General features: G+C 42.5%; 1 protein-coding gene across 1 annotated transcript; it reads left to right on the forward strand.

The window, feature by feature from the left end:
• Positions 1-14,097: 14,097 nt before the first annotated feature.
• On the forward strand, positions 14,098-58,683 carry LOC103176238 (aryl hydrocarbon receptor repressor). The gene is made up of 11 exons (XM_042346178.1): positions 14,098-14,149; positions 16,049-16,167; positions 29,774-29,874; positions 30,654-30,996; positions 35,941-36,030; positions 39,287-39,422; positions 40,694-40,821; positions 45,288-45,487; positions 48,681-48,787; positions 50,093-50,234; positions 53,971-58,683. Exons 1-11 carry the CDS (start codon positions 14,098-14,100, stop codon positions 55,226-55,228), a joined length of 2,676 nt encoding a protein of 891 aa, XP_042202112.1. The 3' UTR covers positions 55,229-58,683.
• Positions 58,684-60,948: the final 2,265 nt, after the last annotated feature.

Consider the following 60,948-nt stretch of genomic DNA (forward strand, 5'->3'; position numbering starts at 1 on the left):
TGGAGGTAAACTGGACAATAGATAATTAAAATAAATAATTAAAACAAGTAATTAAATAAATAATTAAAATAAATAAAAGGCAATACAATTGGGTGTTACTAAAGCCAGATTGTGATTCCCCCCGCTTCCCCATTTATGACTGTTTCCATTTGTTGGGATCTGTCGTGTGTAAGGCGGCCCAGCTGATAATAATAACGGATACGAGCGTGTGTTATTTTTACTCATAACTTTGGCATGAAAAGTAATTCCATTAAGATGAAACACTCACTGGATGAAGAGCTATGCTGGAAATTATGAGCTCTAGAGACTTAATGCCGTGCTTTCCTTCAGTTTGTAAATCAGCTACAGAACTGTTGCTGTCGGAAGTGTTTAACGTGAAACATCTCATTACGACAATGTATACTTTGCTAAATACAAAATTTGACACTGTGTGGAGTTGTTGCTTCATTTTCAGTTCCCTGGGATGAATGTTGAATGGGGCTACTTCAAGCTTTGTTTAAAGTACATATTGTTCTCTTCATGGTGCACAGTTACTTCTGCAGAAGCTTTCATTATAACACGTCTACTTTAATCAACCAATTAATCCCATTACGTGACTGCTTATCAATATTGTGAAGCACTAAATGAGCCGTGGGCTCTATTTAGTACTTCATTGTGCCACTTGTACCCATGACAAAGTATTTCATTACTTTGGGGAAAACTGCAGGCGGAGATAGGTACATAGAGATGTGTAGGAATAGAAAAGAACTTTCCAGTCAATCAAACCACTTCCAGAATAAGAAACAAATATTCCTACATTGTTCTATCTCTATCAATCACTGAACTGTAATAATAATCCTTGCATTTGATATAGCGCCTTATCACGTTGTTGAGATGTCTCAAAGCACTTGAACTGTTTCTACAGGACGTCAGCAAGAGTAATAGAAACTTCGAGTTATGATTTACTGTGGATTTCTGACCTTTTTATTAAAGTCAGCGTCATATGATGTTCGAGTTTTCTGTTGAACACCATAGTTATTGATATCTGTGCACCAGTTGCCCCTTCCAATTAACTATTATAGAAGTGTTTTGCTTTACACTGCTTATGGTTCCTATGAATTGCTTGAAGGGATTACACTGTCAACCTCCCCCCCACCCCCCTACCTCCAGAAGTGGTTACAATGGCAATGAAAAATACTCTGCCTTCTTTGAACTATCATGGACTTGTGCTATACTTCCAGAAATTACTTCCTGAATTCCAACTTCGAGCATTCCTGACTGCCCAACCTGCCCCATCCACAAAACTGTAGAAATGCCAAACTTGTAATCACAAGTGGCAAAGAAACTAAGATTCTTTATCTACAGCACACAGAAAGCCTCAACCCACAGAGGGAATATCTGTCATTTTGGTACTATTCCTATGCGCAATGCTGTCATTTTCGCTCTGTCTAGCAGCTTGTTCTCTTTCAGTTTCTTTCTGTCTCTCACCTTTCGTAGGTGTTCGACTCCACAAATCACAGTCACCACACTTTACAGTAAATCCCGTGAAGTGCTTTGAGATGTCCTCTCAATGCAAAATGAATGTTATCCAGCATGAAATCCCAACAAAATATCGAATGCAAGGTTTATTAATTTATTATTTTTTATTATTCTCACTCCTTCTTCTACCTTGAAGCTTTTACCTAACCATCCCCCTAGAATTATAGAGCAGCGGATGTTGGTTAGCCTATATTTTCTCTGAGACAAATGCCTGAGTTTCAGTGGTTGCACTGACACGCTGCAGTATGGCTCTAATTTCTTGGCCATTGCTACTAAACTGGAAGCACCTGTTTGAAAAGTAAGGTGGAGATTCGTCTTTGAGAAGGGTTATTTTCTTCAATCCTGTCACTGTCTGGCTGAAATGATCCAGATATTCTCTACACCATATGTTTTGGCAAAATTAACTTTAAATGGAGCTTTTCATTTTCCGCTTTATGTTAGTGATAATTGTTTTAGAATTCCCTGCAAATTCCTGTTAAGGTGGCCTCTGGACATTTGTATTAAACCCCCAGAATTAACTGCACCGCATGGATTAATTCACTGCAGTGCAATGAAGGGAATTTCTCACGGTTTTCTGGCCAACAGTGCCCCAGGTAAAACTGGTCCTTCGCTTCATGCCTGTTTGTGGGACATTATTGTGTGTAAATAGTTTTGTGATCACCTAGAATTTACACAATCACGACAACTCAACAATAAAACTTGTCAAGCTGTTTAAGACATACTCCCGACGTGAAAGGCACTGTAATAAATGTAAGGAATATTATATTATTGTGTCAACTTGGCTTTGTTGGTTGCACCTTGCCACTGAGTCAGAATGTCGTTGGTTCAAGTCCCACGGTGAGACTTTGAACTCACAGTCAACGCTGACATTCCAGTGCAGTGCTGGGGGTGTAGTGCATTGTCGGAATTGCCATTCTCCAGATGAAACGTTAAACTGAGATCCTGTCTGCCTGTTTTGGGGGATATTAAAGATAATACGATAGCACTGTTCAAAAAAAAAGTGAGTTTCTCCCAATATCCCCCAAATAAAATTGATCAATCACTTCACGGCTGTTTGTGGGACATTGTGGTGCAGAAATGGATTGTTGCGTTCATCCACAAATTGCACAGTCACGACATCTCATTTACTGTGAAGTGCTTTGAAATGTCTCTCTAATGCGATAAGGAACTTTTTCAAATGCAAGGTTTCTTATGATTACAAAATAATTTTTAGTGATAAGGGAGGAGCATTCGCACAAACCTGTTTCTGGGTTTGTACTGACGAAAGGCTTGAAGAAATTGGAATGCTTTGTAAACCTGTTTTCTTTTGTTCCTGAGCCTGCGTGATATCATGGGCATCATTAAGGTACAATGGGTTCATCATTCCATCAGCAAGACACAAAAAAAAGGCTTGCAGCTTGCGCTCAGCATATCTGTAACACGCATGATTTCTTAAGAGTGTTCTAAATTGAAACAAATTCCCTGAGCTCTTGGGTACTGCTGTCAACGTCATTTAGGGTGAATTTTCCTCAGTGTAAATACTAAGCACTGGTGTTTGATTTTCTTGGGTACTGTAGCTGCTTTCTGTGAGCTACTGTAACAGAGTTACGTATTCGGGAGAATTTAGACTTGTTATTGGATGGTTTTCAGCAACGTTTTTGCCCGTCTGATTTTGATTCCGTTTGTGGTTGTTTGACATGCTAGTGATTAGGGATTGTGACTGAGTACAAGAGCACTCCCTTCCCAAAAGTGGTTATTGGCAGGAGTGGGAGGTCAATGGACATGGATTTCTGGGGTACAGTTTGAAGGATGATGCAAGTCCTTTATAAAGGGAGCTAGGTGAAAAGCAGAACATGGGAAATTTGATAGATTATCAAAGGTGAAGGTGATAATAAGTCAAGGGCTGTTCAGGTTTCTGTATAAATTGGGAGCTCTCTCTAACGTAGAGAGAAAATATGGTAGTCACTGCCAATATCAAGTACCATATCTTTTCTCTATGTTATGGAGTCCAAACCAAGCCTTGGTTGTTTAATGGAATTGTCTATGTCTGGATAAGGTAGCGACCAGAGGGTCTAAAAGAGAATTTCAGAGAAAGTACTTCACACAGAGGGTAGCGCAAATGTGGAACTTGTGATTGAAACGGTAAAGATACATTTAAGAGGGAGAAGGGAATAGAAGGGTATGGGAGGGAGTAAGGAGTGGGTGGAAATTAATGTAGTATAAACACACCAGTTGGACCAAATGGTCTGTTTCTGTGCTTTACCATCTATTGTAAATAATTATCAAATAGTTGTTATAAACATCTTTTGAAACCTGTGAAAAAACGAGGAATGCTGACAAGTGTGAAAACTCTGGATTTTTCTTTGTCAGTAATAGCAAAAGAATTACAGTGCAGCTCTGTCCGTTGTATTTTAGTATGAATCTGGTTATAATGGAGTTGCAATTTGGTCCTCATTCACTGTGCATATGAACAGTTTTCCAAAAGTAGTTGGCCTTTGTGCTAAAAAGGCCGATTTTCTCTTCACTGAGTTGCCACTGATGTCACTGCCTGCATGTAGGAAGTGATGTTGACGGTGACCTAGAAGTTGGCCAATACAGACTTAGTTAGAGAGAGAGAGAATGAGTGAGCCAACCTTCCTCATGTATCTTGCTATAAGGAGGCTTAACACTGGATGACCTGTGCCGGCTAGACTGAGCAATTGGCTGATTTTTATTTGCCTTTTATAGTAATTGAGAACCAGCCAGAATTTGTCTTGGGAAATTAATTGTGGGTTATCTGGATGTAACCAGACTTTTTTAAAAAAAATCACTGAATGTCTTATTTAATAGTAGTACAATCGTATTAAATACAATTACACTGTGATGCAGAGCAAAAATGCAGTTATGAGTTCAACTTCAGTTGTTCACTGCGAGAAACCTGGGGTTGATTCCCAGCAGGGTGAAATGTTGAGCAAGTTTCCTTACTCCACACGCCTCTGTTTACCTAGCAGTAAGTAGGAACCTGGTTGTTAATCGAATGGCAGATCGCTTTTCCAGGAGTAATAATTCATTCAGTAAAATAAAATTTAAAATAATAATAAATCCATGACTGTTTGTGGGACACTGCTACGCACAATTGGCTGCCGAGCTTCGCCTACAAAATAAACAGTCAATACACTTTACAGTATATTCTGTAAAGTGCTTTGAGACATCTCAAAGATGTGATAAGGCGCTATATCAAATGGAAGGATTATTATTTATACAGCACATTTCACAGTGGGACAGTGTCCCAAAGCGCTTAAAATACTGGCTGAGATGGGAACTGGAGGGAGTTGGGTGGGATCATTGGGGAAGGGAATGATGACCGAAGCATGGTCACAGAGGTAGGTCTTGAGACAAACCTTGAATGAGGTGAGGGAGGAAGCAAATCAGATGGAGTTTCAAAGTGTGGGGGCAGAATGGCTAAAAATCTGTTGTTTATGGGACAGATAGGACGGGAGACATTAAGCAGGCTATTATAATGTGCTTCACTGTATTATTCACCATTTGCTTACAGCATGGCTGCACTGGGGATCCTGTTTACTACTATGCAGCCATCCTGCTAACATTAGGTGGGGTTCGATATCGCTACCTGCTTTGCCAGCTTATGCAAGACAGGAAGTGATGTTGGAAGGGGCCTCATGACCTGAATGTTGTTCATTTTTTACTTCCTGTGCTTAATCGAATGTCTGCCTTCCAGTTCATCGGGTCACTGCCAACATCACATCCTGCTTTACAGGCTGTGTGCGTCCACAGTAAAATATGTTATCGTGCCTCACTATATAACATGGGATAGGATTTTAGGAATACCAAATGTGGTGTTATAAAGGAGTTCCACTGTATTACAATATTAAATACTAATGCAATGCAAGGGCCACACATGAATTTACCCAGAAGGTGGGTTTATTTTCCAAACCCCTCTTGCCTCCCCCAGATCCATCTGAGGAGACTAATATTTCTCAACCTCTTGTCTACATTGATTATTCTAACTCTGCAAGGGGGATACTTTATCCCAAAAGCCCCAAGTTATTAAGAATCACATCTCTAAATATCTTGGCAGTGATGAAATCAAATTAGATGGGAATCAAACGCGGAGAAGCGAGAAAAAAAGGTCAATTATCCGGAGCAATGTGATGTGGATCCTGGCTGGACTTGCAATACAGTTTACATTTATATAATGCCTTTCGCTATGAGAGATTGTGCCAATGCACATTCACAGCACAGGATGGACATCTGAGCTGGAGGTGGGAGCTGAGTGGGGTGGGGAGGGGAAAGCTGACTGAAAGAGTGGTCAAAGAGGTATATTTTGAGTCATCCTTGAAAGAGGGGAGTGAGTGAGGGAGGGAGTGAGTTGGAGGGACTCTAGAATTAAAACATTAGAGTCCTCAAGTTATAGGGATCATGCAGTATTTAATCTATGGGTCAAGCCAGTTATTTAAACCAACCTTCGTCTTAAGCTTCCAAATTCAACTCGCTTAAAATGGAAAATAGACCCAGAACATAATGGAAATCAAGGTTTTATAATTGAATATTACTTCATTCCGATTTTTTTTCTCTCTCTCACATTTTGAACCAGTTCATTGTCAAACAACAATCTGCTATCCATTTACTTTCTGTTTTATTACAATATCTGTTATTCTATCTTCTACAAATACACAGTCACTCCACGTTTTATAGCAAAATCCTATGACAGACTTTTAAACTCTTTTGACAATGTGATCAGAGGCATATCAAATGCAAGGATTATTATTTTTATTATCTATGGTCTTAATAGGTTTACCTATTATGAACAAATGGGGAGGTTAGGCGAATGCATTTCTCACACAGAGTAGTCAGGATATGCCCTGCCAGGAGCAGTGATTGGGGCAGATTCCGTATTCGCTTTCAAAAGTTAACCATATAAAATACCTAAAAAAAATCTAACTACTGAGGTATGGGGAAAGGGCAGGTAAATGGGACTGAAAGGATGGCTCTTAAACGAGTAACAAGGGAATCAAACCTGGAGAAAGTAACAAAAAAGTAAATCAGCCCCAGAACTGTGATGTAGCTCCTGGCTGGACTTGCAATACAATTTTCCTTTATATAGTGCCTTTCACTATGAGAGGATGTGCCAAAGCATATATAGCATAGACCTGCAATATAGAATATTCTATTAAGTGTTTTGAGACATTTCGAAGATGTGATAAGTCGCTATATAATAATAATAATAATAAAAAATCCTTGCATTTGATATAGCGCTTTTCACGTCTTCAAGATGTCTCAAAGCGCTTCACAGAATAGATTGTAAAGTTAATTGACTATACAAAATGCGGCAGCCAATTGCGTACAGCAATGTCCCACAAACAGTCGTGGATTGAAATGACCAATTTATTATTGTGTTTTTTTGAGGGATTATTATCAGACGCGTGGAGTAAGGAAACTTGCCCAAGGTTTCACTCTGCCTGGAATTGAACCCAGGTCTCTTGCTTGCAAAGCAAGCGCTCTAACCACTGAGCTACAGGACTCCACACTATATCAAAAATCTGAATATTACAGCACAGAACGAGGCCATTCGGCCCATAATATGTGGCGCTGAACACAACTCGGGTTAGCCATTCCTATGTAATACATGGTGCAATAAATCCCACAATTGCAGCTTTTCAAGATTATAAACCCTCTTTAACAACATCAATTGTTGTTAGACACCTGTCCTTCAGGTGAGATGTTAAACTGAGGTTCCCAACTTACAACCCGCTGCCTCTAGCAAACCAGTTATAATAAATAATAATAATCCTTGCATTTAATATAGAGCTTTTTAGGTCTTCTGGACGTCTCAAAGCGCTTAACAGACTATACTGTAAAGTGAATTGGCCGTAATTTGTGGGCGAAACGCGGCAGCCAATTGCGCACAGCAGTGTCCCACAAACAATCGTGGATTGAAGTGACCAATTTATTATTGTTTTTTTTTCTTGAGGGATTATCATCGGGCATGTGGAGTAAGGAAACTTGCCCAAGGTTTTGCCTTGCCGGAAATCGAACCCAGGTCTCTCGCTTGCGAGGCGAGCGCTCTAACCACTGAGCTACAGGACTCCACACCAGTAGTTTCACTGAAGTGGAGAAAATAAATGCCACGGTTATGTGCCAGTAATGTAAGTTTGGAGCTTGTTCCAAATATACCCATGTACTGTGAGTTGGAAGTGATTCTGGCGTCATTTCGTAAAGGAAATGATGTCAGCAGCGTTCTGTGCGCACTGCCCGTGTATCCACGATGTGTAGGAAGTGACATGAAATATTGCACCCAGACAAATGCATGCAATTGGGCTGCTCTATGCATCTTCTATACAATGGCCTTTCATTCTACACAGTGGTAATTATTTCCACATGCCGTGCCAATTCATTCGATATAATTACACTTCATTCTATTTCGTGGCTGCAGGGATGATGTACGTTTGAAACATCCTACCAGCAAGAGTGGTCAATTTGTCAAACAAACATCCCCTCACCCCCTCCTCTCCCCCCATCTTCTTCTCCAGCTTCTCACGAGGCTCTATGCTCCATATACAAGGGAATCAATGCAAGAATTGTAGGTCACAGCTCGTTTTTTAAGAAGGCGATTTGTTGTGTATAAAATCTGTTTTGCACAGTGAACGCAGTTTGGGTTTTATGCTGAAGTATAAAGCTCATGTTCGTCAGATAATTATTGCATCAAATCTGTTAAGAAACATAGGAATTCCAGGCAATAATTATCCAAGTAACTTTGATACTGTGGCTTTGACTGAAGGGAAAGGAAGCCACTAAAACCTACTAACTTTACTCTCACTAGCACCCATCACCTCTGCTCTCTCGAGCACCCATCACCTCTGGTCTCACGAGCACCCATCACCTTTGATGCCCCTCGTGTCTGCCTTTTTTCCATTTGCGGATTGTTTCATTGGCCCTTCCCGGGCTATGGGCATATCTCAATTGGAGTTGCAAAACATATTTATATAATAATCCTTGTATTTGATATAGCACCTTATCACTTCTTCTAGACGTCTCAAAGCGCTTCACAGAATATACTGTAAAGTGAATTGACTGTATATTGATGTGGGTGAAACACGGCAGCCAATTAATTGCACACAGCAGTGTCCCACAAACAGTCCTGGATTAAGTGACCAATTTATTATTAGTTTTTTTTTGAAGGAATTATTACCACTGGAAAAGCCAATCCACTAACAACCAGGTTCCTACTATTGCTAGGTAAACAGAGGCGTGCGGAGTAAGGAAACTTTCCCAATGTTTCGCTCTGCTGGAAATCGAACCCAGGTTTCTCTCGCTTGCTAGCCGAGTGCTCTAACCACTGAGCTACAGGAATCCACATTTTAACCTTGTAACTTAAATAAGGAATGGAACGTGTTTAGGAATCCTGCAATTTCGACCCCGCTGTCTCACTCTGCTTTCTTCTTCTTCTCTGTTTTCTTCTCTCCATCTCTTCTTTCTGTTTAATCTCTCCTCTCTGTGTGAAGTATTTTGGCACATTCGTTTTACTGGGAAATACGCCCTCTTGGGGTCATAACTGAGAGTCCCGAGGAGCCTAAAAAAACATTTGATATCTGATACAACAAATAATAATGAATTAGGTTCCATTACAGTCGGGCTTAACCTTTCAGAACAGCATTCACTGCCTGCCAGCAGTCATCAATATTTAACAGCTGTTGTTATTATGAAATTCTTTATAGAGTTATGTGGCCTGCCCGTTTGCACGCAATGGTTTGACTGTGTGCCAGCAGCCTGTCAGCGACTGAAAGAGATTGACAGTCTGCTGCGTTGCGTGACAGTGGGGCTTTGGTCAAACAGCAGTTTGTCTTCCAAAAAAAGCCTTCCCTCCCTCCGGTGATCTGGTTGGATGGATTTTAACTGGTATTAGGTTGGGGGAGGGGGAGGGTGGGGGAGAGGAAAGCGGAGGAGGTAGCCAGGCGGAGTTATACTGATGAGATGGCTCCATGCCCAACTCCCGCCCATGTGCCTCCAGTGAAGCTATCTCCCGTGCTGCCTGCACGCAATGCTGTCAGGGATGAGTGTGTTTAGATACGCGTGAGAGGTTATTAATCCTGAGACATGGCATCCTGGTGATCCAGAATAAAGCGTGAGGGAAAATAAAACCCTGCAAATCCATGTACAGTCAACAGAAGTTGAGCACACTTTCCTTCTTTCTCTTTCTCTCTCTCTCTCTCTCTCTCTCTCTTTCTTTCCCGCTTCTTACTCCAGTCACAAAAGTGCATAAACTGGACATTAGGCAAAAAAAAGTCTTGACATTCTTCATCAGAAATATGCTGTGCAGAAAAAAAAGCACATCAAATGGCAAAGTGCTGTTCCAACATCGAAGTTGCTTCGAAGAGGAAGAGGTATTTCAGGAACCGCTAAATCTGGGCTTTCAAAATTACAAGACCTTCTCGTGAGGAGGTTTTAACCTTTCAGCTGCCTCTCTACAGATATCCTGTTACACAACTATCTGCTGCACATCCCAATTATTAACTTGACCCAATTATTAACCCTTTCATGGTTGTTTAGATGGTAAAATTTCATTGAACAGCCGTTCTGAAACATATACGACATAGAAATATAAAGATTACAAGAGGATTTGTATGTGTGTATGTGGGGGGGGGGGGAGGGGGGGGGGGCGGTGGTGGTGCTGGGGTCCTGTCAGAATTCTTAGATTGCTGTCTGGAGCTCCCTGTTTTTAAAAGCACACAGAGAAGAGAGGGATGGAGGTGGGGAGTTTGCCAGAACTTTGCAACAAGTGTCGTCAGCCAGTCTGCCGGTGTCTTACTCTGCATTACACTTGATCTTAGCCAAAAGGCCGAGAAGTGATCAGACTGTCACTTGATTCTGTCTGCCGGGTGTCTTAACAACAAATGACATTTATATAGAGTCTTTCATGTCGGAAGGTCACAGGCGCTGGGATGTCCTCCCGCCGTCCGAACAAGGTTGCAAGGCTCAGACAGTCACTCGCAGACTGTCTGCCAGTGTTTTACTCAGACCATCACTTGTCAGACCGTGTCAGCCTGGCTCAGTTGGTAACATCTGAGCCTCTGAGTCAGAAAGTTGTGGGTTCAAGTCCACTTCAGGCCCTTCCAGTCACTCCGCCTTGCCCCCTCTTTAGCCTCCTTCAAGTCCCGCCTCAAGACCCTCCTCTTCGACCATGCCATCGGTCACCCCCCTTCCCCTCCCTTTCCCCCCCCAACCCCAGCTCGGGTCTGAAATGCTGTACTCTGTCCAGCGCCTTAGGACATCCTCCCGACATGAAAGGCGCTATACAGATGTAATCTTGCTGTTGTTGTTGTTGTTGAACTCGCATTGTCTGAGCTGACACCAGTCCAGTGCTTGGGGAGTGCTGCGTTGATTGAGATGTCATGCTTCAGTTGAGACATTAAACCGAGGTCCCGTCTGCTTGTTCAGGTGGATGTTAAAGATCCCATGGTACTATTCGAAAAGAGAAGGAAGTTTCTTTTGGTGTCCTGGCCAATAATTCCCAAATTAATTTGGCCATTTGTTTGTAGGACATTGTAGTGTGCAATTGGCTGCCATGTTTGACTACAAACACACAGTTACTGCACTTTACAGTAAATCCTATGAAGTACTTGGGACATCTTCCTGACATGAAAGGCCCTATACCAAATGCAAAGATTATTATTATTATGGACTGTCTGCCGAGTGTGTTTTCAAAACACCACTCAGCAACAACAACTTGCATCTATACAGTGCCCTTCACAAACAGCCATGAAGTGAGTGACCAATTTTATCCGAGGGCCGGTTGGCCAGGACATTGGGAGAAACTCCCTTCTATAAATTAGACTGAGGTATGGTTGTCAGTCTCCTCACCTGAGTGGCCATTCTTCATGGATGAACCTAGAGAGTGTCAGCAGTTTGAATGTGGAGGGCATGATTGCCAAGCCTGCTCCCATTCTTGCCCAGTGTGGTGATAGCATTTTTCTCCCTCCCCCCTCGACATCTTTCTTGGTAGTCATATCCATGAAGCCGGCTGGCCCAAGCATTTGACTTTCGCCCACAAATATATAGTCAATTCACTTTACAGCATATTCTGTGAAGCGCTTTGAGACGTCGAGAAGACGTGAAAACGCTATATCAAATGCAAGGATTATTATTATTATTATTTCATATAACATTGGAGTGTCACCTAGCATGATGCCATCTTTACTTTGTTTGATTGTAAACAGTATCCCACTCAGTTAAGTAAGTATCTCATTCACTTGTATGACATGGTCTGCATCTTGGACAAGGAGATTGAGGAGAGTGTCAGAGGGGGAACGGCTCCAGCAAACCAAATTCCCAATCAATGTGCTAAATGTCAGAAAGTCACTGAATCCAGTGCATGAGTTACTTAGCATGTGGGTTTTCAGCTGGTACCATCCTACCCATTAGGATGTTGATTTAAAGAGGTATTAGAAGGTGAGAGGGGGGAAATCTTGTTTCCCCCAATGGAATGCCCATCCCTCCAAGCTCACTGATGAAGCAGGCTGGTCAATCATCAATAGTTCCCTCAATTTCCATGGCTGGGGCATCAGATCACACAGTGAGGATGTCACAATGGATGGAGACATCACTCTGTTCCTCTAGCCCTTCCCCGAGGGTGTCACCCTGAAGTAATCCCGTCCTTGGAGAGACTCTGCATTCCTCCTTCTTCCTGCCTCAAGAATAAGGAAACAGTAGCCATGCTCATCGATGGTTCTACTCTTGGTGAATGGGGCTCCAACTATAGAGCGCTCTTGAATGCTAGCTTGTGTGAGGGGCACTATATAAATACAAGTTCTTATTGTTATATATTGCAATGTCTTGATGAGTAAAAATGCACTACAGCAATTTTTAAAAAGCTAAATGAAAATAAACCCTGGTAATACCTAGAAAAATGGCATCTCTGCCACAGAAAGCTTCTCTTCATACCCTGAAGAAAAAATCCCGCTGACTTGTATTTTAATAATAATAATCCTTACATTTTATATAACTCCTTTCATGTTGGAAGGATGTCTCAATGCGCTTCACAGGAAAGTGTTGTGACTGTTTGCTTCATAGACAAACTTTGGAGTAAAATGTCAGTAAAATACACATGTGTCAGGCTGACTCAATTGGTAGCACTCTCAACTCGGAGCTAGAAGCTTATGTATTCAAACCCTACATTGGGCCTTTGAACTCAGTCTAGGCTGACACTCCAGTGCAGTGTTGGGAGTGTGCTGTATTGTTGGAGGTGTGGTCTTTCAGATGATGTGTTAAACTGAGGTTCTGCCTTCCTGTTCAGGTAAACGTTAAAGATCCCATGAAACCTATTTGAAACATGAAATGAATTTCTCTGACCAAGAATCCTCCAGATAAAAATTGATTATTCACTTCATGAGTGTTTGTGGGTCATTTCGATGCGCAAATTGGCAGCCACATTCGCCTAAGAATAGACAGTCGCTACACTTCACAGAAAAATCCTGTGAAGTGCTTTGAGGTGTCTCGACAATATGATAAGACGCTGTACCAAATGCAAGGATTATTATCATTTATCAAAACAAACTGATGTGTCAAAACTATCTAAGTGTAATTTTGCTTGGATCGATTGAAGCCAGCAATAAAGAGCAGGTATTCTCCCAATTTTTGCTTGGTTCATTTAATTAATCTATTACAAGGATGGGAGGAAACGTCAATTGTTGGCAGTACCCTGGCCTTGGCTTGAATGCTTTTTATAGCCTCGTTTGTACATTTCCCACAATGTCTGAAGACGCGTGCAGCGTTCTACTGTGCAAGCCTCAGGGCACGACTCGGAATTCTCAGGATTCAAGCAGGATGTACACTGTCACTGGCATGTCTCACATGCTGAGGAATGAGGAGTTGATTCTTTAAGAAGCATGGCCTGCGTTGACATTGCGTTGGAAATGGGAATGCAACTGTAAGGCAGGCGTCTTTTACCTTAAAAAAAATGAAAACCACGAACATTGTGCACAGGAATCTCAGGTCAAATGGCATCAGATTTTGCGGTGAATTGATTCTGAGCCGTGCAGGCACTGCTGCGGGCTGACCCTGTGATGCTGTGTGTCTGTCAAAAGAATGGTTCATTGCTGAAAGCCTGTGTTTGCACAGAGAGGGAAAGGGTACCAACGCTCAGCAGAGTATGGCCTCAGTTACTTTGGATTTAAACTGCAGTCTGGTCAATGTTGGCTGTGTGGTCTGCCTCTAATGTTATCACATTATTTGTATGGAGCTCCTTTTGTTACATAAATTAAGAAATAACACTTGTGTTTGACAGAGTGACTTGTCACATTGAAAAGTGTCAAAAGTACTTCACATATTCAGTTATATTGCGGTGTAGAGACTATTGTTATGTAAGTATATGTGGGCAAGTAATCTGTACCTGGCATATTCCACAAACCACAACAAGATTTATGTTTTGTTTGGTGAATTTGAGTTAAGAAAGGAAATCGGCCAGGACGATGGGAGAAGTCTTGTTCAAAATAGGTCCAGGAGATCTTTAAATGTCTTCCTGAGCTATAGGAATGGGCCCAAGATATCATCTCATCCAACAATGCAGGCCTCCCTCAGTACTGCACTGGAGTGTCAGGCTAGTCTATGAGCTCAAGTGATGCTGTGGAGCTTGAATTCACAACCTATGTGTCCAGAGGTGAGCTTGCTACTGACTGACAGACTTGGACTTATGCACCTTTTCTGCTATGTGATGGGAAATTCCATCCGAACAAGAAACATCCATTCCTTAGGGTCAAATTCTCAGATTCATTTTGTCCCTAAATAAAGGAACCTTGTTGAAATGTGTTCTGAAGTGTGCCCTCTCCCTCAACTTCTGAATTACGTTACCACTCAAAAGCGAATGAAAGTGCCCGTCCTGGATTTCTGCTGAGTAGAGCTGAGTGCAGGCTTGTCCATCCTCACCGCTATTTTTAAAGAGAGACTTTTCAGATCCTGCTTTACAGGATATCATTTGGTTCAATCATTATCCTGAAACGTAACAACAACAACAAATTGCGTTCATATAGCACCTTTCACTTTGGGAGGACATCCCAAGGCACTGGGTAAATTGAGTAAATTGCTTCAGTGCGCTATCGTCACATCATGCGTACATGTCGCGGATATAGTGAGTGTGGGGTTGGTCTTCCTCTCCGATCAAAAAGCAATGTAGATTTGCACCTACTTCTACATGAAGGTGATGCCGATTAAGCAAGGAAAGTTATTTGTTGTCTTGGCATCAAACTGGTCTTATCATCTAGTGGAAAAATGTGACATTCGCTGTCAAAATTCTCCCTGGTGATCAGCAGGACAATGTCAGAATTCCATTGCTGGTGATGGCCAAGTTGATGATTGGGAATATAAACCTCTCCTCTCTCTCTCTCTCTCTTTCTCCCTCTCTCTCTCACACACACACACACACATCCACACTTTGTTCAAATGGTTGCAACCAAAGACCTTAGTGGAGCCATGGAACACTCCATGCCCTTGAACGTGCTCTGAGTGCTTTGATTCCAACATTTCATTGCTGGTTTGTAGAAAATTAGTTCAGTTTCTAAACCGGTTACACTGGTTTCCCTAACCTTTACTAGCACATTAAAATCCTGAACTGCTGAACTCTTCATACATGCAGTGTCAACCCACAAGCTGAACAGGACTATGCCCGGAGTTTACTGAAGCCTGCTTACTCGGGCCATATTACGTTTCACCTTTTGGCCTATGCCCTATCAGGCAAACTGATTGTAACCAAGTTTTGCCATTCTTTCAACCCACTGAAAGAAATGTTGTCCCCTCCCACCAGGGCAAATAAAATGTCTCCTTTTATCCAGTTGTTGCAGTTTATCAAACCCAATGGACTGAATGTCCAATTCAGTCTACAAGGTTCACTAATTCAATGGGTTATCGCACTATCTGTATGGAACTCCTTTATTACAACAATCCATCACATAAAATTGATCATCCATTTCATGGGTGTTTGCCTTTGCAAAATCACTGCCACACTCGTGTACAAATATACAGTTATTACACTTTTCAAAAATTCTCCGTTGAAGTACCATGAGACATTTCAATATGATAGACACAAAATCAAATGCAAGAACTATTATTAATTCATCAATAGCGGGATAAATATATCAGCCTAGCTCTGTCAGTCAGGCTGGCTCAGTTGGTAGCACTCTCACCTCTCAGTTAGAAAGTTGTAGGTTCAAGCCCCACATCGGGACTTGGAGCCCATATGATCCGAGCTGACACTCCGATGCAGTACTGAGGGATCACTGCATCATCAGGAGTGCCACCCTTTGGATGAGACATCAAACTGAGGTCTTGTCTGCATATCCAAGTGAATGTAAATGATCCGATGACTATTGGAAAAGAAAAGGAAGTTTCTCCAATTGTCCTGGTAAACAGTCCCCAACATTTCAGATGACATGATAAGGCACTATATCAAATGCAATGATGATTGTTATTATCATACATGCTTTATTTGCTAGTTCCTACTGTTAATACACCTGTACTGTGATATCCAGGGGAGTTGACTCTTGATTTTCTGTTTGTATTACAGCCTTTGGGGAGAAGGAGTCACGGAAGGAAAGCCACCAACTCACCAAAAATGATATGGGAGTCAATGAGCCCACCCTTATGGCTGAGAACCGAACCTCAGCAGGCCAGCTTTTACTTGAGGTACGTAACATCTGGCAACAAAACCATTCCATTACTGAACAGCCAATGGCTCTGGATATATGCAAACTGTTACCAAATACCAAAGGTATCAGGTGTGGTCATGTAACTCACATGTGAGATGCAACATCAGATAGCACTTCAAGACTCTATCCTGTGTGAAGGGCACTGTAGGATGCTGTTGTGTTTTGCATATTATGGGATTTTGTTGGGTATTCACACGTTTCAACATTTTCACAATGGACACAGGACTTATTTGCACAGAGTGGTGTACAGTAATGTCAGCTGATGGAGAACGGTTCACGTCATTGCTGTGAAGCCTCAAGTCACGCCACTTCATGTCACATTCTGCAGGTCCTGAGGCCGGGTTCATGCATGTTGTGTACAGTAACCATCACATATTTCAGGGCCAATGCACTGCATCGCTCTGCTCAATGCACTTGAGAGCTGAAGGTTTGGCGTGATGAACACAGATTTCCTATTACTGTACAGCAAGGGGCAAAATTGCACTGCTCTTAGAATCTGTCCCAGATGTACTGCTGTTAGTGCCATGATGATGGGAAGTTAAACATTTTGAAAAGGATTTTAAAACTGGCTATAGATCAACATTGCCATTTACTGGGATGCAAGCCCCAAAATAGATTAACTTTGAACCACTGAATAGGAGATGGACTGGAGAATTGAAATGCCTTGATTTTATATAAAAAATGATGGCATCAAAGTGTCAGTTCAATAACAACAACAATAACTACAACTTGCACTTATATAACCGCCCTCCACGCAGGGTAGTGTCTCAGAGCGCTTAACAGTGGCGGAGCCTGACTCTGACTCCGCGTTCAGCAAGGAGATTGCGTCGATGAAATGATTCAGTGAAAGCAGCTGCACTGCCAATCTTCTCACCATCTGTATCCTGAAGAGCTGTAAATACTGGTAACAGAAATTGGTTTAAATAATTGAATAAATAATCCTTCTTTTGATATAGAATATATATAACCAGTGGCTATAACAACGAGCACTGTATTACAGTGGCAGCCTAGACTGTGAGCTGTCTTTATGTGGGGCTTGATCCCACAAACTTTTGAACAATAAGTAAGATTCCTGCCAACTGAGCCAGGCTGACACCTAAATGCTAATTATCATATCTGAGGTCCCGTTTTTCACCCTCTGAACCTCATTCAAGGTGATTTTGCCCACAAAATACAGTCAATCTACTTTACATTATATGCTGTGAAGCGCTTTGAGACGTCTCGATGTGATAAGGAGCTATATCAAATGCAAGGATTATTATTATTATTATGAGCAGTTGGGAGAAACAATTCTCTGGAAGGTGCAGGGGTGATTAGTCCCCAGCAATACTTCAGGAATGGCTCGAAATTTGTGGAACTTGTTTATTGCATTCAATGTGATAGTTGCCCAACAAAACATGGCAAATTTCACCCCTTAGTGTTCTTACTGTGCATGATGGAATCAGCTCAGGAGCCTCTCTCAGGAAAACTAAAGCAATAAATACTTCAGGAACCCATCTAACCAAGACAAACAGAAAGGTGCCAAGCGTACTTTGTATGTACATGATTCTGTACATCTTAAGATGTTGACTGGTTTCACAGCAGCTTGGCAGAATCTTCTGATCAGTGAATTTAAAAGAGAATGTTGGACAGGGAGAGCTCTCCGTTGCAGGGGTTGATGTGGAGAGATGCCGAGTGAAGCTTGGCTATTTTGCTTTCACATGGTGGTGAGGCAGAAACTGGACTGGTCTTTAACAGCTGGTCTGGTCTCCGGCATCTTCTCAGAGAACTACTGCTGGAGGCCTAGGAAAGGGTCAGCCATAACTGTGGACAACAGCAGGTTGCATTTATATGGAGTCCAAGGGAAAGAGTGAAAAGAAGATAACTTAAAAATAAGGATGCATCTTCACGAAACGACCTTCCTCTTTGACCGCGGTCATCTTTTTCGCTCATCACCCCTTTGTCCCCCACCCACTCAGCCCGCACCCCTCTCCCCAACTCAGGTGCAAACACTTGGGATGTCCTCCTGACGTGAAAGTTGCTATATAAACGTAAATTTGTATTGTGTTTAAGAGAGAATGCAATGTGAAAGAGAGGTATTACTGAAACCGTTTGGCTCACTGTCACAGACTGGAGTTGAACTTCAAATAATAATAATAATCCTTGCAGTCAACAGACTTGACCCACTCAGAGTTGGCAACTGCTCTGCTTGGTAAGCTATTAGCATAAAGAAATCACAAGCCAATTGACAATTTTTTTTTAAGTCTAAGAAGGAATCAGGTTGTTGCTCTGAAATGAAATTCAGGCTGAACGCCAAGCCACTTGTAGATGGTAGATATTTCCTGGGGGAACACCACTGAGAGCCCTGAAAGATGAACCCACAACAAGATTTCAGAAGGGAATTTGGTTTAATGATGTGCAGTTTGTAAGGATCCCAGACAGTGAACTGCATTCCAGGATGTGCCGGGTCACAGAGCAGTGTTTTGGCGAGTTGGATTGCGAGGGAAGTGCCTCTGAATCATCAACTTGTCATAATCAGCCTTCTTCTGGCTTTCCTCCACAGAGCGTACAGTGTAGATTTAAAAGGATACAATACAATTTATATTTATACAGCACCTTTCACATAGGGAGGACGTCTCAAAGTACTTGAAAGTTGAGTGGATATAGATATCATGAGAGATATGGACAGCGTGCAGTTTTTCTCTCTGGAGTTGAAACAGAGCTTCAACATGCTATCCTGCGTAAAAGGCGCTATATAAATGCTTACTGTTGTTGATTGAGAGGGGACCTGATAGAATTGTTGCAATATGAAAGGATTTGATAGGGTGGATGTTGATAGGATGTTTCCCCTTGTCAGTGAGTCCTCAACAAGACGTAAATATAAGATAACCAGAAGCACATCTAATAGGGAATTTTTAGGAGTGTCCTTAACCAGAGGGTAATCAGAATGTGAAACTCACCGCTAGAAGCTATGGTTGTAGCAAAAAATTCCAACATGTTTCAGACAAAACTTGATGCAATACATGAGAGAGCTAGGAATAGAAGGGGTATAGGAGAAGGGAATGTGTGGGGGGTTGTGTGGAGTATAACCACTGGCATGGATTGGTCAGGTCAAATGACCTGTTTCCATGGCATATCATTCTGTGTAACTCTACGTCATTATCACTGATATGAAATAATCTCAATACATTCTGAGAATTCACATCCCCTGATTCACTGAAACAGGTGGAATCCATCCAATGTTTCCACGGTTCAGCAGAATGACCTTTAATCCAAAGAGTGAAGGTTGGTAGTGAGTGGGGTTTTAAGTTCAGGTGTAGGTTCATATCTATTCAATTTCAATATCAACAGTGCTATTTGGAAGATAGATCTCCAACCATTATACGCCTCGCCACAGCAGGTCTATGGTATAGAGAGGCAAAAGCTGGAGAGATTATTTTTAAAAAAACAAGCGGTGATGAAATAGAAAATAGAGTTCAGAGGCATCAATGCTATTGAAGCTGGACCTGAAGAATGAATGAATGAACAATATTAATATAATACAATACAATTTTCATTCACATCGAGAGGCTTCTCAAAGTGCTTAACACAGAACTTTGTGTGTACAATGTTTGTAATCCACATGAGCGCAAATCGAATGTGGCAATCGCCTACGAAATACATTGTAATACCAGCTAATGTTAAGAGTTTTAGGAGACAGTTTGCTGATACTGCACTGATCTGGGATGTAGGATTGATGAAAATAGAAATAGGAACTGGCCCAAGCTTTAGGGACATGTGTTTTCAGTGAGCATTTGATTGTAGCACTTTCGCTTGGTGCATTTGAGAAGATTAATAACATTAATCATTTTAATCATAGATTCTGTTTGATTTCTGTGCTTGTCTGAAGCAGGAATCATTGAAGATAATAAAATCCAGCAGTTCAGATATAATCTGGGGTTTACAGATGGAGCGATATCAAACAGCTTGAGAAGGGATATGGTTTGTCATTGCCGACATGATATTCGGTGACATCCAACATTATCATCAGAGCAAGAGAGCCAAGCATTGTGGGCGAGTCCCTCTGAGCTGCACAATCACTAATAAAGTACTTGGTGAGGTGCCATCCTTTGAATGAGCCATTAAACCAAGGTCTAGTTTGCCTATTAAGGTAGATGTTAATTATCCCATAGCACTATTTGGAAAGAGAAGTTGGTTTCTGTCAGTGTCCTGGCCAACTATCCCCAAATAAAATTGATCAAGGCTGTTTGCTGGACAATACTGTGTGCAAATTGGCGGATGTGTTTGCCTACAAATAAATAATGATTGTTGCATTTGATATCGCGCTTTATCATGTTTTCGAGATGTCACAAAGCGCTTCACAGAACATACTGTAAAGTGAATTTTGTGAGCGAGTTGCGGCAGCCAATTGCACACGGCAACAACAACAACTTGCACTTATATAGCCCCCTCCACTACTGGCAGCGTCTCAGAGCGCTTAATAATGGCGGAGCCTGACTACGAGCCTGGAGTGGGGAGGTGGTCGTAAGCACGGTCGAAGAGGACGGTTTTCAGGCGGGCCGTTAAATAGGGGAGAGAGGGGGCAAGGTGGAGGGACTGAGGGAAAGCATTCCAGAGTTTTGAGGCTTAGTGGCTGAAAGTGTGACCTCTGATGGTGGGGCGAAGGGTGTGAGGGATGAAGGAGGCCGGTGCCAGTCGAGTGGAGGCACCGGGTGGTGGATTGGGGAATAAGGAGGTCGGAGAGGTAGGGAGGTGCCAGAGAGTGAAGGGATTTGAACACAAGTGTGAGGATCTTGAAGTCGATCCCTTTGGTAACGGGGGAGCCAGTGGAGCCTGGCCAGAACTGGTGAGTTTGGTCCACGTCAGTATGCGGGCGGCAGAGGTTTGAATGAGCTGGATCTTTTGAATAGTGGAGCTGGGAGACTGGTGAGAAGTGCATTTAAGCAGTAGGTGACAAACCCATGCACGAGGGTTTCGCTTGCAAAAAGTGGTGGACTATGTGACCAATATATTATTATTTTTTTGAAGGAATTAATACCCCCGGAAAAGCGATCTACCAATCGATTAACAACCAGGTTCCTACTTACTGCTAGGTAAACAGAAGCGTGTGGAGTAAGGAAACTTGCCCAACATTTCACGCTGCCGGGATCAAACCCAGGTCTCTCGCTTGCGAGGCGAGTGCTCTAACCACTGAGCTAAAGGATTCCACGATACAGTCATTTCACTTTACAGTAAGTCATGTGTAGTTCTTTGAGAGATTCATATATAACTCTCTCTTTCTCTCTTCATATATATCACAAGATCACAAGATTGGTCTGGATGAAAAAGGCCCTTTGCCCTTCCGATCTGATCTCATTCTTCCTGAACATCCACCCTACCATCCCCTCATCACTGCGTCAAGCTACTTTTTAAATGAATTGAACTATTGCAGAGAAAACATAGCGTAGATTCATGATGTTATACTAATATGTACATTTTATATTTCCGCCTTTTTTTGTAAAAAAAATTGCAACAAGAACAAATTTGGTTTTAATTTCCCTGGCCTCTATCGTCTTTCCTGGAAACCTATTCCAGTTATTGATTACTTTGTGGAGTCCTGTAGCTCAGTGGTTAGGGCATTCGCCTTGCAAGCGAGAGACCTGGGTTTGATTCCCAGCAGGGCGAAACCTTGGACAAGTTTCCTTACTCCACACACCTGATAATAATACCTCAAGAAAAAAATAAAATAAATAAAAATAAAATAATAATAATTTAGTCACTCAATCCACGACTGTTTGTGGGACACTGCTGTGCACAATTGGCTGCCTCATTTCACCCACAAATATGCAATTAATTCACTTTAGAGTATATTCTGTGAAGCGCTTTGAGACTTCTAGAAGTCATGAAACATCGCAATATCAAATGCAACTATTATTGTATTATTATTATTACTCTGAGTAAAGAAAAACCTCCTGGTACTTGTCCTGAAATTGCCCTTAAACTCTAAATTGCTTAGAGTTCTACTGCCTTGAGTGTTGAAAGTGTTGATCTGGGTTTACTTCTTCAGTCCAATTCAAACATTCTGTACGCCTTTATGAGGTCCTCTCTAAGTTGTCTTCTCTCAAGACTGAAGAGCCCTAGTCATTGCTCATAGCTCATTCCTCTAACACTGGGGATCATCCTCGTTGCTCTCCTCTGCACTGTCTCTAGAGACTGGACAACCCCTTATATCACGGTAACTAGAATTGTATGTAGTACTGTATTCCAGATGCATTCAACTGGAGCACTATACAGCCTGAGTATGACTTCTGGGGGATCTAAACTTGACTGATTTAGCAATATAGCCCAGCATCCTGTTTGCCTTGTTTATCGCAGCCTCACACCATTTTTGTCCTCAATCAATCTAGAAAATATAGCTATAGAATTATATAATAATCTTTGCATTTGATATTAGTGAATGCTGCAGTTGAATTTTATTAATAGTTGGGATTAAAATTCTTGCTTCGGGCCAGGATTTGTAGGAGGATTGCCCTGTATAGTTGGTTTCATCTCCATGCTGAGTGAAATCTAAATTGCTCAGTAAAATCTGGGTGAGGCTTTTGGTTGCAGAGAGAGTGAGGTGGAGACATAAACAGGCATTGTTTTGGAGAAGTTGGTCTTTGTGAAGGCCTCAATGTAGGGCTCAGTTATCCCTCCAGGGAGGCTGATGGAATTGGAGTCAAAAACAAGTGAGAAACAAACAAAGTTGGCTTCAGATTTATTTACCATCAGCTGAAGCAAGTTAAGGTTCATCCAGCATTTGATGACTAACAGATATTTAGTCACGGAGATGTCAGAATATTGAGATGCCAGAATGCTCGCCAAAAAGTGACATTTAGTTCTTCATATATCTTTCTGCAATGCAAGCACACCCTGTATACTGAAGCTGTGCATAGTGATGGCATTGTGGTCATGTGCATGTAACACTTGAAGGAGTTGCATTTACTGCAGCACGCAGGTTACAGTGCAGTAACAATTGCATTTGTGTGTGTGTGTGTGAGTGCTAATGAGGTGCAGTCATTTGGATCCCAGTGTTTCAGTGCCGGGTCAGGGAACCATGGCTTTTCAAGTTTTAAAGCTGAGTTCAGCTGGTAATTCCCATTAACACATCACATGCAACATTTTTCACCGCAGGGTGATATAGTAGCCTGTAATAGTTCCGTTGTGCAGTCTGTTTTGTTCAGTTGATTTCCTGGCTAATAAGAGGTTGCAGCTCTCTTATTATTCCTTGCAAAGCAAGCAAACCCACTGCAAGGAGTCTAATAAATGTGCTCCTATTCATGGAAGAGCTTTCAGATCCTCAGCTTACCACTGAACCTTTCACAAATTCATTTAGCCCACTACCCGAGCTGTGTGTTTAGATGGGCCTTTTAGTCATTGCTATAATCACCAAATTCTGCCAAGTACTATTCCAACAACAACAACAAGATTCCATTTATTGAGCGCCTTTCACGTCGGGAGGACGTCCCAAGGCGCTGTACAGTTGGATCAGGACCCGAGCAGGGAGGAAATGGTCAGGGTGGGGGGAGGGAAGGGAGGGAGCGAGGAGGGGGTAGAGAGTCGAGAGGGGAGCTGAAGGCACCATCATAGAGAAAGGTCTTGAGACCGGCCTTGAAGGAGGAAAGGGAGGAGGCGGCGAAGGCACTGGGGGATAGAGTTCCAGAGCCTCGGGGCTGAGAGGCTGAAGGCCCGGCCACCGATAGTAGGGCGGTTGGGGCGGGGGATGTGGAGCAGACCGGAGCCAGAGGAACGGAGGGTACGGGCGGGTAGGTAGGGGGATAGTAGGTCGGAGAGGTCGGAGGGAGCAAGGCCGTGAATGGCCTTGTAAGTGAGGATGAGGATCTTGAATTCGATCCTCTGGGGGATGGGGAGCCAGTGGAGGCGAGCGAGGGTGGGAGTGATGTGGTCCCGAAGCCTGGTGTGGGACAGTACACGAGCTGCAGAGTTCTGAATGACCTGCAGCTTGTGGAGGGAGGTGCTGGGAAGGCCGGCGAGGAGAGAGTCCCATAGTCCAGCCTTGAGGTGATAAAGGCGTGGACCAGAGTTTCAGCAGCGTGAGGGGTGAGGTACTAAGGTGGGAATTATGAAGCTTATTTGTCAAGCCAATTATGTATTTGATCACCTACAATATATAGTCATGCGTATGTTGTAGATCATGTGAAGTGCTTTGAATCATCTACCTGATACGAAAGGAGCAATATCAAATACATTATCAAGTATTAATATTACTTTGATTCCTAAAGTCATTTTTCTGCTATTTTAAGGCCAGTGCATTATAGTTGTCTCACATTAAACATTTCCAAACACTTTATGGATGAAAATAATAATAAAAAGTAATACAGTAATAATCCTTGCATTTGATATAACAGTTTTAATGTCAAAACTCCTCAAAGTGTTACACTAATAAGTGAATATGACTGTGTATTTTTGGGCAAATGCAGCAGCCAATTTGCGCACAGCAATGTTCCCCAGCAGCCATAAATGACCAATTTTATATGGGGGATTACTGGCCAGCAAACTTTAACATTTCATGTGAAGGACGCACCTCCAACAATGCTAGGAAAAGTAGGAAACATGAGGAGGAGAGCAGCAGACCTCAAATGGACATAGACAGACTAGTAAAATGGGCAGACATGTGGCAGATTAAGTTTAATGTGGAGAAATGCAAAGCGATGCATTTTGGGAGGAAGAATGAGGAGAGACAACATAAGCTGATGGTACAATCTTAAAGAGGGTGAAGGAATAGAGAGACCTGGGGGTTCATATAAGTAAATCTTAATCTTAATAAAGGACAGCCAACAGGACAGGTAGATAAAACTATTAAAAAAGAAAATGGGATACTAGGCTTTATAAATAGGGGCAGAGAATACAAAAGTCAGGAAGTTATGATGAACCTTTATAAAACATTGGTTAGGACTCAGCTAGAGTACTATATTCAGTTCTGGGCACCACAGTTTACACTTTAGGAAGGATGTTAAGGCATTGGAGAGGGTGCAAAGCAGACTTGCCAGGATGGTACCAGGAATGAGGGACTCCAGTTATCCGGAGAGGCTGGAGAAGCTCAGATTATTCTCCTTGGAGCAGAGAATGTTAAGAGGAGACTTCATAGAAGTATTCAGAATTATGAGGGGATTCGATGGGGTGAACAAGGAGAAACTATTTCCACTGGTGCGTGGGTCGGTAACCCATGGACACCGACTTAAAATAGTTATTAAAAGAAACAGAGGGAGGTGAGGAGAAATTGTTCACACAGCGAGTTGTTCGGATCTGGAATACATTGCCTGAATGTGTGGTGGAAGCTGATTCGATAACAACTCTTAAGAGAGAAGCAGATAATTATTGGGGGAGAACAAGTTTGCAGGGCTATGGGGAGAGAGCGGCAGAGTGGGATTGAATTGGATGGCTCTTTTCAAAGAGCCGGCACAGACACGATGGGCTGAATGGCCTCCTTCTGTGCTGTATAATTCTATGAATGCAGCACTCCCTCAGCACTGCATTGGATTGTCAGCCAAGACTATAAATTTAACATTTCAACTTGGAGCTTGAATTCACCATCTTCTCACACAGAGGTGATAGTGCTGCCAAGTGAGCCTGGCCTATTTCATTACATGTGATATAATAATAATAATCCTTGCATTTTGACATTGCCTCTTATCACATCTTTGAGACATCTCAAAGCGCTTCACAGAATATAGTGTAAAGTGAATTGACTGTATATTTTGTGGGTGAAATGCAGCAGCCAATTGTGCACAGCAGTGTCCCACAAACAGTTGTGGATTGAGTGACCAAATTAGTTTTTATTTATTTTGAAGGAATTATTACCCCCTGGAATAGCAATCCGCCAATCGACTAACAGCCGGGTTCCTACTTACTGCTAGGTAAACAGAGACGTGTGGAGTTATGAAACTTGCCTAACGTTTTGCCCTGCTGGGAATCGAACCCAGGTCCCTCACTTGCGAGGTGAGTGCTCTAACCACTGAGCAACAGGACTCCACAAAGCTACAAGACTTCACACATATGCATATAAAAGGAACACTCATTCAAGAATATTTTTTGCATCCTGAGTTTTGCTGAGAGTCAGAGGCTCTCTCATGTGTTGGCTGTGGAACTACCGTAGTTTCAGTTCATTTGTGGCTTTAGAGCATCTTAGATTTAGGACGGATTTATCTATCCACCGCCCTTTCCTATAGCCAGACTTCAGCTGAGAACTCCTAAACTAGCAAACAAATCAGAGATACACTAGTATAGGATTGGGGAATATGGATGCATTTTCAAGTGCTGCCCTACACACCCACCCCTTTGGAGCACCGGAGGATTTGAGCAGATGAAAAGAACAATATAAATGACCTCCGCCAGTAACTTCCTTTCAGCCATCATCATATGTACCAAGCAAAAAACAACAGGAGAAATACTACATCAAAAAAGCTGTGCTTTTAGAGTGCGACTTAATCACAACTGTTGTACTTTTCTGTTCCACTCTATGTTGGACAGTGTAAGACACTGAACTTTAAGCACTCTGTGTTGCGCCCCGCTTGACGGGTGCTATATAAATGCAAGGTTTTGTTGTTGAAGTTTTCTTGAGCACCTTTCTGAGTTTAGCATAGCAAGAGCTGTACCTGAAGAGGTGAGAGTGGAGTTGTGATAGTGCTATTTAGATTTAGGGTTGAAGGTCGGTGAACATATTGACAAGTAGAGAATAACATGCAGTAAGGTAATCCACTTTACCCTAAACTGCTCTGTTCATTTTTAATATTCCCTGTGCTTGCTGACTGAGCTGTGGTTTCATAATTACTACCAAAAAAAAACTTGCATTTCTTATAGTGTTTAATCATGTTGTCGAAATGTCGCTTCCCATGATGTACAGCCAATTTGGACACGGCAATGTCCCCAAATCGGCAATTAGGTGAATGATCAATCTGGGGCATGGTTGGCCAGGATACCAGGAGAAACTTTCTTTTCTTAAATTTAAGTTATCCTTTCTCTCTTCATTCGAGTAATCTGCATGCTGTAGACTTTATAAGCCTCCTTCCAGCCCAACTCAACACCCCCTTGATATCAGTGAAGGGAAACGTGTCGGTGATCACACACAAAGCAGGGAAAGTTTGGCACCAAACGTTTGAATAGTGAGTAAGATCTGAAAGACAGCGGGGGTAAGGGAGAGAGAGAAAAAACACAAAGTAAGGTCTGTCAGACTGTTTCCAAATTCTTTTAATGTGTAAATAATTTCATGGAAAAGGGAGAATGTTCTAATTTTGGAAAAGAAAAACTACTGTCACAGAAGTGCAGACACAAGGCAGTGTGATTCAGCCCCCTCTGTGTGTTTTATATATATGTGTATATTATATGTAAAATATATATCTGCATGGGCCATAAGTGATTTCTGTCAGCAAATATCTACATTATTGTTTCACAACAAGCTGACTTATTCAATCATTGATGGTCGACGGACTCGCACGTCAGTATCTAAAGTGAAGCAATTCCAGATAAATCAGAAGCCAATTGACCCTGGAAATTCGGTGCCCAAATTGCGTGACTTAAAAGCAGTTTACAGCATGGAATAGCTGGAGGCCTTTGCAGTTGTGCCAGTATTGCCATGGCAACTGTTCCTCGGGGGATAGTGATGCCAATTATTCCTCCCCACAACCCCCCACCTTTATTCAAAGGAAGGCTAATAAGAGAAATGCAGTTTGGAACAGTTCGTCTTTAATATACCGTGACCCTGCCAAAACAACTTTGAATTCCTGACTGGTCGTCTGGATAAAGAGAGAGAGAGAGAGAGAGCAAGAGAGAAAATTCTCATGTTCTGTCAGAGGCACCCTAGCTCAGGAAGCATCCATCTGTGTTTTCCTGCTATTCGCTAAGAGATTTTTTTCCACCCCATTTGTTGATTGTCAAAGTAAACAGATTTCGCACATTGCACACTTTAATCTTCAAGGTTCGGGAAATGCCCAGTGTTATTTGCTTTGATTCAAATTCAATTGTTTTTTTTATTCCCACACAAATGCCAGGTGCGGCAGGCAGTCTCGGTGGCTCAGAGGGTCAAATGCAGCATGTAGTGTGGTGTGAGCTGTCCAGAGCAAAATATGCCACCTCTTATCCCTGCTCTGTGCTGTGTCAACTGATCTCTGTAGGGGAGAGCTGGAAGGGTTGTAGAACTGCTACAATTGACTCCAGTGCCGAAGGCTACGGAGGGGAATAATCAGCTCCTGATTGCTCTCCAATGTTTTCTTTAGTCAGCTGGGTATGTGATGTTTTGTTGTCTGACACAAGTGTAAACCCATCACCGCGCTCAAGAGTATCCAAACCTAGCTGAGATTGCACGCATCCCATCTACACGTGGAAATCCCAGAGATAGATTGTTGGAATGGTATGTGCACTCTCTCCCTGGAGGGACACATCCCGCTTACCTAATTCCGGAAAGTATTAGGTGCAGGTTGGTAAGAACCAAGGCTTGGGGACCCCAGAGTGTGCGTTGGGGTACTGGTGGAGTCTAACCAGCTAAACCTGCAGAGTTTGCCATTGATATTGCTGTCTGGGACGCTTTCCCACTGCGAGAACCACCGCGCGCACCTGTTAGGGCTTTGGCTTGTAGAGTTGACAGCAGTTGAGTGGGAATGACTCCCTGCCCCCAGTGACTGGTCTGCCCTTCCAGGTCCTTCCGATGAGCCAGTTTGGCTGTGCTGTCATCAGCAGTGCCCTGAAATACTGCAGACTCTCTTGGCTCAGGAACCGGACCACAGAGACCGCCACAGAGGGCTGACTCGATTCCAACATTCCGTGGTCGGGCATGTCACGTTGGAGCTGGTTCAGCTCCAAGGAGATCTCGCTTACCTTGTCACCGTCTTCCTGTCCGCAGCTCGGGCAGATGTTTCTTCCTATTGACCGATGGTTCCACCAATTGGAGGTGCGGAGTTTAAGCAGCAGTTGCTCGCTTCTCTGCAGGACAATCAAAGTACATTTTAGGCGCTGGACCTACAAGTGGAGTCCTGTAGCTCAGTGGTTAGAGCACTCGCTTTGCAAGCGAGAGACCTGAGTTCAATTCCAGGCAGAGGGCGAAACCTTGGGCAAGTCTCCTTACTCCACACAGAGCCTAATAATAATCCCTCCAAAACCAAAACCAATAATAAATTGGTCATTTTCAATCTACGACTGTTTGTGGGACATTGCTGTGCGCAATTGGCTGCCGCGTTCGCCCACAAATATACAGTCAATTCACTTTACAGTGTGTTCTGTGAAGGGCTTTGGGACGTCCTCCCAACGTGAAAAGCGCTATATCAAATGCAAGGATTATTATTATTATTTTACAAACGTGTCTTCATGAACTTGGACTCCAGGTAACACCTTTCAGCAGCTATCGCCTCAAACTTCAGAGTTTCCTCATCACTATCGGCAGGCATCTGCCTTCAGCTTGGGGGCAGACCATTACAGGACAGCTTGTGACGTGCCAGCCACCTTGATGTTCTTGAGGAACAAGTGTCCAGGCTGAAATTGGTGTCCACCATGATCCTGAGGCACCATTAAGAATCAACAATTGGGACAAATGTCCCTTGTATCTTCCAATCAATTTGCTCAATGTCTTCTCTTAGGCCATGCAGAACCATGATTCTGCACTTGGGGGCATCTACCACCATGTCCTACTGGTTGGCCCAGTGTTCAAGATGGCGGGTACAGCGAAGAAGATCCCCAGGTGAGTCCGCCAGCAACACAATATCATCCATGAACAGAAGCTGCACAATCCTGTCAGAGAGGTCTGGAACAGATATACCAAGTCCTTCCCCCTTGATGTTGTCCAACACAATGTTGATGAACACATCGAATAGGTTGGGTGACAATGGGCAGCTTTGCCTTAACCCCCTTCTCCAGAGAGATGGGCTCAAGTGTCCACTATCAACCATTACACAATCTTGGAACTGGAGCACACATTCTGGATAATATCCAGGATTTGGCCATGTAGCGCTTGAAGCGCTTTGAGACCTCTCGAAGATATGATAAGGCGCTATCTCAAATGCAAAGCTTATATTGTTATATTATATGCATTCCCACCGCTTCCAGTTTCATTATTAGGGCCTCATGAGGCACTAGGTCAAAAGCCTTACCAATGTCGATGAACACAAGTTAAGTGGATTTCCTCTCAGCTTCACGATGTCGTGCAATCTCATTCACAGCTACAACCTGTCCCACACATTCCTTACAATTAAGGAAGCCAGTCTGCTCCTTGCTGATCAAACCACGAGCCTCCAATGTGTATGATATACATGCAGTGACCACTTTAAAGGCCACTGAAAGCAGCGAGATCCCTCTGTGGTTATCAGTTTCCCCTCCTCTGGATAAAAACCACAATTGCAGTCTGGAACATGCCTCAGAGAGAATCCTGTTGATCAGCACTAGGAGGGCAGTTCCAAGGTGAGTTGAGGGTTCCTAGCTTGGTCATGTAAGATCCTCACCGTTCTCCATCTCCTTCCTCAGAGCAGCTTTCAGGAATTCAGCACTGATGCCGTCCGCACCAGCTGCTTTGCCATTGTCAAGGCACCGCAATGCGGAGTCCACCTCCTTCCAGTGGATTGGGTCATTAAGGCCTTCAATCTGGGCCATGTCTCCCGCCAGCTCTTCCAGCCTTCATCCAGATAGGTCTCTGCTACAGCCTTTGGGTCAGATGCCAACTCCATGTAATGTTTCCTCCAGACCCCAAGGACACCCTCATGGGTCTGTTGTAGACACTGGACTTGTCCAACACTGGTACAGGCCCAGAGGAGCCCCTCCAGCCATGGATGTCAACAGACTTCAGCCAATGGAAGAAAGATTCCGTATCGTACTTGTGCAATTGTGCCTCCTTTCAGAGTGACGCAGCCCATTGATCCCGTTTCATTTCTCTGATGACTTTCCTAGCTTCTTGCCTTGCTTGGTGGTAATTTACCTTTGCTGCAGTTCTAGCTTGCTCCGAGGAAGCTTCCAGAACTGCTTTACAAGCCTCCAGTTTTCACCTAATGGCTCTACTTCCCTTTGTTGTTACCCTGACCGGGTCCCGCTTCCGAGATGGGTGCCTTGCAGGCTGTAGCTTCAGTTTCTTTACAACCTCAGCTACAGAAGAAGAAAGTCCTTGGCCACATCGTCAATTGTCAAGTCCGCGCTGTCAGCCTTCATGCAGAATTGGTCCCAGGCTTCATGTTCGCAATGCCCTTCGCAGACTGGACTAGCAATCACTCATAGCACAAGGCACTGGCGCTGATGGCTCAAACCTAACAATCACCCCGTGTCACAGAGTCAGCACTCCACCCTAGAAGACCAAGATCTGCCCTCTTGACACTGAAGGTGACTGACCAGTGGTCAGAGGTTTACCAGCGACGTCAAACAGCGCAATTGGAGAGGATAGGACGTGCTGATTCACTACCCACCACATGATCGATTGCTGTTCCATTCTGCACTCCACACTGACCCCATGTAATTGGTGAAACTCGGAACTGAAGCAGAGCACCACTGTCGAAGGGTTTTGCACACCCATGCAGAAACACATCACCATGTTTAAAAGTATCAAACTAAACTGGGAGTTCCATGCTTCCCACTTACACATTGAAATCCCATGTCTGGAATGGAATACATACTCTCTTCCCAGAGGGGTGAACACTGTTTACAGACAATATTCAGCGCAGATTGGTAAGAGCCAAGCTTTGGGGATCCCAGAGCATATATTGGGGGACTGCTGGAGTTTAATAATAATAATAAATAATAATCCTTGCATTTGATATAGCGCTTTTCACGTCAGGAGGATGTCCCAAAGCGCTTCACAGAACACACTGTAAAGTGAAATTGACTGTATATTTGTGGGCGAACATGGCAGAACCAGTTAAAACCACACAGTTTGCCATTGAAAACCCAGTGCTGTAATGTATGCACATATTTTTGAGCATGCATGTAAGGATTGGGTGAGAAAAAGATCAGGTTCCACTTCCGTATCAATTTCCGAAGCACAAAATGCCAGCTGATGGGTAGACCTGTCTTCCTTTTAGCTAAATACAAACGATCATCCAAGGGCATCACTTATTGTTTAGAATATTTATTGTGGAGTTTAGAGAAGTGTTTTGCATACTCCAGTGTGGATCAGCTTTTACAATCATGAACATTACTGCAGAGAAGGAGGCCATTTGGCCCCATGAAGTGAGTTCCTCCAACGAAGCCATCCACTCTAATCACAATTCCCTGCTCTTTCCTTGTTCCCTTTTATATCATTTCTCTTCAAACGATTCTCCAATTCCCTTTTAAGTATTCTTGTGCTTTCAACCTCATTGGCAATTTTCAGTCTCAGGAGATATTTGCAGTTGCCTTGAGCAGCACTCAGTAACCATAAGATAATAATAATCCTCTAGCACCTTTCATGTCAGGAGGAGGTCTCAACAACAACATCTTGCATTTATAAAGCGAACTTCATGTGGGCTAGTGTCTCGGAATGCTTAAAAGATCAGGTTCCACTGGTTCCATCAAGTTTCACTCAAAGCATTTTACAGAATTTACTGTAAAACATGGTGACTGTATTTTGTAGGTAAACGTGCCATTTAATCCTCGCAGACCAATGTCCCACAAGTAGTCACAGAGTGACCACCAATTTTATTTGGGGGATTGCTGATCAGGACACCGGGAGAAACTCCCTTCTCTTTTCAAATTCTAACATAATAGCAATCCTTAATAATCCCTTATATAATAGCACCTTATCATGTCTTTGAGACGTCTCAAAGCACTTCACAGAATATACTGTAAAGTGAATTGACTATATTTTTGCAGCAATCGAAACGTGGCAGCCAATTGCGCACAGCAGTGTCCACAAACACTCGTGAATGGAGTGACCAATTTATTATTTTTTTTAAAGCAATTATTACCCAGGGAAATTGATCAACCAATCGACTAACAATTGGGTTCCTACTTACTGCTAAGTAAATAGAGACCTTGCCCGTTTCGGCCTGCCGGGAATTGAACCCAGGGGTCTCACTTGTGAGGCGAGTGCTCTAATCACTGAGTTACAGGACTCCAAATTATGCCTTGGGATCTTTTAATGTCCACTTGAAAGGCAGACAGGACCTCGGTTTAATATCTCATCTGAAGGATGGCACCTCTTGAGTTTCAGCTTAGACAGTTTAATCCTGAAACAGGATTAAACTGACAATGTTCTGATTCAGAGTTGAGATATCATGTTATGTGTCATATGCAAAGGGCATACTGGAAGTACTTTGTTCATTGAACGTAGGTGGAAATCATCTGCATTCATCAGGAAGGTTGTTTATTACTTGATTGCTAATTTTATTAGTAGCTACTGTACCAGCTGTTTTTTTAATAATTAATAGCTTTATACTATATTACTTCCTGGTTGCAGTTGCAGTGTTATTTACCTAGGGTCAAAAGCGCACCTGTGCGTATCTGCTTTTCAAATATATTTGTTCATCATTGATTTGTCCATTTCATTATAATAATAATAATAATAATAATCCTTGCATTTGATATAGCACCTTATCACGTTGTTGAGCTGTCTCAAAGCGCTTGAAATGTTTCTGCAGGACGTCAGAAAGAGTAATAGAAACTTCTAATTATGATTTAATGTGGTTTTCTGACCTTTTTATTAAAGTCAGTGCCATATGATGTTTGAGTTTTCTGTTGAATGGCATAGCTATTGATATCTGTGCACCAGTTGCCCCTTCTAATAGAAGTGTTTTGCTTTAAACTAATGATGGTTCCTATGAATTGTTTGAAGGGATTACACTGTCATCCACCCACCCCGATCCACCAATCCAGAAGTGGTTATAATGGCATTGAAAAATACTCTGCCTTCTTTGAACTATCATGGACTTGTGCTATACTTCCAGAAATGACTTCCTGAATTCCAACTTCGAGAATTCCTGACTGCCCAACCTGCCCCATCCACAAAACTGTAGAAATGCCAAACTTGTAATCACAAGTGACAAAGAAACTTAGATTCTTTATCTACAGCGCACAGAAAGCCTCAACCCACAGAGAGAATATCTGTCATTCTGGTACTATTCCTTTGCACAATTTTTGCTGTCTAGCCCCTTGTTCTCTTTCAGTTTCTTTCTGTCTCTCACCTTTCGTAGGTGTTTGCCTCAACAAATCACAGTTACCACACTTTAAGTAAATCTTCGCGAAGTCTCAAACGGCTTTGCAGAACATACTGTAAAGTGAATTGACTATATTTTGTGGGCAAAATATTTTGTGTATACAGAGGGGAAAGTACCATTATTCTTCAACACATTCTGTTCTGTTCTTCAACAATAAAGTTAATCAAGGAGCATTTTATTGTCTGGACAGAAAATGTGATTAAACCTGGTGGTAAAACAAGTCCACAATAATCAGTTTGGGACTGGAGGCAGCCAACCTCTGGGCAATGGTTCCAACCCTCCGTTTCACATCCCAAACAGGCAATAATGAGTTTCAGTCATTGACAGGCTACGGCTTTTCTTCTTGGATGCTGCAGTGGTGGTTAACCTTCAGTGCAACATTTGCTGCAAATTTTAGGCTGGTATCTGGAAAGGCACTGTTAAATTTGATGGTTTCCAGTGCCTGGAAATTTCATTTCCATGCTCTTAAAACAAAAGCACCAATCTTCCTACCAATTCCACTGAGTACTGTTTGGTCACACAGAGCGTAGTCTAGTCTATCCCTGGAACAATGAGGCAGAGAACATGATGGATGTGGGTGGGGTGGGGAACACACCATGGTGGGAAGCGGAGAATAAAAACAATGAGAAGTATAAGTCTGAATGTAGAGTTCCTGACGGCTGACCCCAGGTGGGCTGCTCACTATTTGCCAAGATTTTGTTATCCCTGCTGAACAACAGCAATGATCCATGATGCCTTTATAAGTCATCTACTATTATTTATTATTATTATTACTATTATTATGTGGTGGAGGGAAATCTTGTGAAACGCTTGAGATATAAGGCTCTACAACAAATGCAAGGATTATAACTTCGGTAGCACCATCGGTTCTGAATCAAAAAGTCGTGGGGTGAACCCATAGTCTAGGTTGACATTCCTATTCAGTGCTGGGGAATGGCTGCACTGTTAAAGGTGCCGTCCTTCGGATAACATGATAAACCGAGACTCCATCTGCCTGCTCAGGTTGATTATAAAGATCACGTGGCACTATTCCAAAAGAGAGGGAGATTCATCTGGTGTCCTGGACAACAATTCCCCAAAATAAATGTGGTCATTCACTTCATGGCTGTTTGTGGGACATTCCTGCATGTAAATTGGCTTGCAGTGTAAATTGGCTACACTCTACAGTATATCTCGTGAAGTGCTTTAGTTTATTTGGGTTGGGGAGAGCAAAAATGTTGCCCCTCTTCAGCAGATCAATGGTGGAAAATAAATATTTAACAAAAAAAACAACCAAGCCACTCTAGGGCCTATAGTTTATAACAAAACAAATTGCCCAATTGAAGAATAAAAAATAATGTTGGGTCCTGGAAATCTGAAAAGGAACAAACCACTTTATTAAAGGGGTGGGCTGCCACCTGGTGGCAATAATGTCCACCAACCATACTTTTGAAACCCGCAAACATTACCCCCAAGTTATGTGCAAGAGCAAATTTTTCAGAAGTCAACACCATCTCCCTTGTTATTTGACTTTGCTGGGCTGCCACAGACTTCTACTGAAAGTCACTAAGATTTTAAGCAATGTCTATACATTGCAAATATTTTCAATGCAACATTCAACTAACGTATGGGATTGTCTCGGCTTCTCTTTGTCACAGGCACTGAACGGGTTTGTGCTGGTGGTGAGTGCGGACGGGATGATATTTTATGTGTCTCCCACAATCATTGACTATCTGGGATTTCATCAGGTAAGGAGCCACTTCTCTAAATGTTCAGCTTCTGTCACTTGTCAGGCCTGCCTCAGCTAAGGGTGCGTTCCTCACTCTCTGGGGTTTTCTGCTCCAGTGGCTAAGTTTTATACTGTACCCTTAGAAATAACTGTAATGCAAAGAAATAACATTATAAATACAAATTTTAATTTATAAAATTGCATGACAATTTCTTAGGCTCCTTCACGTCTCACACTGCAGGCTGCTGAAACCTTCATACATGCTTTCATTACATCGAGGCTCGACTACGCAAACTCACTGCTTGTTGGCCTCTCCAACTCTTCCCTCCACAGACTGCAGATCATCCAGAACTCTGCAGCCCGTGTCCTCTCCAGCACCAGGCTCCACGACCCTATCATCCGCATCCTTGCCCAACTCCACTGGCTTCCCATCACACAAGGATATAGTTCAAGATCCTGGTCCTCACCTTCAAAGCCCTCCACGGTCTTGCTGCCCCCTACCTCTCCAATCTCCTAAGCCCCAACCACCCTGTTCGCTCCCTCTGCTCCGGCCTACTTCACGTCCCCCGCCTTGCTCGCCCCACTATTGGCGGGCGGGCCTTCCGCCACTCTGCGCCCACCCTCTGGAACTCCATCCCACAGTCCGTCCGCCTTGGACCCCTCCCTTGCCTCCTTCAAGACTCATCTCAAGACCCTCCTCTTCGACCGTGCTTTCGACTTACCTGCTTCCTCCCTCCCCCCATCCCAACCCCCAGCGTGGATCCGTAACTCTTTCTGTCCAGCGCCTTGGGATGTCCTCCCGACGTGAAAGGCACTATATAAATGTAATTTTGTTGTTGTTAGACGCTCTGAGAGACAGATTTGCTAGATTTACCAAACTGAATAGAATAGCCCAGTGTATGTCGACATTTGCTTCAGTGAACAGTATAATTTCCTTGAGGTCTGACTGTTGACTTTGCTTTTGGGGGAGGTTGGGCTGTGGCACTGTGGCAAACACTATTATTAATAATAAGAATCCATATACTTGATGTCTGGTGGACATTACAAAGTGCTTCACGTAATGTAAAGTGCAGTGCATGTATTTTGTAGGTGGACATGGCAGCCAATTTGTGCACAGCAATGTACCTCAAAACAGCTATAGGACCAATTTTATCTGGGGGGATTGTTGGACATGACACCAGGAGAAACACCCTTCTCTTTTCGAATAGTGGCAAAGGATCTTTAACTCCTGAAAAGGTAGATGGGGCCTTAGTTTAACGTCTCATCCAAAGGATGACACTTCTAACAATGCAGTCCACTCCTGGAGTGTCAGCTTAGACCTGTGGCCCCTGGGCTGGAAATGGCCCACAGGGCCATCAAGAAGCAGCCTCCCTGAACGTTTGCACAAGTCTAGGTAAGTCTGTGTTCAATCAGTCGTTTCTTTTCAGTTGTTTCTTGATTGAATACTTTACGGCATAAATCAAGACATATTCAATAAAGAACATGTATTTTTCTGGGCACCACTGGCCTACTAAATGAATTCAAAGCCCCACAATCTTCTGATTCTGAGCGTGAGTTTTACGAACTGAAACAAGCGGACACACAAAACATTGTCTAAATATCTGAAGTTATCTGTCTTCTCCTGTGGGCAGCAATGCTGTACCTGTTGGATATGGGAAAACTTCAGCTTCTATATCTCTAGAAGGACATAAAAAAGCGTGGAATCACAATGGGACAAAAAACAGTCAAAAGGTTTGCCTACAACCTATCGTTAATGACAGATTTGGGATGGACTGCTTTTCTTTCCTCTTCCCCCGCCCTCAATCCAATTCTAATAATAAAATTAGATTATTATTATTACACTATTATTATTGTTTATTAGATTACTATCTAATAACCTAATAAAATTTTACCACAAAATATAGTCAATTTTCGGTGAAGTGCTTTGAGACATCTCAACGACGTGACAAGGCGTTTTATCAAATGCAAGAATTATTATCAGTGAAGAAGGGCTCCCACCACACACAGGGATTTCAGGTTCACAAATGCAGCCCTGTTTCTATTGGCGAGGATTGATCCCGAAGGAAGCAGCCTCTTCAATACTTCGTCTCCAGACGTGGTCTTAAAATTTAGATTAACAATTAGGATAAACTCAGGATAAAAGTAAAGGCATTGTCAGGCAAGGAAAAGCACTTCAGGGTCTCTCACTAAGCCGTGATACACAATGGACATTTGATACTTCTGCTGCGATGATGTGGGGAAATATTTTGAATGTTAGTGACCGTGCCAAGGTGTACAAATGTTCCGTTATTCTTTCGCGAGAGTGAGTGTTCAGCTCATTGCGTGCCGCCCCTGTGGAAAATGTGGAGAGGTTAAATATTTCTGAAGGTTTGTCATCCACAGCAGAAAGTGTTGCTGGCGGCTGGAAGGGAAACAGATATTTTTTTTTTGTTGCGTATTTTACTGCAAACTGAAGTCTAATTAATCAGACTAGGGATCAGCAGACTGTGTGTGCATGTGAATTCTGCTGGACAACATAAAGCAGTTCTCAAAGCAGTCTGCACCAAACAGCACTGAACAACAATCCAGGCAATCCTACACAGTACTGAGCTCACGATAAACAGACACACAATAGTCGAATACATAAGTCATACTATCATACTGTGGTATTCAGCAGCTGAGCCAAGTATCAGCTGAGGACATATAACAGTGGATCATTTTCCCATCAATGTACTCTAGATGGAGATAGCCTTTTACCTCTTCCTCTCCTTCCCCTGGAAGTTTGATTTGGGATATCATCTTGGATTCCATGAATCAGGCCTGACATATCGGGACTTCGAACTCGTATACTCTAGGCTGAACCCAGTGCAACATTGAGACATCCTTCTCCCCCAGGCGAAAGGCACTACAGCAATAAATAATAATCCTTGCATTTGGTATATGCCTTTGATATAGCGCTTTATCACATCTTCAAGACGTCTCAAAGCGCTTCATAGAATATACTTTAAAGTGAATTTAATGGATATTTCGTGGTAAAACAAATGCAAGAAATAGTATTATTTATTTACTATTGAGCCCTCAAGGCTAGCCTCAAATAGGACTGGGATTCTGTGGAGATATACAATAAAAAGTCTATTTTGGTTTCTATTGGCCATCACAGTGGAGGCGAGGAGAAGGGAGTCTGACCCCCACAAAGGGGCCAGGATTCTACATCTACAATGCTACCCAATGTAACAGAGCCTATTATGATGGGTTGCCACAGGTTTCACTCTGATCTCTCCCCTTTTCGCTCGCAGACTGATGTGATGCACCAGAGCGTGTTTGACTTCATCCACATAGATGACCGTCAGGAGTTCCAGAGACAGCTTCACTGGGCCATGAATCCACCACACCAGCTCTCTGGGCAGGAGCACCTGACCCAGACGGTTAACAGTGAGTGCTTTCAAATACCCCTCCTACTGATAGCTGGGACATTGCTGAGTGATAAAAGTATGCAATAATGTGCTCAGCAGGTTCACGTCCTCGCGAGGTGAAATGCGCTGTACAAAAGTGATTTGTTGTTGTTGTAATGGAGTTAAAAACATTGGGAAAATACAATTACATGCCCCGATCAAGGCTTGAGTACCAGAGGGGTAAACTTTGGAGACCCTGAATGGCCTTTTCCTTAACTTTTCTGATGCTTTTGTGAAACGCTGTAGTGTGTGATGAACCGTGCTAAGTGTTAAAAAAAATAAGCATGTGTACACCCAGCGGGGGCTCAAACGCGGTAGTTTCAAACAAAATAATAGCTGAATTCAGAAGTACTTTGTGCTGACTCATACAGATTCTCTCAAGTGTGTTGTACTTTGGAATCGGAGTTCCTGTGAGTTACTGTGATGTGTTTTACATCCCCCAGGTTGCTGGAAGATGTCCCAACTCAGATTCATTACATAAGGAATTCCATTTGAAAACATTGGATTTCAGACCACAATATTGCGTTATAGAGCTTTTGTAACAGTAATTACCGTAAAATACTTTGACGCATCAATGTTATATCAATGCGAAGATCATTATATACACAGTGGAGCCCATTATAACGTGATGTTTGGGATCCATTAGGTCTACACTGTGCCTGAACTATTCTTTTAATCATCAGGCAGTTAAGAAAGTCCCTGCAGGGTACAGTTAACACAAAGCTCATTTTAATACTTTCTGAAACGTGTGTGGAATCACACTATCGTGCACTATGTAAATACAGAGATGTGACTTGTAAACCAGTCAGATGTACTCCATGCTTACCAAAAATATAACCATGCAATACAAGTGCATGGAGTGATGCAACATACACAGTGGGTACATTTTACACTATAACGCCAGCCTTTTGGATTAGCGTTAAACTCTTATTTGTGTGTAAGATTAATAACCAGCTTCAATAGCTTCAAAGTGAGCTTCTGATAGAGTGTGGGATCCCACCACCTGAGAAGATCAGGCCCTCAGAGCATCCCTCCTCTCTTCCTGTGTGATAATAATAATAATCCTTGCATTTGATATACTGCCTTATCACCTCTTCAAGACGTCTCAAAGCGCTTCATAGATTATACTGTGAAGTTAATTGACTATATATTTTTTGTGGGAGTGAATGTGGGATGTGTGCATTTGATCACTGTTCCTGGATCTTGTGGTGCTCTCCTTGTAATCCTGAAGCTGTCTTTGATCTATTCCAGATGATGACTATCTGAGCTGTATGAAGGTTCAGGACCCCAGCTCTCTGCCGCCAGAATTTTCTCCTTTCTTGAACCGCTGCTTTATCAGCCGAGTGCGTTGCCTGCTAGACAGCACATCAGGATTCCTGGTACGTAATGCCACTGAAGGAAAGCATTCGCAAATAGGAGACTGTTGTTATCCACTAATGGTTTGAAGTTGTGAATTTAGTAATTTAGTTCCGTCATCCGGTATGTTTTCTTTGATGTGCATTCATATCGAACACCTCTCACTGTAAAGTTCTTGATATGCTACATTGCATCAGTTCCATGTGTCTAGGCTGAGAATTGAATGCAGTTGGGGGGGGTGGGGAAGGAGGGGGGAGTGGGGCTGCATTATCAGAGGTGCTATTCTTTGGGTGAGCCTTTAAAACAAAATCTCATCTGACCGTTCTTTAGGTGGATATTAAAGATCTCATGACACCATTTGAAAACAGAATTTCTACCAATGTCTTAGCCAGCAATCCTCTGAAATTGTTCATCATTCACCCCACAGCCGTGCATGGACCATCGTTGGAGCAAACGGCTGCTGTGTTTGCCTGTAAAAATAATCACTACCTGTGAATTACTTTCTGATGTGGCAAAATGCAAGTTATTTTTTGCTTTTAAGCCCGTTTTAAATCTATCTAGCTAATCTGCTATTAATTCCATGAGTTTCAGACTTCTTGAAACATTGGCCATTCGTTTCATGGCTATGTGTGGGACATTGCTGTGTGCCCAATCACTACACTTTACAGGGAAATCTTCTGATATCCCAAAGACCTTTACAGAATGGGAGGATATCCCAGAGTTTTACAATGGGGTTCCACTGTATATCAAACACGAATTCCACTGTACCAATATATAACAACCTCTGATTTAACACATATGGTGTCTCGCTTGCTTGCTAACATACTCCCAACATTTCCGAAAACACCTAGTCTGTAATACAGTATACCTCCCTCACTGTTCATAAGCAGCTCACAAGGACAACTTTGTAGACACCATTTGCTGTGAATTCACCAAATTAACATATAACAACCACAACAAATTGCATTCATATAGCACCTTTCACATTGGGAGGACATTCCAAAATGATAGTTCGGGGGATTTTACCTGGGTTAAATTCAGGAGGGTTGGGGGCCAAGGGGATGAGGGTGGGGTGGGGGAGATGTCTGAAGGTGCAATGAAAGAGGAAGGTCTTGAGATAGACCTTGAAGGAGGAGAGTGAAGGGGCGAGGCGAAGGGACTCTAGGTTGGCGTTCCAGAGAGTGGGGGCAGATACATAGACTTAAAAAATAAACTTATGGTAAATAATATTGCTACGTTGTGAAAAAATGTCAATGAGCAAATTTCAGGCACAAAGATAACTCAAGCGAACTTCATACAGTATGTACTCCAGTTGTTTCACAATGTGGTTCAAAAAAAAATCTAGGTTGAAAAATATGAACTTGCAAATCTTGCTGAATTTTTGTGCTAAACTTTTCACTTTTATGCTAAGGGAAATATTTCAGTGCACACGATGAGACTGAATGTTAGGTCAGTTCAGCCAGAGTATTTCAGGAGGCTACATGATTATGAGCAGTTCTGGCTGTCTGGTAATATTCTGCATCAGCCGCTTGTTTGCACAAAACTAAATGAAATCTGTTCTTGGCTCTGAATCTGGCAGTACTGAGTCAATCCGCCGTGGGCTAGAACTCTGGCAGTCTCACTCTAAAACCTGGTACTTCACAAAGAGTTTCAAGTCATTTAAACCGATTAGGAAGGTTATTGTTTGAGGTGTATTGTTTGAAGTGCTTTATCATGTCCAAACATCTCAAATCTCTCCACAGACAACTGCTGTCAAGTTAAATGATTGGTTGTGTAGACAAACACTTGTGATATTAATAGGTGTACTCATGACATCCAGATAAACTGGTATCTTTGTTGGTGCACCTTATACATGTTACGAGGTTAGTTTACAAGTCCTCTTCAAAATAAAAGTCTTACAGGCTGTTTTTAAGCAAACGGTGAAGAGTATTTTAAGAGTATTTTATTTTAAGAGTATTTTAAGTATTTTAAGTATTTTAAGAGTATTTTAAGAGAATAATTCATCAAATGGTAAAGAGTGAAACAGCGGGGAAACAGACCATTCAACCCATCAAGCCCGAGCTTCTGTTTCTCTCCACTCTTCTGCTCGCTCCACTGTAACTCAATATTCCTCCTCTTTAAGCATCTATCTAATTCCCTCTTTCGTGGCAGAGAATTCCATATTCTAACTACCTTCTGTGTTTTTTTTTCAACCTCCCCTTTAATTTTTTTGTGGTGATACATCATAAATTTGAACTTTCTCGTCACTGACTCTTAGACAATGGAAATAATCAATAACTGCTTAGCGTGTCCTAACTGTGCATATCTTCCCAAAATTCTCACTAAGTATGGTTTATTATTAAGCGTATTAAGCGAGCCTGAAAATTTCAGAGAAGCCTTGATTGCATTTTGCGACCATGGGAAGCAGTCTCTCCGTGATTAAGACACGGACGCAGAATTCATGGAAGTAGATCAGAAAGGAAGCCTATTTTTATTGCCGTTCCAAAGTGATCCGTACAAAGCGCCGAGGAGTTTCAACCGGGTTTTGGGCACTACCATTATTCAGAAGTTGGGTGAGGGGGAAGTGTAACCAAATCATTTTACCGCCGTGGTCTAAAATAAGGAGCGGAACGTGTTTAGGAACACTGCAGGTTTCACCACAGCGTTTTGAAGAGCGTTTGGCGCTGAAGACGAGTGGAGATAATGCCCCATGAAAAAAAATTACATCCAAAGAAAAATGAAAAACATATCCACATAATTCAGTTTAGCTGTGGTTACATGAGAGAGAGTATATTAAAGGCTGCTCTTTTGTTGGGGCTACATCTAATCATGGACTGAATTGAGGGCTGGCGAGTGATGCTGGAAGAGCGCTGTGGGTGGTTTTTCAGCAGTTTCAGTGAATTGTTTTCTGCCACTTCTCCGGCTCTCACTTCCTTTGTTTCCCAGCTCTTCGGGCTGCCAATTGATTCGCTCCCAGTAAGTGTGGTGCAAAGAGATGTTAATTGAGTCCAGTCAGATTCCAGACATTCCTGTGGCATGACTGATATTATTCCGTGCGATTGCTTGTACTAGATAATGATAAAACGGCAGACAGTTGCTAAAAGTAACCATAGAAAGAGATAGGGAACACATTCATACAATGACATTTTGCAGAATGGCTCAGTAACTGAATTAGGATCTGAATAATAATAGCCTTGCATTTGATAATAGGCTTAATGCATTTCACAGTAATTACTGTTAAGTGTAATGACTATGTATTTGTAGACGAACAGGATGACCAATTTGTACACAGCATCGTTCCAAAAACATCAGGAGATGAATGATCAATTTTGATTAGGGGATTTTTTGGCAAGGACACTGAGAGAAACTCTCTTCTCTTTCCAAATAGTGCCATGGGATCTTTAACATCCACCTGAACAGCAGACAGGTAGATCTCCATCTGGATAAAAACGTACACTATTTTCTTAGCATTTCAAAAGTGCAGCATTTGGCAAACATTCAATTTTAATTTTGAAACCTTAAAAGAACCTACAGAAAACCGGTTTCAAAATTAAGTCTGAATTTAAGAATTTGCCAAATTCCATGTGCTTTGAAATGCCAAGAAGCTAATGTAAGTCTACATCCAAATGAAATTTCCGCTCCTGGGAATCACAGTTCCCTTCAATTGTCTTTTCACCGGTGAAGTGCTTTATCACATCATCAAAACACCTTAAAACACTTTACAGGATATACTATAAAGTGTAGTGACTGTGTATTTGTTGGTGAGTGTGGCAACCAATATGTACCCAGCAAAGTCCCATAAATGCCACAAACAGTCATGAATTGAATGATCAATTTTATCTGGAGAATTATTGGCATGGGACATGGGATAAACTCACTTCTCTAAGAATGCTTGTTACACTTACAAACAGAGTATTTTTCCAAGTACTAAAATGAACGCCCTTTTTTTAAGCCAATATTTAGCCCAGCTAGTTCATTTGTTATTAATTTCATAAGTTTTTGTACCTTCTTGAAGTATCAGAAGTAGAACTCCAGTAAGTGTAATACTTTCCGAAAATACAGGACACAGTGCTCAGCTTATAGCCCTTACCCAGCAATAAAGGATTCAAAGATTTCTGATGGATTTGTGAGGTATGAATGAACTATTGCTTCTAAATCTATGTTGCTTGTTGTTTATATTGTCTGAACTTTTTATCAATGAGCATTCAATTATTTCCCCCACTGTGGATATCAGTGTGGGAAACAATGAATGAGGCCAATTTCCGTCCCCCCTCAACTTTATATGAAAAACCCAGAGGAGCATTAAACCCTGCCTGGTAGATCCATATTGGTTCAGATATCTCAGGTGATGCTAACTCATGAGAACGTGAGAAACAGTGACCCACGTAGTAGTAAATATTTAATTTGGGTGAATAACAACAGCTGCAGATGTCTTGGGGTTTTTTTTCAAAATGAGAGACCATTTGTCGTACTTTATTTGAAGTTTCCTGTCTTTGTCTCCCTCTGTCAGACGATGCAGTTCCAAGGCAAACTGAAGTACGTCCACGGGCAGAACAGGAGGACTCTGTCGGGCACTGCTCTGCCCCCCCAGTTAGGGCTCTTCTGCATCGCAGTTCCTGTGCTGCTCCCTTCCATCACCGAAATGAAACTGAAGAGTGTACTTCTCAGGGCCAACAAACTGGATCTCAGCTCCATGACACTCGATGCAAAGTAAGTGACCCAAAGTCATTTCCAATGCTTGAAACTGATTCTTACTAAATGTGTTAATGTGGCCACGTCCAAGGCATTTCAGTTGGGTTTGGGCTCTGTTCATTATTCAGAATGGGGGAATTTCAAAACAGTCTTTTATGACATTCCTTCAATAAGGAACAGAATGTGTTTACGAACACTGCAGTTTTGACCCCATCTTGTTAGCTTCAGATTTGAATAATTATCTAGAACTTTCAGAAATGTCAGGTATTTTCAGCAGGCACTGATCTTGGCCAATTTGAGAAATATTTGGAATCCATTATCGCCCATCAATGTTGCCCCCAACAGGTCACTGGGATTATTCGTTTGGCTCTCACGGTTACTATTAATAGAATATCATATATTACTGGATTCCTCAGGTTGCAATAAAATACTATCTTGATGACTTTTGTGGTATTTTGTCTAGTTTAGCAAATACAGTAGAACCCTGTTATTATGTTATTTTGTTACAAGGTGGGTTAATTCAATGTCGGTGTCCTGTGGAGCAGCAACCAGCTCCTGCAGACCTTAATAAGGAATCCTGTTAAAAATGAATCCCACAACTGTGAGTCCAATGTTAATACTTCTCGAGGAGGAGGTAGCATTTGTTTTGTGGCCTGGACCACTGACAGGAAAAATGAGGAAGAGATCATTCTCATTCCCTGTCATACCTCTCAAATGTCCCGTAATATCCATGTGTTAAATCTTTCCCGGGGGGTAACCTTTTGGATATTCCTTAATTAAATAAATAAATACGTTAAATAAAATGATAATTTTAGTCGAGGAGAGTGCCTTGGACCTGCAATGCTGGGAAAGAAATATTTTTTAAAAATCGCAGAGCTTAAAATTTACAAAATAATAATCACTTGAAGTGGTGGGTGACAGAACCTCAGAAGGAAGAACACACTTATCTGTTGTGGTGTGCTGATAATTCACACCAGCATTACTTTACGCACGAAGTAAAAGATACCCTTCTCCCACTGCAAAAATGACCCAATAATTCCACCTTTCTATGGCTGATACCTTTAGCATCAATAGAATGCTCAAGTACTCTAACATGCTACCCCACGTAAAGGGCGATTGCCTGTACTAGATAAAATGCTTTATAAATGCAAGTTGTTGTTGCTGTTCTATTTTTTCTGTAAGATTATGCTATGTTGATTCCATTATCCCAGCATTCCCCAAACTGTTATAATAACCAACCTATTGACGCTCCAGGATCCGTGGACAGGTTGGTTACTCCTTGTATACTACATGTACCTGGACATTGGACTCAGGATGGAATTGAGGTGGTTTGCCCAGTAGAAAGAGCTTCCGTGAATTTTGGGACTCTGATATCCGTGGTTCAGAGGTTAATCAGAGGTGTCAGCCAAGTTCATTTGGTAGGATTCTCGCCTCTAAGTCAGATGTTTGTGGGTTCAAGTCCCATGAACTCATGGGACTGGTTGACACCAATACAGTCCTTGGGGTGCGCTACATTGTCAGAGGTACTATCTTTTGGATCCTTCAAACTAGAGTCCCATCTGTATGTTCAGATAGATGTTAAAGATCCCATGGCATTATTTGAAAGCAAAAAGGGTTTCTGCTCTACAATTCCCCAGATAAAATTGTTTATTCACATCATGGCTATCTTTTTGACATTGCTTTACGTAAATTTAATACTAAATAGTATTAGTATGGATTATTGTAGGATTCATTTCTAAAAAGGATTCTCACCTGCAAAATTGTTGCATTGAATGAATCACCAGATCCACCATCGCCATCTAGTGGAAATTGGAGACACTCCATGTAAACACATATTAAACAAACACTATTTTAGGTTGACACAGGAATTAAGAGACCTGAAGCTCAATAGATACTCCTTAGAGGGGAATCCCCAATGATCAGTGAATGACGGCATCACCTGATTCAGCACTAAGGCCACACAGATCAATAAACTACAGGTTCAAATCCCAGTCTATGCTGAATTAACTATCTCAGCTCCAGCAGTAAGTGGGGTATTTCAATTATTGCCTGAATATTAAGGAGGGAAATATCAGCCAGGCTTTCTTTCTTCTCTGGATCGCTCACTAGAAGTCCCTGCTGGTAGGTGTTCATGTTGACCCTGAGTGAGGACAAAGTTGGGCTTGGCTCTGAATGCCCCCACCCACCGGTAGAATAACTGCCAACTCTCACTGTCAGGGCTCACATCTGGTTACTTCAGGAAAAGTATTGGAGGCCAACCTGCACCTGTGAAGCTGTGTCCCAGTAGAATGAAAAATGAGGAGAGAGAGAAGTAAAGAGGAAGTGATTGTTCAGTGAGCTGTGTCTTCAATTCCAGGAGGTGTGTTATTATCTGTGGAAGTTGGCTGAAAATGCCTCTCTCCACCACAGCTTTCACTTTTCTTCTTTTAGCCACAATCCCTTTAAGTCAATAATTCCTCAGTGGTGTTGAGGGTTTGTGATGACCATTTTATCTCTCCACTTCCAAAGAAACGTTAAAATGTACAGCGTAGAAAGAGGGCATTTGACCCGTCAAGTCTGCACCTGCTCTCAGAGCAAGCTGTTTTATTCAATCGCACTGCCCCACCCTATCCCCATATCAGTTCAAGCCTCCATCATCCCTGTCTGCTTTCCCTCTTGAAATCCACAATGGACTCTGACTCTACCCCTTACGTGACAGAGCATTCCATATCCCAACAACTCAAGAATGAGATTGTGGGAAATAAAATGCTGTAAAATCTCAGTTTTGAGAGAAGATGACTCAGATGGAAAAGACCGGGACACTGGACTTATTTAAAAAGCAGGTGATGCTGTAGGGTGGGTGTTCTGGACTGATGTGAACAGGTTTCATCCAGACCAATCTTGTGATCTTGTGAAAAATGCACTTGTAAGCATCGCACCTGAGGTCTGAAATTCCCTCAATTCTTAATCTGTGAGAGAATTATACCCTCAATTTGAGATTGTGCAGAATTCTTGGAAAATTCTCAACTTAAGTCTTATTTGGAAGTGTTTTTTTTCTGCAGTTTGTAACAAACAACTGCTTCCCAATGACTGAATGACTGAATTAGAACATCTCTGCTTAAACCCAGCCAGCCACCAGCACCCAGGAACAAATGCTTCTCGTGAATCATTTACCCAGTGACTCTGTTGAGTGATTTTCTGGAGCACTGACCCTGTTTGTTTTCATATCCAGGGACAAAGCAGCTGCTGGGTTGTCTGAAGATGAGCTGAGGACAAGGTCTGGCTGCCACTACCTCCACTTTGCAGACATGCTGTATTGTGCTGAGAACCACATCAGAAGTGAGTTGCACTCTTTGCATCCCTGTCAATGATGGCGTTTCCTGTAGTTGTGCGTCTGTAGAGAGAGAGAGAGAGAGAGAGAGACACAAATGAGCTGAATTTTTATTTCTCCGTACGTGCTTCTTCTGTCCTATTGTCCTGAAGTCATGATTCATGCTAGGCATAGTTCTGTGGTGGCTGGGCGCTCCATGGTACCTCACATAACTCGTCATTCTCTGTGTGTGAGACCAGATAGAGCATTACCACCAGGCTCAATGTCCTCCCATGCACTTAACAACAGGGATCACTGAATAGTCATAAAATATAGAATCCCTGCCTTTCCCTGGCCCAGCAGTATTGTGTTCATGCTTAGCTAGTTTTTCAGTCTACGTTCCCTTAGGTCTCTGCACCAGTCCCAGAGATACATACATAGATTCCTAGACCTAGATGATTGAAGAAAAGTTCAAAGGTCTATCAAGTTCACTCCTGGAGAATTCTTCCTCCCAATCTAACCACCTCACAATATACACCTGCACATCTTGCCTGTTGCTACCACTTTCTCCCCCCTGGATAGCTGACACTCCCTGGCCAGATGGCTGAAACGGGAAGGTTGTCGCTTAAATAATTAAGGATGCAAGCCACGATGCTAGACCCCAGTATTAGCCCAGGAGAGACTGAAAAAGCAAACCCAGAACTAGACTTTAGGAGGCACCAAGACAATAGAACAAGATGCCATAGGTTTAGAATTGCAAAGGGCAACTCCAGGACAGACATCAGGAAGATTTTCTCTCTTCAGGTGGTAATTATCAACAGGTCGACAGGAAGGGTGGTTGAGGCCAGAACACTAGACTCATTTAAAATCAGCTTGATGAGGTGATGGGGGAATGGCAGGGTGGGTATTCTGCATGGATGAGATCAGATGGGCAGAAAGGGCCTTCTTCATCCAGACCAATCTTGTTTACAATATGCTTCTGGGGGAGGAAGGGGGTAGTTACTGTTTGGAGGAGGAGGCAGTAACAGGACTGTAGAGATAAGGGAGAAAAACATTTTTCTGTAATGAGGTATCAATGTAGGGGAGTCAAAGTCTGATATCAAAAATAGCAAGCTCCTGCCATACTTTGCAAGCACTAGACTATATTCATGTGAATATATCCTCACTCTTTGCTGATCAACAAAATAGCCCATTCGCCCATTTTTCATGTTAAAACTAATGGATACAGTAGTAGACCATTACTGGACTCTTCTCAATAAAGGAGCAATGTACACAAGGGAACACAAAAGTGGGCCTGATTCAAGCATTGAGAAGTCGCTTTCATATCTCCTTAGTGGTGAAGAGTGGAGAGAATGGGCTTACAGTCTTCCGAGTGCTCACAAAGGACGGCCAGTGGGTTTGGCTTCAAGCGAATGGCCGTCTGCTCTGTAGAAACGAGTGGCCGGACTACACCCCTGTGCTACCAGAAGACCTCAAGTAAGTTCCCTTTTTAATTATCAAGAAGTTGAAAGGGTTTCTCTTTCGGGAAATGTGTGATAGTTCATCCATATTTCAGCACAAAAGGAGTTTGAACAGTTCCTGACCATTCATCAGAGGGTGAATGTGCAAATGGACAGTGTGTGGTTCATAATACCTGCACTGTTCTGAGGACGAGGCTCCTCTTGTTGATGCAAAATACTACAGTTTTAGAAATGGTGGATGACGGTGAGCACTTGGGCTACTTAAACTCAGTGGCTTTGCCAATTTTATAAACGCGTTTTCAACTTGTAGCTAAAGTCTTATAATAATAATAATCCTTGCATTTGATATAGCGCCATATCACATCTTCAAGACGTCTCAAAGCAATTCACAGTATATACTGTAAAGTGTAGTGACTGTATATTTTGTGGGCGAAACCCGTCAGCCAATTGCACACAAAAGTGTCCCACAAACAGTCATGGATTGAGTGACCAAATTATTATTATTTTGGAGGGATTATTACCTCCGGAAAAGCAATCTGTCAATTAACTAACAACCAGATACATTAATTGATGGAGAACAGCAGTATGGATTCATAGGAGGCCTGAGAAATAGTGCTCGCCATCTAAATACTTTTTTTTATCATTAACAATAATAATCCTTCCATTTGAAGCAGTGCTTTTCATGTTGGGATGATGTCCTATAGCTTAGTGATTAGAGCACTCACCTTGCAAGCGAGAGGACCTGTGTTCGATTCCCATGTTGGGCTGGTTTCCTTGTTGGGCAAGTTTCCTTACTTCAAATGCCTCTGTTTACATAGCAGTAAGTAGGAACCCAGTTGTTAGTCGATTGGCGGATTGCACTTCCAGGGGTAATAATCCCTTCAAAACATTTTTTTACAAAAAATTATTATTTGGTCACTCAGTCCATGATTGTTTGTGGGACACTGCTCTGCGCAATTGGTCCTGCCAGCATCACCCACAAAATATACAGTCACTACACTTTAGAGTATATTCTGTGAAGTGCTTTGAGACATCCCGAAGACATGATAAGGCACTACATCAAATGTAAGTATTATTATTATTATTACGTCTCAAAATGCTTCACAGGATTTATTGTAAAGTGAAGTTAGTGACTGTGTATTTGTAGGTGAATGTGGCAGCCGGTTTGCACACAGCAGTATCCCACACTCAGCTATGAAGTGAGTGACCAATTTTATTTGGAGGGTTTTTGGCCAGGACACTGGGAGAAATTCTCTTCTCGCTTTGAGTAGTGCCATGGGATCTTTAACATCCACTTGACCTGGTTTAACATCTCATCTGCAAGATGGCATCTCCGACAACTTAGAGATTACTTCCCTACTCTGGTTTGTGAAAATACAAAGCAGCTCACCAGTGTACACATAATCTCTCTGTTTCTCTCAGTGGCTCTGCTCCATTATTATTTATGATTAGTGCTGGATTTTGGCCCTTTTTATGTCTTTGCAATTTTCCTCTCCCCCCCCCCCCCCCACGCATCCCCGCCCCAACAGACACATCTAATCCCTATTTATAGCAATGATGTCCTCCACTGCTGCTTAGAAGTGCATTCCTCTGGTTAGTTCCGAGGCGAGTAACCTAAGACTCGTTGGAAATTTCAGGCCTTCGATGTTCTTTTTGGTGAATGAATGGTTAACACAGGCTGGTTAAGTGAGAGGAGTGCGTGCGAAGCAGAGAAGTAACACCACAAACCCATTCTGCTCCCTGCAGTGCTGCGTGTCTCTCAGAGGATTGCAGCACGGCTTCCACTGCAAACCATCAAGAAGAAAATTGTGTTAATCTGTTCAATGAAGATGTTCCATTAAGGAACTCCTCTGTGGTTTAAACTCTTTTTTTCTCTCTTTGCACTTACATTTTTCCATTTGCTAGTCTTTGGTAAGTGAAACTTGCAGCTGATACTATGGTCGGAGAGAAATTAAGAGGTGCCTGTTATACAACAATAACAACAACTTGGATTTATATAGTGCCCTCCACGCCGGAGGGCGTCCCAGAGCGCTTTACAGTAACGGATCCGGGGGCCGAGCCAGGGGAATGGGGAGGAAGGTGATCAAAGGTGCCTTCGAAAAGAAAGGTCTTCAGCAGAGACCTGAAAATGGGAAGGGAGGGAGCGAGACAAAGGGAGTGAGGAAGGCAGTTACAGAACCTCAGGGCATAGTGGCTGAAGGCACGGCCACCAAGGGTGGAGCGGAGGACTCGGGGGACGAGGAGGAGGCCAGACCTGGAGGAACGAAGGCAATGGGTACTGTTTTGAGGAGAGAGGAGGTCAGAGAGGTAGTGGGGTGCAGAGAAGTGCAGGGACTTGAATACAAGGGTGAGGATTTTGAAATTGATCCTCTCTGGGACAAGCAGCCAGTACAGTCTGGCAAGGACTGGGGTGATCGGTGAGCGGAGTTTTGTGCGGATAAGATTGCGGGCGGCAGAGTTTTGAATGATTTGGATTTTATGGATGGTAGTGGATGGGAGACTGGCGAGGAGGGCATTAGAGTAGTCCAGCCGAGAGGTGATAAAGGCATGGACCAGGGTTTCAGCGGCTTTTGGGGAGAGGTATTGGCGGAGACGGGCAATGCGTCAGAGGTGGAAGAAGGCGGTGCTGGTGAGGGACCGGATGTGGGGGAGGAAGGATAATTGGGGGTCGAACCTGACGCCTAGATTGCGTAGGTATAAAAGTGTAGTTATAAAAGTGGGTAGGAGGTTTCAGGGAAGATTGCTTTGTGCTCTGGTCACTTCCTTTTCCCCCTGAGATGGCGATGTGAGTCCATATTAGTGTTGGCTGTTGGAGGCAATCCACAGGCATGGAGATGCATGCAGTATGCCAGTAACTCTGTTTGCTGCACTGATAGTATTTCCATTGATTTTTGCAAATGGCTTAAATGCATCAAACCATCATTCTGTGTGAGGAGAGATGGGAGGGGAAGAATATGACCTATTGGACCAGAAGTCCTAGTAGTAAATAGGAACCTGGTTGTTAGTCGATTGGCGGATCCCTTTTCAGGGAGTAATAGCCACCTTCTGAGGACAATAAATGCTGGTTCTGCCAGTGTCACCCACATCTTTAGCTCCTCTCAGTCACACTCTTGACACACATGGTAAAGGGTTCCCTCACTGCGTTAAATAATTGCATTAGCGCCCACATGGTCTGTTGAAGGGTACGAGGGATGGAGGATACTTTGGGACTAGCCAGGTGAATGGCAGTGTTCTTTTCTGCTCCACGCAATAAACATACACTCACGTTAGTATCTGATACATGCCAAAACCCATCACCATGATTAAGAGTATCTAACCAGACATAATTAGTCCAGCTCTACGAGTTAGGGCTCTATCGTGCACGGTTAACAGGAGCTGAGTGAGAAGTATCCCTGCCCCCCAGTGTCTGTCTCGCCCCTCATGCTCATGAGCCAGGCTGGTTGTGCTGTCATCAGCAGTGCCCAGGAGTACTGCAGACTTGCCTGGTTCAGGAACTGGGTTACCTGAGACCATCACAGAGGGCTGGCTCGATTCCAACATTCCTTCACCAAGGACGTCAGCTTAGAACCAGTTCAGCTACAAGGAGACGCCGCTTACCTTCCCCCTCCACCCCGGAGGACAGTAATAAATCCAATGATAAGTTCACTAGCTGGGATTGCTCTCAACCTGAAGTGCTATTGTGACTTATTCTCCACCTTTTTATCGAGGACTTGTGTACATTATATTGTTTTTCATTGATCCTATTTTCACAGACAGATAGAGGAAACTGAAGAAAGAGAGAATACGAGAAAAGTGTTCAGGGAAGATCGATTAACCGGCACCGGTGTTGGTCTGCCATACAGTGACTGCAGTGAAACATCCCTACCACTAAAACATCTGTTCAGTCAGCAGCTGGCAAAAGCCACGAACGAAGGGAGGGAAGCAAAGTGCACACCTATTCAAGGTGAAAGTGCTGCCGGTCAAGAGGAGCCGCTCAATTTCTGCACCTCATTTTCCAGGGCTCACAAAGCTTCTATCACGCACAACTTGTGGGTATCGGAACACTCCAGGGACTCGTCAAACTCACAGCCCTTGAGAGCCATGCAGAGGCTCAGTAACGTTCCCATCAGGATGCCAAGGACTTTGGGTAACAGGGGAAGGCCGCTCTGTGAGCCTCAGCACAGGGGGAACAGCCAGGCCTCCAATATCCCCAACCAGCCTCAGGGCTTTGGCAGCATTGGGGAGGAGGTGGAGTCTTATGGTGCCCTGCACCATATTGATTTGGAGAGCTACCCCGGGCAGAGCTGCAAGTCGGAGGGCACACTGGTGCCCTCTGAGCACAGCCATCAAAGAGGCAGAGAGACGCCCACAACCTATTGCAATCCCCAGATGTTCCCCGGGGTGCACATCAAAAGCGAGTATGATGCTGAGCCAGAGAACAGGCCAGACCTAACCATCGGAACGCCGGACCGTTTGTGGGCTGACGGTAGAGAAATGGGGAAGAACACAATGGCGAGCTACACCTATCAGCCACCTTTCAAGGTTAATCCCAACGTTTTGGAACAGGTGCCACCCTCTAAGAAACTGAAGGGCGTCTTCCACCAACAGTACTGTAGGGTGGGCCCGGCAAAGGATCCCAACACCTGGACCACAAGCAGCATTTGTAGCCTCAATAGCCCTTTGAAACCCAATAAAGACTTGACACACCTTGGTTCCCAGACACACTTTGGTTCCCAGACAGCTGCTCATTCACATTGCATTCACAGCAACCAGCACGTTGACTGTCAAGAAGGGCAGACTTATCTCCACCACACTTTGGAAGACAAAGGTCTGAGCCAGGAGTCATGTAGGCTACCAAGGCAGTTCAACAGACATGATCTAGTCCACACAGTCATCAAACGGGAGCCCGCAGCCTCTCCCCCTTGGTGCCCTGAGGATCCCCACAACATACAGACGGCATTCCAGAGAAATATGCCCAACTGTTTGCTGAATTCATTGACTCACAAAATCACCCAGAATGCTTATTTGTAATTCAGCTTTTTTTAAGAAATAGCAAAAGAGCATTCTTTATCCAAAGCTACTTACCAATGAGACTGTTTCTTCAGAAGTATTCTTGTGTTGTCTTTGTCACAGACCCTGATGTATTGCTCATCATAGCATCATTTAGATGGATTGTTTTTTACTCAAAAAAAATTTAAATTTGCTTTCTGATTTTTTTTGCATATTAGTGAATATTAATCATTGAAGCCCGGGGAGAGAGTGGCGAGAAAGGCATTTCATTGAAATGGTTGAAAAGGACTGACTTTCAATTGGGGCAGATCAGTTTCCCATCTGAAATATGTACAGTTAGAACTGAAGCCAGTTTATGCCAAGTCCAGGGTTGTCTGGCGCAAAGGGAGATTTACTACCTCTTTTTTATGTTTCTTTCCTTCAGATTTTCTTTCCTCAAGAAGCAAACTCACATTGGGGTAGACTCCTACCCCTGATTCTTTAGTGGCCATTCTTTGACTATGATCCTGGGCAGTGAGTCACACACATCCACACACATGCATTTTACATCAAGGGAGGCTTCATACGAATATCAGGAATGGGAGGTCCTCAATGGACCATCTCATCCTTCTCTAGCCTAGGAAAGCTTATACCAATTGTAGAAGCCCTATTTTTGCATTGATGGAGAGAATCAAGATTCCATCCCCTTTGGATGGATCTGTCACTAATGTCAACCAAAGGTGTATAATGCTCAATGGAATAGTTCCTGAGAGATGACGATGAACTTGAGACTTTCCTGGTCTTTATCATAAGTATTGTAAGTTACCATAAGTAACATAACACATTTGGCCACTGCCTTATGTACCATTCTTTATATTCTTACAGTTGTTCTTATGCCTTTTCTCTTTGTTCCTAAGTGATGCCCCTGTTGATCTGCATGACTGAGAGATAGCAACTTACAGGTGTGTGTCCTGCCTTCTGTTAGCTTCCAGTATCCCACTGGTGTTCCACACCCCTGCTACCTTGTGCGGCTTAGAGTTTTTCAGTACAGCAGACTCCCTTCCCCCCACTTCACCCCACTTCATCCCATCCGGAGGTGGTCCTTCAGCCCAAATAGCAGCTATTTTCCACAAGTGGAAAGAATAAGACGAAGTATCTTCACACCAAATAAAAGAGGTCGGGGGTCAGTGTGTATAGTGCCCCGCTGTTGATACAATACTTGTGCATACTCCCCCATTTACTACTTGCCGACCTAATCATCCACACAGGGGTACACAGTTGACGCATGGTGATGTTGACACTGAAAATTTTTATTTTTGATACAATCACTGGGATGATAATTCTAATTCACTCCAAAATTCCACCTCTTCTCATGAAGGGTTGGCTCATGCGAAGGTAAACTTCCGCAGTAGCTAGCCATCTCTTGGTACCTTAGCCAAGTGATCATTCCTCATGTATCAGCTTTGAGAATGAGTGCTACCTGGTTATTTAATCATTGTGCCTTCGTAGCCAAGTTTGGTTCTGTCCTCACCTGATGTCTCCGCATGTCCACTTTTCAGCGGGGATTTGGACGGCCATCAGGGGCAGGATTCAGACTGGTTATTCACTCCTTAGAGCAAAGACACCAGTGCTTAGTATAACTCCTCACTGTTGTCCCAATTGAGATGAACTCTTCAGCAAAGACCAAGCTATGAAACCTCTGTAAGGCAGTTTCACACAAGGCAGTGGCTTTGCCAACTGAGGTTGAGAGGAGCTGATTAACACAACTCATTCTTCCCAGCTTCCCAAGACTTCCTCCGTCTTCCATTCCTTATATAATCCATAGATACCTAAACCCCAAAGCTTTGTATCACCTGAACACTACTTATTATAATAATAATAATAATAATAATAAGAAGAAGATTTGTCAGCTAGTGTTTCTAAACTTAGTGGCATTCTATACAATTGGTCTGGGGCACTTCACTTAGGTTTCTTAATGAAAGTAAATGTAGAAGCATTTGAGCAGGATGACATTTTACCGACTGCTAGCATTTTATTCAAGTTGAGGATCATTGACTGGATATGAAAACAGTAAACATATGAAGAAAGCCATATACTGTACTTGTACATGTTTATCTAGTTTCAACATATATTATGACATCCTTATTCCTGGTCAACATTATTGCTCATATCTGCTTTGTTTTTTTAAATATTTGTGGGAATTTGGGTGCTTTTTCAGGTGCAGGGAACATTCTGTTTTTTGCGCCCAGTGTCAGCATTGAACACTCCTAGGCTAAGAAGAGCAAAGCCACATGCACAGAACACAAGGACATAAGAATTTGCTTGTCGAAAGAAGACTAAGGTCCACCATACTGGCAGTCGTGTGCACTAGTCATGTCCCAAACTATATATTGTATCCCGTGCTATTATTTTCGAACAGAATAACAGTGCAGCAACTCTACTCAGCTTCCAATAAGGTTCAATATGCCTTAACCCCAACTGCACCAGTATAACATTTTTCAATGTTTAGACTACCTGTCCCTGACCTCTCAGCATGAGACTGCCAAACCTCAGGGCAGTTTTGTATCTACTTTGCATTTTTATACTTGTTTATTCTAATTTTGTAAACCCTTGAGGACTACAACAGACTTTCTGCACAAACTGCAGATGAATGCAGGGTCAGAAATGCCAACTGCTACAAATTTCTAAACGTATTGTATGATATTCAGCATTGTGTGTTTACAGAATTGTCACTCTTTTAGAGATTATGCAATGCCAGTTAAGTGCTTTTGAAAAGCTTGAAAGGACAGATATTGCTCAAAAGGAGTTAAGACATTTTAATTTCGTCAACAGATAACCCTAGCACATCATTCATCCAATATGGGTCACCCACTTCTGATGACGAGATGTTAGAGATATTCTGAGAAGTATAGCTCTTTTTTTCAGATCCTAATCATTACCCATTAATTACATATTGCGCTGATAATTGACTGGGGTTTTACCCAGTTTGAAAGCGCTGCAAGAGATTTTTCTTTGTTAGGGTGGATTTCTCAGGAAAAGCATAGAGACCAGTCCTTTTCTTTTCATACAAAGAATTTACTTCAGAATCTTTTCCTGGACATCCTCCATGTCCCACTGGTGAGTGCATTAAAATCTTAGTCGGGAAATTTGCAGCATTTCATCAAATATACTCTGTGATAATTATCATATTTTTTCCTATAAAACACACCATAACTAGACTTCACAGTAAAGCCTCATGAAGCGCTTTGAGAATTTAGGGCAATGTAATAATTTGCTATATCAAATGGAATATTTTTTAATATAATTCTCACAAGGAATCCATAATGAAATGTTTAAAATTTCATCCGAATATTTCACCTTTTTATCTGCAAATGGCTGGCTTGGTTTCACCCCCTACATTGTATCAGATTTTGGATTCCTGACCAAGAACATCAGAACATTAAAGAAACTAATTTTTTAAAAAAAACAATAAAATATTCGTACATATTTTATCACAACCTCTTGTGCTTTCTCCTGATTATCTATGGCATGAAACCAGCACACACACAAATATCTTTACAGCAGCAACTGCAGTGACTTCAAAATACTGCTATCACCTTGAAAAGTATGGGGAAAAATTCTGTGCACATTTGCACTGTGTGTTATATCATACACACTGATAGAATAAAGCATAACTTCACAATTCATAGAATCTGAGACAGCGCAGAAGGAGGCCATTTGGCTAATTGATTCTGAACTGGCTCTCAAGACAAGGTGTTCATTCAATCTCACTGCCATGCCTATTCCCATACACCCTCAAGCCTTTATCTTTCACAAACTGTCTACTTCCATCTTGAAACCACCCATTTCACCTACAATCATTACATACTTTATCGGAAACTGGGTGAAGTGCTTGGAGATATTTCAATGAGATAAAGCAATATATCAAGTGGAAGTGTTATATTACAGTATTATAACTGTATCTCAAAGTGAGTTTATGTGGCCAAAGAAACTCCAATATAGGAACTATTGATCTGTAGTATATCCCAATGTTGCATTTTACAGTGAGATGAACCTAACATGATGAACTAGTTTATAAGGTCATTACCAATCAGGGGTTTAATGCTCAATCTACTGCAAATCCCAAAGATGAGTTTAGTAGATCAGGCATGGCTCTAGTGTAATAATAATCTGCATCGTAACAGAATGAACTTGCATTAATTTGGGATACACCAGTCTTTCCCCAACCCTCCAGGAGATGGATCTGATGTTCACTCCATTCAATTGATGGCATTTGCATTGCTTGCATAGAGATTGGTACCTGCTGTCCTCCGAGTGAGCGCTCTAACCCGTGCTTGTCAGATGTTAATCATTCATCCAATATGGGTCACCCACTTCTGATGACGAGATGTTAGAGATATTTTGAGAAGTGAAGCTCTTTTCTTTGTCAGATCCTAATCATTCTCCATTAATTACATATTGCGCTGATAATTGACTGGGGTTTTACCCAGTTTGAAATCGCTGAAAGAGATTTTTTTTGATAGGGTGGATTTCTCAGGAAAAGCATAGAGACCAGCCCCACCCCCTGGAACTCCATCTCGCAGTCCATCCACCTCACACCCTCCCTTGCCTGCTTCAAGACCCATCTCAAGAGCCTCCTCTATGACCGTGCTTTTGATCACCCTGCTTCCCCCCCTGCCCTCCACGCTCCCTGACCACGACCCCCAGCTCGGGTCTAAAACTCTGTCTGTCCAGCGCCTTGGGACGTCCTCCAGACGTGAAAGGCGCTTTACAAATGCAATTTTGTTATTGTTGTTAAGTGAAGTAAGGTTTAAAAAAGCAGCTGTTTCTTATATGAAGATCTTTGAGACATCTAGAAGACGTGAAAAGCGCTATATCAAATGCAAGAATTATTATTATTATATAAGACCCATATGTTAAAATGGAATTCAATAATTAAGTGTAAAATCTGAATGCAGCCATTTTCTCCAGTGTAACATAAGAGTCTTACAAGTAGGTGGAGAGAAGAGAATACTAACCTGCTCTCCGAGATGCTACCCCATGTAAAGAATGCAAGTTGTTGCTAAACATGGCCAGAATATCCAAAAGAATAATAAATCAGAAGAAATGAATCACCCGCATAATGAACAAGGACTCAAATAACAGATGGTTTCATTATTCATGAATGTAAAGGTAAAATGTGAAGTTCATGGCGAAAAAAAATCAGATGGGTCTAAGGATAAAATGCAAATATTTCCGTGTTGAGAGCTGGTGTGTTTCAAATATTCCAATAGACAAAAAGCAGGTGTGAGGTGTGTGAAGAGTCTGCCAGCAATAATGGATGAATTAAACTTTAACCTACAATTCTGCTGAGTGGTGAGGCGCTGCACGCAATGTCTGCTCATAGTCTGATTCACTGTGCCAGGTTAAAAAAAACAAACTTTTTCCCTAGCCTGCAAATCTGGTATAATTCGAAAATTAAGTCTGGTTCCCATCGAACATGTAGAGAACTCAGAATCCACGTAACTTAATATGTTGTGGCATAAAACCAGTCTTAGAGAGACTTGGCAGTGAATTTTCATTTGTTGTGGCTAGTATATCTTACTCAGATATTTAGGATGTCACATTACAGCAGGCATTATGGATTACTGTTTTCAGCCAATAATAATCACTATCAATCTTTGAGCAAGTTTCCAAGGACCAATGTTAGCGTTTAGAAGACCACAGACAATGCTTTTGGTCACATTACAGCAGATTTGTTTAATCCTTCTCACTAATTCAAC

Source organism: Callorhinchus milii, unplaced genomic scaffold, assembly GCF_018977255.1.
Source record: "Callorhinchus milii isolate IMCB2004 unplaced genomic scaffold, IMCB_Cmil_1.0 Scaffold2, whole genome shotgun sequence".
NCBI classification, from domain to species: Eukaryota; Metazoa; Chordata; class Chondrichthyes; order Chimaeriformes; family Callorhinchidae; genus Callorhinchus; species Callorhinchus milii.

What these genes read in the sequence shown, in the direction of transcription:
- LOC103176238 (XM_042346178.1), top strand. Translation starts at nt 14,098, where the DNA reads ATGAGCTCAAGTGATGCTGTGGAGCTTGAATTCACAACCTATGTGTCC. An exon ending in TCCATGACACTCGATGCAAA is followed by an intron (nt 45,488 to 48,680) that starts GTAAGTGACCCA and finishes TTTCATATCCAG; the next exon opens with GGACAAAGCAGCTGCTGGGT. An exon ending in GTGCTACCAGAAGACCTCAA is followed by an intron (nt 50,235 to 53,970) that starts GTAAGTTCCCTT and finishes CTATTTTCACAG; the next exon opens with ACAGATAGAGGAAACTGAAG.